Source organism: Onychostruthus taczanowskii, unplaced genomic scaffold, assembly GCF_017590055.1.
Source record: "Onychostruthus taczanowskii isolate IOZ18803 unplaced genomic scaffold, ASM1759005v1 scaffold26, whole genome shotgun sequence".
NCBI classification, from domain to species: Eukaryota; Metazoa; Chordata; class Aves; order Passeriformes; family Passeridae; genus Onychostruthus; species Onychostruthus taczanowskii.
Window position 1 is genome coordinate 5811922 of NW_024499906.1, and position 70749 is coordinate 5882670.

The 70749-nt window shown below is 41.7% G+C and overlaps 2 protein-coding genes across 3 annotated transcripts; both read left to right on the forward strand.

The window, feature by feature from the left end:
- Positions 1 to 4928: 4928 nt before the first annotated feature.
- SLC25A30 (solute carrier family 25 member 30) lies at positions 4929 to 16734 on the forward strand. 2 transcript variants are annotated; one of them, XM_041407403.1, is made up of 11 exons: positions 4929 to 5029; positions 5606 to 5695; positions 7615 to 7693; positions 9237 to 9384; positions 10002 to 10096; positions 10371 to 10456; positions 11657 to 11752; positions 12634 to 12758; positions 13260 to 13398; positions 14233 to 14313; positions 15106 to 16734. In XM_041407403.1, exons 2-11 carry the CDS (start codon positions 5675 to 5677, stop codon positions 15145 to 15147), a joined length of 912 nt encoding a protein of 303 aa, XP_041263337.1. In that variant the 5' UTR covers positions 4929 to 5029; positions 5606 to 5674; the 3' UTR covers positions 15148 to 16734. The 2 variants fall into 2 exon arrangements, with proteins under 2 accessions (XP_041263337.1, XP_041263338.1); XM_041407404.1 differs by lacking the exon at positions 5606 to 5695 and having other exon boundaries at positions 4981 to 5029.
- An 859-nt stretch (positions 16735 to 17593) lies between these two features.
- Positions 17594 to 48219, forward strand: COG3 (component of oligomeric golgi complex 3). The gene is made up of 24 exons (XM_041407262.1): positions 17594 to 18055; positions 18184 to 18234; positions 19522 to 19668; positions 20187 to 20248; positions 21915 to 22080; positions 22867 to 22941; positions 23063 to 23155; positions 23631 to 23756; positions 25962 to 26042; positions 26257 to 26300; positions 26512 to 26638; positions 27136 to 27227; positions 29675 to 29814; positions 30973 to 31133; positions 33245 to 33350; positions 35225 to 35349; positions 36956 to 37045; positions 38889 to 39009; positions 41263 to 41351; positions 41450 to 41584; positions 42594 to 42669; positions 44130 to 44257; positions 44827 to 44925; positions 46100 to 48219. The coding sequence occupies exons 1-24, from the start codon at positions 17594 to 17596 to the stop codon at positions 46127 to 46129; spliced, it is 2826 nt and encodes a 941-aa protein (XP_041263196.1). The 3' UTR covers positions 46130 to 48219.
- The last annotated feature ends 22530 nt before the right edge of the window (positions 48220 to 70749 follow it).

The following is a 70749-nucleotide window of genomic DNA, read 5'->3' on the forward strand; positions in this document are numbered from 1 at the left end:
CCGTTTCATGGAAACCCAGGATGTCTATCACTGTCATCTGTGCTTCTTCAGCCTCTGGAAGACAATTGTTCTCCCACTCTGCCAGACTTTGTTACTAGGAGCAGTGGAGATGTGAGGTCCTACCCATGACTGCTGCTTTGCTGCATCAGCAAGGAATCCCACTGCACATTAAAGGTCCCGAGTGACTTGTTCAGGATGTGGTTGTTGTGACAACTACCACAAGGACAAAATTCTACAGCTGTTTTTCCCTGCTGTGCAGAATAACCTGTCTTGCTCAAGGTTAACAGCAATCAGCTCATCTCAGCCAAACACTGTGTTAGTTCTGGTGTTGTCATCCTGTGGATCAGCAGGCCTGCAAAGCAGGAGAGTACTTCAGAAAGCATCCTGCCTTTTCAGAACATTTTATTTAAAAAAAAATGTTATCTAATGCTTCATTTGATTAAATTTTATAAAGTACACTTTTAAATTTAAAAGGAAGGAAATGGTATTCAGATGCTGATAGCGAAAGCTAGGTTACCCAAAGCCAGACTGGAGTAACCAGAAGAAAAGCTGTATTATTTGGGTAATGATTTAATGCAAAGCATTTTGTAAACACTAGAGGAAAACCACCAAAACTTGAGAATCTGGAAAGAGAATAGTGAGGCTCTTTTAAGAAGTAATAGCACTGAAAGCTTGAAATTTTGCTACGTAGGCAGTTCTGTATTCTGATCAACCTAGATCCTGCATTGTGAATGACATGGCTTGGGGTCACCTGTGACTACATCTCCCTGACCATTGTCTTGTTTGAGTCACGTTTCTTTTACTGTAGAACTACTTCAACTGCAACTCTGCTTTCACAGGATAGTCTAGTGCAAATATGTAACTCCCCCAGCTGACACTTCCACAAATATATGCTTCCCCCAACAGATGCTCCCTACTGTCCCTGGATATTGAGTACTGCCAGCAAGGGGTGTACTGAAAGTGGCAGAAAACATCCCATGCGTGAGATGTTATTTGGTGTCAAGTCAACCTCTCTGTCATTCATTCAACATTGAATCATCTCCTTTGTGGGAAAGGTTAGGCTGTATCTTACACCGTATTCTGTCTGGTTTTTAGTAGGACATAGAAAAATATTTGCTCTTCTTTGTGTTGCATCTACCAGCATTTAAATTGGCATTGTTTCTTCCAGTTGCTACTTGTTTAGTGCAGTGCAATGTTGGGACAAAAGCCTCTGTGAAGCAACTGTGACTGATCTTTATTTAGCAAGGACCTGGAGGATCACCCTTTGAGGTTGGAAAGTATTTTGTAGTACTGAAAAGCCTCCTATAGTGCCTTCCTATCTGAGCAACTTCAGCAGCTTTTCATTTGCTCATTCAAATAACATCAAGCCCAACACTGTCACGTACATACAAGTAATTACCTCTGTATGGAGTCTCAGAAAAGAAGACAAATCAATTTCCCAGGAGCTGCTGCAAGATTGCAACACTTTCAGAAAATTTTGTTTGGTTTACACGTTTACATTTACTAGAACTGCTTTGCTGGGACCTTATGCTTTGCAACTCTCATCCACTCAAAGCCTGGAATTGCCCTCTGTTCCTTCACCCTTTACCCATTAAAAACAAATAACATGACCCTTTTATATCCACAAAACAATGACACAGTAAAGACCTTTGGCTCCTGCCAATGCCAGAGTCCAAATCTGACTACAAAAAAATATTTATTAAAAAATTACTACAAAATAGCATTTACTGTTACTCCTGATCTCATTTTCCTTTCTCCTTGGTCTCTGCACAGTAGATTATGTTACTAAGTTAGAAACTTCAGTTGTCTTGTCATTGTACATAACATATGCTAGCAGCTGGAGGAGGAAATTTCATTGAATAATTACAGAAAAAAAGGGCTGGAGTGATCCTTGAGAGTCCATCCCAATGCTTGGTCTGGGTAACCCAGATTGTAATTATGTCTCAAAAACAGCTGCCTAACAGTTTTTAAAAGTTGGTGATGATGAAGGTACTGCAAACTCCATAGTCATTTTCATCTAGCACTGTCCACACCATTAGAAAGTCTGTTGTATGTCTAATATAAGAGGTGGAGAACAGATAATTAAATTCCTCTTTATGGATAACTTTCAGTCTTGAAGATTATGTTATACTAATCTTTTTTTAAGACTGTTTCTTTCAATTTTTCCTTACAGATTGTGTTTTGTATTCCTAGCCTTATTTTCCTAGCTCTTCAGTACAGCCCTCCTGAAATGTACCACACATAACTGGATGTGGTGCTTCAGGCTGAGGCTTTGCCCCTGGCAAACACAAAGGAAGTACTACTTATGTCTTACAGTTTTACACTTGCCAATAGCACACTGAGTGTCTACTTTCCTAGCAAAGTCATCTGCTGTATGATTGAGGGTCAGATTGAATGCTCCTCAGAGGGAAAGTGCAAACAATTGAAGGTGAGGAGGCTGTGCCAGGGTAGGGAGCTCTTGACTCCAATGTCCTAGGCTTGCTTTCATCACTCAGCCAATGGAACATGAAAAATGCAAATCAATTATGTAACTAATAATTGTGGAAGTTGCCAAGGGAAAAAGCTAACCCTCCAGTGGTTACAGCTAGCAACAAAATGACAAGGCAGTTTGAACAATACCTGTAGCCAGCTGTGTCTCTCCACTAACTATTCATTTAAGCAGTAGGAGACTTGGCAGACCTGTCTTCACCACTACAGAGACCAGAAGTGAAATGATTTTCCATTTTAAGCAGCAGTGCAAATAGCAAAACAGGAATAAATGCAAAAAGAGCAGAGCTCCCCAGTAAAATGGTTTGAGGGCTGTCTTCTTTTCTTTAAAAAAAAAAAAATCCAAAAAAAGTGTGAGGAAATTTAGGAGCAATAAGCTTAGGGGGTCTGGGAATTAATTAATTAAACTCTAGCCCTGCACAGCCCCTTGGAAATGAACTGGTGCTTGGATAAAACTGTTGTAAGACTGTGTAATCAGTAGCACATGTGGAAAGATGCTGAGCACCTCAGTCAGTGATGGTATGACGCAGATGCCAGCTTCAAGGCAGCTTGCCAAAAGTACTGTTGACAAAAGCATTACGTACCTCATACGTAGTATGAATTGGGCTGAGAATACAACAGAAGATGTTATTCAGAGAACTCATGCAAAGTCACCAGTAGTAACAAAAGCTAGCCTGAATTCTTCTATATTCAGAAGTACACAGTTGGGAACTAGCATCTGGGTTATTAAGAAACTAAGAAATGTGATTGGGTGCAAGATATAACATGTGAGCAGGAACTGATTTTCATCAGAGGTAATAAAACCCATCTGCCTACAGAAGGAGCTGCCCAACTCAAGATCAGAGTGGAGCTAAAGTTCTTCTTAAAAGGAGGCAGAAACTTGAGAAGTCAGAAAACTGAAGCGGCTGCACCGAAGTGCAAAATCACTGGTTAGAATCAGTCCAAATGATCTCTGTGCAAAAAGAAATAAAGAAACCATTCAAAGTTTATCTGAACTAAGATCATGCTTATATCTACTTGCTGTAGATACAAAACCTGTAAAGTACTAGCCAGGTACTAAGAGTTTCAGAAGGGCGTTAGAAAGTGAATACTATTTCTGAGGTGGGACTTTGTAGCTAGGTTCTATGAAGCCTACCTGCAAAGATGACTTTGCAACACTGTGATTAGAGCACCAGCTTTGTAGGCTACCCATCCTTTAACAACTGAAATGTAACATTTGTGGGAAGCCTGTAATACACTCAGATTGCTTTAGAGAACTATTTTCATTGTATGAATTACTTGCGGCATACCAGAACCCAAATTTTGGATTCCTTATGCTTTATCGAGGATTGCATGCAAAGCAACATCCAGCTTCTTAATTAGGGCTGAGCGGGTGTCACCCCCTTTCTCCACCAGCCAGTAAGCTTAAATAAAGGTTCTCAGCCTCCAGCCTTGCCCTGAGATTGGCGTGGGGAGCAATCCCGCAGGGATTTTGCCCTTTCCGGGGCAAGGCATGCCATCCGCCTGCGAGGCAGCCGACTGACAGCGGCAGCAGGGCTGCACCGCGGGGGTAGGTCCCTACAAGCACTCCTGGCAGCTCTTCAGTCAGAAACAGAAAGCACCGAGTTGCCAGAACACTCTGCCTTTAGGGGCAGCAAAAGAGCCGATTCCAACTATTTCACAGGAAGCCCTGGGCTCCGGACCAGACTACTTCTGGTTCTCATCCAGTCTCCACGCACTGGTCACTGCCACCCGTACAGGGGCTGAGAGAGACCTGCCCTTTTGGATAGCCCCCTTCCTTCTGGTCACTGGATGTGTGTTAACAAAGCGATGTAAAGCATATATACTGAATCCACAACTTCTGCCCTGGGAATGCAAAGAAACATAGATAGAATGGCACAGAACTGTGTAATACTACTATGACTGCTGAGTCAGCCGTGTAACTGTTCTGCCAAAAATATTGAAGAGGGTATTTTAAAGAGCAAAGTAGCTATTTAAGTCCACCCTGTCCCTTTCTGTTCTTCCACAGAGCAGGTAGATAAATGTTCCTGTGCCGCCTCAGGAAAGCTCATCCCGGGTACTGTTGCGGCGTCGCTGCCGTCCATAGGATCGTAAACCAAGGGGCAAAATCAGTGTCCTTATAGATAATAGTGAGGAAAAACTCTAAGGGGCGAGTGACCTGCTCGTTAACGGGGGAGAGCTGAAACACCCGACACAGGCGCTCCATTCTCCGGGGGCAGGAATGCTAATGGAAAATGCTGGCCTGCCCCGCCAGCCCAGCAGCCCTCCAAGGCCAGCGCGGGGGGAGACCTCTGACTGCAAGGTCAGCGTGGTTAATCTTTTCCCCAGATAATTACAGCCGGCTCGGCGCCCCCTTCAAACCGACTGCGGCTTTGCATCCTCCCCTTCCACACCCCGCTCCTGGCTCGGCCCCTCGGGCCAGCCCGCCCCGGGGCGGAGCCCCGCGTTCCCCAAAAGCCGCCGCGGCGGCGGGGAGCAGCGCTGGGATTTGGGAGCGGCGGGGTCGGCACGGCAGGACGCGGGGCTCGGGCAGGGCTCGGCGGTGAGTGGGGAGGTAGCGGCTGCTGCCGCCCTCAGGTCTTGGAGGGTGGGAGACCAGTTGTCGTGTGTCGTAGTAGTAGTTGTTGCCGCCCTAGACCCGAATACGCTTTAAATAGTTAAAACTGCTATAATCTCGAGTGTTCTGTGTGCTTAATACTCTAGCGATGTTTTAAACCAATATGTAATTCCATGTGGGACTTTTCAAACCTGTTTCCCGTCGGGGAAATATCGAGTTATTTAAGTGATACGTTCTTTCATGGAACCCGGGCTTTTGGGTTTAGTCCAGTCATGCTGTGGTTAAAAGAAAGAAGCCTCTCTTCTTTCAGCGCAGAAAGTGCGTGAATGAATCTCTGTATTAATTCAACCCAATGTCCTTTAGGGTCGGGTATCCCCTCTGTCATCGTTGATGTTCAGGGTATGGCAATGTGTATTTTGTAGAAGCAGTATCTTTCTCGTAAAAGTGGAGACCTTAATGTTTTCTATAATGATGGCTGGATTATCTTTTTAAGTAGTTTACCACTCACTCAGCTGATACAGAATTGTTCTGAGGAGACACTTACTATTTTTATTGATATAGGGAAGAAGTTCTGACTAAGAAGCAAACCAAGAATTTGGAATATAAGCGGGAAATGAGACACCTGAGGTCATGGGGCGAAATTACTGGATGGTGTGTCTTTTTGATTTTTTTTTTTTTTCCTGACAAAAACTCTACCTCTTTGCTTTATCTTTTTCTTCTTCTTCATACTTCTTCCTAAAGTATGGAAATCTTGAAGAAGGGGGCTGGAGATTAGAAACTGAAAGATTCATATGGCTAGTTCAGCATACTGGCAGGAGATGAGACTTGAAAGCCTTTCAGATGTGCAGATCTTGATCTTCACCTTGGGATCTGTCAAAGGAAGAGTGTGCTCTGACATTTTTACATTAGAGTATCCTATTTATATATTAAAGCTTCAACTAGTATTTGTAAATCTGTGTACAAATTGAAAACTTTATTTGACGGTGCTCAGAATTGCATAGAAAAAGTGAGTAGCCTTCATTGCCTAAGTAGAGTGAAATATGAAATGAACAGAAAAAGGATCTATTTTTGTTTTATTAGTGTAGTATTTGTGACAGATGAAAACTTGTTTTAGTATGTTTGGGGGGCTTAACTGTCAGTTTTGATGAGTTTCTCAGGAGTAATGATCAGGTGTTTAGCAGATAGTGGGCAAACTGAGCTTGGCCTTGTCTCTGCTAATTAAATGATCTGCCATGAATCATGGCAGAACAGGATTATGAGGAACTTGGAGCTGGAACTGGCCTCCCTCTGATGAAGTGTCACATCCATGTGGCTCTCCCTTCTTCGTATTGAAATGCTGGCATTGTCTAAGCCTGTGTGCCCAGACCTCTGTACTACACTGTTTCTGGCACTGTAGTGGGGTGACCTTAGTTGCCTTGTCTTTTTTTTTTTTTTTAATGGTGTTCTTTGCAGCAGTCTAAAGAATAAGGATTTCTGTGCATGTAGGTGTTGAGTATGTGAAATAGTGTGATTTTTAGCTTCTTTCCCCAGTGTGTCAGAAGACCCAGGTAACTCAATCATAAACTAAAGATGATTAAAGGAAAACTAGAGCTGCAGAAACTGTTCAGGCCTGCTGAGTGTCTGCAGCTCTGAAAATTCATTTAGGTCCTGGGTTATTGACATTTCTGGAGGAAGTGACTAAAGAAGGTTCAGCTGTAGAAAAGGCAGGGCTAAGTAATGGGTATATTTGTGATATTTTCCAGTTAGGCACTACAGGTGATAAAGCAGGGAAGAATAACAGGGAGTGTAAGTGCCAAGGGAAGTATTTTCAAGTACAGTTTCTCCCTAAAATTAATTGCCAAAAATAACTGTAGAATGCAGTGTTTAGGGGGATATTTTGAGGAAGGGGATAAATAAGATGTTGAGAGACATACTTGCTTTTGGGAAGGGCAATCTTGTATTGGCTGGACTAGTTTGGTTTTGAAGTTCTTATCTCTTATATAATTGGATTAGTTTAACATCTTGCAAAGCATATACCAGAGTTAATTATGAAATTACTTTGTCAAATTCACTAATTACAATTTTCATGTAACATTCACAAGAATGAATATTGTGAATACTGGCAGCAGAAATAGGTCTGAATTGAAGCAAAATGGTGTATGCACCCTTATTGTCTAAGTGTACCAGCTTAGGTCATGCTAAATAATGTTGATACCTGAAAAAAAGGGAAGTTCTGTAATGACTGCAGGATGTAGTCAGCTTAGTAAAAATCCTTGGAGACTATTCACCGCAGTGTTCCTTAACATTATGCCTGGGAGATAGCCTGCTTTAACCTTTAATGGTGAGGAGAGTGGTGGCCCCAAAAAAATAACAGACACTGATTTGAACCCTGATGCTTTTCTGTGATATTCCTCTCTTTCTTCTGTTTGTCAAATGTATTAAATGTGGTTTTTCACTCTTTTTTTTTTTTGCTCTTTACTCATGTTTGAAAGGCCCGTTTTAAATGGATGAGGCATGAAGTTTTTGCTAAGTATTAGCATGTATATTTATGACATGTACTTACAGTAGTGTTAAATATTCCTCTTTCACAGAAAGAGGAACCAATAATGCCAGCACTGAACTGGAAGCCCTTTATCTATGGAGGTTTAGCATCAATCACTGCAGAATGTGGTAAGTGTTTGCTTTAACTGTTGGCATGATTTTCTTTACTTGGACAGTCTCTATGTAAAACAAGTTTGGTTCCGTGCTGCCAGTGACACAGTGGTATGTGGTGGTCTGCAGCATAGGGTTGTTTTGCTTAATGCTGACTGAAGAGTTGCTCTTATCTCTGTTGCAATGTCAGAACACTTGTGTCTGTAAACTCTCAGCCCTGGTGAGTCTTGTTTTCTACACATATTTTGCCTTATATTGTTTTATTATTTGGTGTTTGTTTGATCTGTTCCTAGACAGTGGTCATAAGTAGATATAGCTTCTGCTTTGCTGCTGTAGATCGGTTATGCTCTTAACTTGTAGATTTTTCTCTTAGCTTTACTGAATATCTGTGTTGCAGTTTAAATAATCTTTTCCTGAATGTAAGTGGTTGCTTAGATTTGAACACTTAAATTCAATAGTGAGCAACACAGAATAATTGCTGTAGTGAGACAGCGCATCTGATGTTTTAGGCCTCCTCTATAGTTAAACCTTAAATGTAGAGTTGTATTTGAAATGCATGTATATGAAAATAAAGGAAATTTGGACTGTCATTGTAGCAGGACATCGTTGGGCATGTGGTGGGCTTGCATGAAAGGTCTGTCTAGTAAAGTAGAGGCAGTATCAAATTACACTTAAAACTACTATTTTGTTTTCATAGAGTAGTTTGGGTTGGAAGGTCATCTGGTCCAACCCCCCTGCTTTGGGCAGGGACATCTTCAATTAGATCAGGTTGCTCAAAGCCTTGTCCAATTTGACTTCGAATGGTTCCAGCGATGGGAAGGGTTTCTACTTAGGAAATTTGTACAAATTGGAGTTTGAAACCTGTCATTATTTGACTTGACTGAATATGGCAAATAATACCAAAAGCTTTTAAGGAAGACATACAATTCATGAAAACTTTGCTTGTATGGTAAGACTTATTTCAACAGATGTAGTTAATCCTGGCTCCTGTTAGTACTTAGGTGAATATGGAATATTGAGGTGGTCCTGTTCCTGGATGGATGCAGTTTCTGAATCCTTTCATAAGGGAAGCGTGGAGAATAGGAATTGAACATAACATAGAAGTAGGTTACAAGAAAGCAGTAACAGAAATAGATACTGCTATTTCTTTTTCAGACAGTAGGCCAGAATCTGTATAGCGTGTTCCACAGAATTTATTTGCCTTCAGTGACATCCTTTTCAATGGTGTTGGTACAATACACATGCAAACTCAGTGCTTGATTGGGATTGCAATGTCCTGTTCAGCGTGGCTGCTTACAACCAGGCAGTGCTGTGTTGCCTGAAAATATAGTGAATGTGAACACAGGAGGTAGGCAGGGCCTCTGACAGACCTTTAGAAGAAGCAAGGTGATAGAATGTGAATCACTTTAAAAGAAAGTCTTGGTAAGAAAAGCTTCTTTCCCATGGGTGCATTTTCATATATTATGATATATAATAAATGTTGCTGTTTCTTGTATGATATTCTCTGTTGTCTTTGGTTAGGTAGGTACTTCATTAATTTTCTCACTCATTTTCCTTTAAGGTACTTTCCCCATTGATCTGACCAAAACGCGTCTCCAGGTTCAAGGTCAAGTTAATGATGCTAAATATAAAGAGATCCGCTACCGTGGAATGCTGCATGCACTGGTCAGAATATGCAGAGAAGAAGGGTTGAAAGCCTTATACTCTGGGTAAGGTTAACTGAGTTGCAGAAATGGCTTATGAACAGTCTATTGATAAAAGTATAAGCTGATTGTATGAGAATTTTTGGGCTTCAGGATTGCAAGGTATTTGGCTAGCCTTAATCTGGAAGTTGGAAGACCCAGCTTTGATATCTTCAGTGCTGCACACTGCCATAGCATTTCATTAAAAAAAAAAACCAAACAAACTCAAACAAAACCTACATGAAACAAAATACCTAAGCATAAGTTTATTCTCTACAGTGCTGCTATGGTTGTTTCATCCCTCCAGAATTAAAATTGGATTTTCCTTTGTCTATAAATGAGCATGCTTTTCTTCAAAACATGCAGGATGGTAGGGGAACTACATTTCAGACAAGACTGCCAGCTATTTTATAGATTACAAGTTGAAGCATGGTCTAATAGTAATTAACCTCTTTACAGTTCATTCATGTTCTTGCAGGCTGTATTTTAAAAAACCCCAAAACCTAAAAAGCTCCAAAGCTTGTTTTGTTTATAGTGATTAAATGAGCAAACCTTTCTTTGCTAGATATCTCTGCACTAGGAAGAATTTTCTGATACGTTTTTGAGACTTTGAGCATAAGCATTATTGTTCCTTGTTTTTACAGGATTGCACCTGCAATGCTACGACAAGCTTCATATGGAACTATAAAAATAGGCACTTACCAGAGCTTAAAAAGAATGTTTGTTGAGCATCCAGAAGGTGAGTGGTCATTTTCTATTTAACTGAGGACTGATGTGCTTGAAGCCAATTCCATTTAGTATCTTACTGTAGCATTTCAACAAGCCTACCAAGAAGACCTTCCTTACACCTAACAACAATTACAGCAAAGTTAGTCAGCAAGGGCAGCTCATCAGAGCAGGTTTTATGGCTTCTGTAACTGGCTCTCTCTGGTCAAATGAGGGGAGGTATCGTCCTGTCTTGATGCATCTTAAGTTTTGTAAATCTGCATCTAAAATCTTTGTTTGTGAAATAGATGAAACCCTCATGATGAATGTTCTGTGTGGCGTTCTTTCGGGAGTAATCTCGTCATCTATTGCCAACCCTACAGATGTCTTAAAGGTAATTATGTAGAGCTTGTCTTTTAGTTTTTGTTCTCTCCTGAAGTAAAAACAGTCTCCTGATGACTATAGGATTTGTTTTGTAACCCTATTTGTTCTCATCTCCTAACTTCTAAAGAATCAGTAACATCCCGAGTTCCTGGAACCTCCTTGGGGTCTATACTAATTGTTTGGAAATATACATGAGGAAGGTGAAGGCTGGGGAGGTAGTTATATCCACATGCTTTTGAGTGTGGGGGAGAAAAACTTTGATGCTGTGGTGTTTGTGTGGAAGCCACACTGCATATTTCATCTGTACTTCTTGGTAACACTGTTACACTTGGATGTTGCTGGAGCTCAAAATAGGTGAAGATCAGTTCAGAGGCAAGAGTTCCAGTGAATGCTACTTGTGCCGTATGATTCCTTAATGCTGTAGAGAGGCTTTGCAAACCTGTGTTCCAAGGAAATGGCATTCCAGCATCAGTCATTTAAAGTGAATTAGTGAAACAACCACCTCTTTAAGAATCTGTTAGCGCAATGGTAGTCAGTTACTTGAAAGGGTTGATGGGTTCATCTTATAAAAGTGGAGCTTGTGACTTACAAAGCTGCTCCTAATGAAAAGGAAGTCAAGAAAACTCTGTTTTTCTGAAACTATTAAAAGGTTAGTCCTTCATAGTGCTAGTGTGGTTATGTAGTAGCATTTCAAACATAAGCTTGTATTTCAAGTGTAGCTTCAATTAGTTACTTCCTAAAATTATATCCACTTACCAAGTCACTTGTTGACAACTTGTGTATGAAAGTTACCTTGACAGGTTCCTAAGGATGATTTTATAAATCTACAGGGTTGAAGACCATGGTACTCAGTAGCTGAAACATAAATCTGTTTAACCTTTCATTTCAACATGTTCCTGTGAGAACACTGTAAAGGATATCCTGCAGAACCCATCTGCCATTCTTATCTAAATGGAGCAGCGTACCCGTACAGAAATAGAAGTGACTCAATGCAGCTAAGAATTCTACCACATACTTCTTCAAAATTAGCAGCTGCATTTGGATAGTTAAGGCAAAGGATTGCACTATAGTTGTGATAATGTCAGCTCTTGCTTTTATACTTAAAGAGAAATTTACTTTACTACTTGCAGTTGTATCTTAATAGTTGAATCTAGTTTTATTATTTTTCTGTTGTATTTATTTTTTAATTGTATCTTCTAATGAATCTCAGATCAGAATGCAAGCTCAAGGTAGAACAATTCAAGGAGGAATGATGGGCAACTTCATAGAGATCTACCAAAAGGAAGGCACTAAAGGATTATGGAAGGCAAGGTTTTTTTTTTTTTAACTGTATCTTACACTTCAACTACACTTCCTTGTTCAACTGAATGTCATGTATTCCTACAGTGTTCTCAGCAGAAATGTGGAGGGTGTAATGTCTGTCATTTGCCATGACTGCTTCACTGCTGATGTCTCAGTGCTTTTTGGTGAAGGGCTACAGCCAGCCTTGTGTGCTGTAATTAGCTGCCACTTAGAGGGAGGACAAATGTAGGGTTCACTTAGGGTGACTGGCTCTAGGAACAGTTCAATAACCCTTTGCATGACAACTCTCAATCTGTATGCTCTGTCTGTTTTAAAAAACATATGCTAAAGAACATTTGGAAGTGAAGGAGCTGCTGAGCATCCATCACTTCTAGCTCAGGAACTCTCATATTCAGTCATACAGGTTGTCTCTTGGGCCAATTATAGTCAATGACTGCGTAACAACTGAAAAGCCAAAACAGACAATTGATTTGAAACAGCTGGAAAATAGGAATGTTTTTCTGTTAGCATGCTTTTCTCACAAAGTTTCTTGAGGATGAACAGAAAACTGGAGAGCCTTACCTTTGTCAGTTTCTCAGCTAGCAGGAAAAGAACACTGGTTTTGAGGTTTTAGCTGACTGTTGATGCAAGAATTGATGTTAAGCAGAGGTAGAAAATAACTTAAAGGATCTGAAGTTGCCATTCTGTGTGGAGAAGTGATTTATGTTATTTCAGATTTGTGGTTTTGGAGCACATACATCTAAGACTTGTACTAATTAGCCTTATTTGAATTTGCAATGTTCTTGACACATTTGTGGTGTTTTGCTTTGTATTATAAGAGCTTGGCATTTCTAACAGTGCACAAAGGTTGACTTTAAACTTCAACTATATAATTTCTTTTGCCAGGGAGTATCATTGACAGCACAGAGAGCTGCTATTGTTGTTGGAGTAGAGCTGCCAGTGTATGACCTTACCAAGAAGCACATAATTATGTCTGGACATATGGGAGATACAGTATATACTCACTTCCTGTAAGTTTGTGTAACTGGTTGTATAGCTCATGATTAATTAGTTCTTGCTACAGGGGAAAGGAGTATTTAGATTTTTTATCATCTGTCTAGATGTGTACATATACTTCTGATATGTTTACAATTTTCAGTCTAATGGCATCTCAAATGGTAACATGGAAGCTAATTTTATTTAGCATTTGCAAATTAGCTTTCTTTTGCAATGTGGAAATTTGTTTTGTGGGTGGTATGAATCATTCAACTCTGCAAACTGAGGTTAGAAGAAATTTACAGTCAAATATTATTCCCTGGGGCACAAACATCTTTCCAAGCATAATGTGTATAGCAAATTTTCAAAATTATGTTTTTATAGTAAATGAAAAGTAACTTTTCACATCCATTAGCCGATTTAATTTTTTTAGTAAAAGTATTAAACAGTCATTATTACTGTGTGTTTCGTGGGAAGATGAATTTCTTGTACATCTGTATGGTAGATCAGGTTTCATTAAACCCTTCTTTTACTAGATCCAGTTTTCTTTGTGGGTTAGCTGGAGCCCTTGCATCCAACCCAGTTGATGTTGTAAGAACACGCATGATGAATCAGAAAAGCCAAAACCATGGGGGACACTCAGCCTACAAAGGCACTTTGGATTGCTTGTTACAGGTAAGTAGTTCAGGTATCATCATAAACAGAAACTGCTGCCACCAAGCAATGGTTTTGCTGTGGAGCTCAAAATTGTTCTGTTTTCCCTAGTAAATTAGACATGCTTTTTGCCATAATGTTTATAAGGACTATGCTGTCATAATGCACTCAGGTGTGAAAAGTATCTACTGTCTTGACAGAAAGGCAGGAAAGAAGTTAGTGTCTGCTGCAGAACCTTACTTTCTTTGGGTGCTTGGATGAGGAGAGGAAGGCTCTCAGCAGCAATCTCTCTTGCTCAACTTTATACTGTGTCAGGCTGACAGGAAATTAAAATCTCATAGGTCAGTCCTTGAAGGACAAGATCTTCTGAAACGGATGGTTTTCTGTGTTGCTTACTGCATAATGGAAAGCCTAGTACAGCCAGAGGCAAGGTCAGCCTCTGATTTTGATTACTTTGGTTTCTGGAGTCTCTAACTTTGGTATGAGGTGGGACCATGATGGACTTGTACATGGAGAAGAATGGATAGTAAGCTGTTGCTGTCCAGTTGTTGACTGAACAGTCCAAGTCACGTTGTCCAGGGGAATTTGAGGTCCATAAAGCAAACTGAAATATTTCCAGGGGCTGCCAAATGTTAGCTACAGGTTTACATGCAGCAAATTTCAAGGGGCTGTCAAATGTCAACTGCAAGTTTACATCTAATGAAATGTATTTCTTTGTCCTGTCAAACAATAAATTAAGGTTACAGGAACTAAGCCACCCCCTTGTCTGGTACAGTCTTGTTAGATGAGATGCTGTCTGGATTTCTCACTAAAAAAGAATTACATAAGTGTGGTTTGTTTTTTTTTTTTTCCTAGACATGGAAGTATGAAGGCTTTTTTGCTCTGTATAAAGGCTTTTGGCCAAACTGGTTAAGACTTGGTCCTTGGAATATCATTGTATCCTTTCCATAGGTGTGCAAAATGACTAAGTTAGCCATACAACAGCAAGTATTGTTTTTTTTACAGAATTAGTCAGTGTGGGAAGTGTCATATCAGCACAGATATTCCCTTTTTTATGAATGGAAAATTGTGCAGTTTACAGGTTTTTTTTTAGCCAACTGCTTCCAGTCAGATTGAATTTGATTCACACACAGTCAACACTAAAATATGATCTTGCAAAATAATTTTCTGTTCTTCCAGTTTCATACCTGCCCATTTTCTTTGTTATAGCCTAGTTTTAATCACAGTTGACCAGGTGAATTAGGAATGGGGGCTATTTCCAGAACTGGGGAAACTGTTGGCAGTTACTGATGCAATCTTTTTGTTTATCTTAGTCTCACAATTTTGGCTTTGTTTCAGAAGCCAGCTGATCAGAGCCCTAGGAAGTGGGTTGGTAGAAATGTTTTTTTACAATAAACAAACCTTCTTTAGCCCATCAAAGCTAAGTGTTTAAAGACTCTTAAAGGCTTTTGCAGTATTTTTATGGCAGCTTTTGCAGGACTGCCTCCACAGTCCTGGGTTTAAGGTCCTGAGGAAGATGGATAGGAAAGTATTTTGTATCACCAGCCTTTAAGCAAGTTTCATTGTTCTGCCTAGTATTGTGTAAAAATGTGACCAACCTGCAGCATGGCAAAGGAAGGAACAAGGAGTGGAACACAGCTGCACACAGATGCAGCTAACCTTCAGTAGTGAAGTGACCAGTTTTAACTGCATGAACAGGAAACAATTTTCCTTAATCATCTGTGCCAGTTCTTTCTGACATATGAGCAGCTGAAGAAATTGGACGCCTGACATGCTGAGCTGTGTGCAGAGTTCTCTTAATGTACTGGCTGAGTTTAGAGCAATGTGCAAGTTGTCTTGAGTGCTTGCTCTTTATTGTCTGAGCTGCTGGCCAAAGGAAGAGATCACTGCAAGACTGAATGAGAAGAACCTGGAAGAGATCACTGCAAGACTGAATGAGAAGAACCTGGAAGGGATTTCAAAGCAAACTGGCTCCTGGAACCATGGTTTGTGCACGTGATTCAGTGGCTGATGGGCACTGTTTTTCAGACTGAACCAAACATCTTCTGTCAACTGTTTCAATGTTCTTGAATGTAAAGATCCACAATGCAACTTTGTGCATCTGAGTCTCGAAGCATAGTGTTTTAAAAGAGTCAAAGAAAAGGGTTTTTTTCTTCTGTAGTTCCATAAAGGAAGGAAAAGAAAAATATTTCTGTAAAGGAAAAAAGTATTTCTGTAAGGGAAGATAAGCAGAACTGAGGAGTTGGGCTTTTCCTGCTTTCATAGCTTAAAGCTTCCAGTTAACTGGAAGTGTCACAAGACATCTTTGCTAGCTTTCAGGTTGGCAAAATAACTACTGCAATATAAAATCTGTTTCTGGTTTTGAAGCTTTCCGGTGTTCTAAGTCCTGAGATGTCTGCATAATTTTCTGGGAATAATCCAGCTTCATTAGCAAGTGTGGTTGCTACAGTTGACAGTTTTACATAGCTTGAAGAAAGCTTTTTTTTCTTCCATGTATAATTCTTGATTTCAGTATAAGTGCTTCTTAAACATATTCATATGGAAATTGCTAGTAGGAATGAAGTTCAAACAAGTTCATGCCCATCTGCTGATCTTGCAGAGAAACTTTCCATGCCTCTTCCCATCCTTGGGAAGAACTACTGGTTACTGTCAGTTTTACAGAGCAGGTTTTTACTGAGCAGTCAGGCTCTGTCATGTGGGTGCCTATTTGACAAGAACCAACCCCTCCAAAAGTAAATCTGCTATGAAGACTGCTTTCCTCCTTTAAAAAGACCCCCAAGTCAGAACTAGTGGATGTTTTCATATACCAAAGATGCTCAAGTTGCTGTTGCAAGGAAACACTTGATGTAGAAATCAACCAAAGTTTCTACAAGCATTACCTTTAGGCTTAAAGGTATATCAAAACTTCAGGGCCATTAACTCAACAGTTACATCAAGCTTCTTAAGTGCTGTTGTTGAATTCCAGGAGAAAGGAGTGTGTGAGATGCAAATTGTAGGATGGATCTTCTGTGTTTACAGAGGGCAGCAAAGCAGGATCCATGGCTTTGGATTTTTGTGGCCTTGTGTTAATATTTTACACATTTTTCATAAGCATTCCACTTAAAGAAGTTTCATTGCGATATCAAAATTGCTGTAATCACTTAAAATTACTAATTTTGAATTCACAAATAGAATTTTTAAATGCACAAGGCACTTTCTTTCCTAAGGTAAAACTTTTTCTATATATAGGGGTATGCTGATGTGCAGTGTTTCCCCTTAAAACTGTTTCTGTGCTTTAATAAGAAGTGTAAATATTTTTGTATGCTGTGTAAGTAAAGTATATGTTTTTCAAGCCTATTAAAAGCTTTGAAATGTAAAGTGTGGTGACTTAGAACTGCTTTCAGTTTCGAAGTTTCAAATGCTTCAAGAAGTTTGCCAGTTTGGAGTCACAGTAACTGCACTGTACCAGTTAATCTGTGGGGAAGCTGCAGAGGTACAGCTGGACAAGATGGACTGGAATTGGCTGCTCAGTCCCAAAGGCAACAAAACAGTGAAATAGTAGTTGAGGATCTCAGCTGGAGCTATGAGCCAGGGGCTGTCCAGGTGGCTGAGAAGGCCAGTGGCATCCTGGCCTGGATCAGCAAGTGTGGCCAGCAGGACCAGGGCAGGATTGTCCCCTGTGCCTGGCACTGGTGAAGCTGTATTTCAAGTGCTCTGTCCCCTTCTGGGCCCCACAGTTCGGGAAGGACGTTGAGGTGCTGGAGTGTGTCTGGGAAAGGGCTGGGGCAGGGTCTGGAGCACAAGCCCTGAGAGGAGGGGCTGGGAGAGCTGGGGCTGTTCAAGCTGGTTTGGAAAAGGAGGCTCAGGAGGGACTTTACCACTCCTAAAACTGCCTGAAAGGAGGGTATGGCCGGGTGGGATTGGTCTCTTCCCCCTGGAAACCAGCGACAGGACAAGAGGCCAAAGCCTCAAGCTGCACCAGGGGAGGGTTAGATTGGACATCAGGGGCAGCTTCCTCTCAGAAAGAGTGGAGTCACCGTCGCTGGAGGTATTTAAGGAATGACTGGCCGTGGCACTCTGCCATGGTCTAGCTGACACGGTGCTGTTTGGTCACAGTTGTCCCGGGCGATCCCAGGTCTTTCCCAGGCCAGTCTGTGGTCCTGTGGATCCTCCCAGGCGCCAGGGAGCGCCATCCCGCCCGGCCGCCCCTCGTGACGCGCTTCTCTGCCCCGTGCCCATGACGCCGCTGCCACGCGACGCGGCGCGGCGCGCTCCGAGCCTCCCCCGGAAGCGCCGCCCCGCTCCCGGCGTTCCGCCGCGCTCCGGGCGCCGCTCCCGGCCCGTCCCGGCTCGGCCGCCCGTCCCGCGGGCGGGCGGCGGTGACGGCGCAGGGCGGCTGGGCCTGCGGGGCCGCGGCCGCTCCCGGGCTGAGGGGCTCCGCCGCCTTCGGCGCTCCGGGTCGTGCCCGCAGCCGCGTCCCCAAGCTGCCCCCTCCCCCGGGAGGGATCGAGCCTCTGGGAGCCCTCCCGAGCAGCCTCGTGCCGCCCGCCCGCCCTGTCTGGCAGGGTTTGTTAGGCAGCGGCGGGAGCTTTCCCTGGGAATCCACGGGCTTTCGCTGCCCGCCCTCGCTGCTGCCCTCAGTCCTCCAGCATTTGTCCTGCGGAAGTTGGGAGCTTCAGTCGTGGAGTTCATTCTCTTGGTCCTCTTAAATTGATCCTTATTAATGCATAGCTGCTGGCGCCAACGTTATTTCCTGGTATGAATTGCAGGCTGTGAACAAACTGAGGAAAGCCAGGAATAGGGATAAAAAGCTTCATAATTTGTCAGCACCATAGAGGACTTGGTCTCCCACGGTGTAAAATTCCAAACTCTGACAAGGTGATTATTTATGAACACTCCCTTGTCAGCAAAGGGAGGTGGAGCAGAATGCTTGTGTTCCTAAGTGCACTTTTCAGGAGGGGGTTTGTATTTAAACAAGATCGTAGTGTAAGATATGGTGCCATAAAGTCAACAAAGCTTGCTCTCAGCAAGTGTCTGAAAGCTCAGAACTGCAAAAGAGAGAGTGTAAAGCAATTCCTTCCTCAAATACACCTGTTTCATTTAATCCTTCCTGGTTTCTTTTTTTTTTTTTTTTTTTTTTTTTTTTTCGTGTAAGCAGAATGCAAAAAGTAAATATTGGCAGGCATCCAAAGTGATTGTTGAAGGATGTCCTGCTATCAGAGGATGTTCTTATTTGCAACAAGGCAGATACTGTATTTGCCAGTGAGGACAGCAGCAAAGCAAGACATTGAGTTCTTCAGAGAGCTGGGACAGTGTTGTCTCAGCTGTCCGAAACAGCGGGCTCTGGTGGATTCACCTTTCCCTCTGTATTAGACACCAGAGGAACCCTGGCTCCCCTGCCGGGGTCAGCCCTGTTTTGGGGGCCAGGCTGGAGAGGTGTGTGGAAGCTGGACAATGTATGGCAATCTGGTTTTTCTCAAATAGTTGAAATATTGATGGCTCTATTTTTGTTGGACTAATACTACCAGGCAGGGAATATTTTACTAAGCAAGTTGTTTTCTAGAGAGATACCAATTTGTAGTTAAGCAGTGTTTTCTGGTTTTACCCTACTGATGTTCTCAGAAAACATACAATTCATTGTCATGTAATTGAAGAGGGTATTATATTAGTTAAGTGTATATAATAGTATTTTTCTTCTTGAATTAATTTATTCCATATAGGCTATTAATAGTATCTGGTCATACTTAAATACAATTTATCTCAAGTTAAATTTTCCATGTTTTTCTTGCTTAAACAAAATAATTGTGGCCAAAAAAGGGTTCCTGTTCAGCAGATCTATTTGTCTTCTGAATAAATTATGGCAGCAGTCTTGAATTTTCCTTGAATGTCTGGCAAAAAAACCTGACAGTTCCTGTGTGGTGTTTCTAAATGTATGGATGTTGTTGGTGTAATGGTTGGACTCAGTGATCTCAGAGGTTTTTTCTAATCTTAATGATTCTGTGATTATCATATTGATAGGTAAAATGTCTGTTGCATTTTTTTCTTTGAAAGTAGAAGCCTGTAGTTTTCTCATCTTACTGCTTTGGATTGCTTTATAGTTGAGCTGCATTGTGAAGGGATTCTCAGTGAGTTACCTGACCAAAGTTTGTGGTGTTTTGTGAGCAGCTGCCCATTGAGGACTTGTGCAGCCTGACGTCGCAGTCGCTGCCTGTTCTGCTGCCAGCTGCGGTGCCAGAATCCACTGAGGATGTCCTTTTGAAGGGATTTGCAACACTAGGGATGGAGGATGAAAGAATTGAAACAGCACAGCAGGTAAGTGAATGACCTCCAAGATGCAGTAATCTTCAGAGAATGCTGTTAGTTTCTGTGTCTCACCTAGCTTTTGGCGGGTTTGCTAAACCTTTTGGCCTGTTTTCAAGATGCATAAGGGGGAACTTGGGGGGAAAACAACACTGAAGTCTTAGCTCTGAAGTGACAGGTACTTTTTGCATTTGGAGTGGAGTTTAATGTGAGGATAAGGCACCCCTTCAGTAAAGTGGTGTTGCTCTTGAAGTAGAAGAACACCCACTATCTAATGTGATACCTTTGTTCTCGTGCAAATAAAGCCAGTTGAAAGCCAGTCTTTACCATTTTAACTCAGTGAAGGAATGGAGTATTTCAGTTGGAAGGGACCCACAGTGAGGAATTAGTTTCCTAGATTAATAACTGAATTCTGAAACAGCTCTGTTTTTAACAAAAGCTCATCTTCATTTCATAGATCATAGATTTGATTTTTTTTTAATTGATTGCATGTGATGTCTATATTGTTCACACCATAAAATCTCTTCTAGTTCTTCTCCTGGTTTGCTCAGGTGCAAACACAGATGGATCAAGATGAAGGTTCCAAGTATAGGTACGTGCTCTTCCTCAGTTCTTTTCACTATAAGCAGTTCCACCCTTGAAGGACTTCATCTTGTCCATTAATGTTACCACGTGTTCACATTCAGCTGGTGGGGAGTGGGGGAATGTGTTGCAGCAGCTGAGGCTTTCCAAGGCTGTGTGCCTGACTCCCAGAGGCCATTGCTCAGGTGGCAGAGCAGTTAAAGAAGATGCAGATTTCCTTCTGAACTGCCCACTGTATTTAGACAGATGGAAATTAGTTTTGGCTTACAGACAGGGCTGTAGACAAAAGCATTCTAAGAGCTTTCCTATATTTTTCAATTGCTTCTGCTATTGGAATGGCATCCTCTGAGGGTGAGACTGTGTAAGCAGATGTGGCTGGTGGTCATTTCTGTTCTCACCATTTGGCTCAGACTGTGACTGTGGTTGTCATTCTGTATCTGCATTCCCTGCATTCCTTGACACTTTGCTCAACTCCAGTTTTGAGCCTTGCCATTTCATCTGTTTTTGTGGAACTGACTTTCCCATCAGGCTCAGAAGAACCCCTTCCCACTGACTTCAACAATTACTCCTTGGGAATCTGAAGTGCAGCTGAATGACTTAGCTAGATCTGCTCGTGGCCTTTTACAGAAACTGGCTTCTGTTTTGAGACTTCACAAACTTGCCCTTGGCCACAAGGAGATGCTGCTGTATTCCCTCTTCTGTTTTTCCTCTGCTTTTCTTTGGGCTGTTTCTTTCTCTTTTGCTCTGACATTTGAGGACGTGACTTTTCTTAAAAGCAGAGGGTGAAGCATAAACTGATCCTGTGATCTGATCATTAAGAACCTAAAAGGAGTAGCAGCCTTGCACTTTGTCAGTTGACATGTTTGCAGTGGTGCACACAGGTGCTCATGTGTGCCATGGATGCACAGTGGTTTGCAGAATGAGCAGTATGCTACTGTCTGCAGGAGGCCAAAGGTGCAGAAGGAAAATGAATAATTTCTTTGCCTGATGTGCATGAATATAGGGAATTGCATTACTTGCATCTTTGTACATGGTAAAGTAGAACTCTGAAGTTTTAGCTGACATCCAAGAGTAATTGATTTTTAATATGCTTTAGATAAGCTGAATGCGTGACATAACATTTAGTTATCAGGTAGAGTTTTTATCTGCATTGAGCCTTGGATGAATCTGGTGACATTAGACACCGGATCTATTTCATCTAAGCCTCTTTCAATCCTCACAGTAAGTTTTAAATCCTCTAGATAATTTCAGCTACTTCAGGAGAGAAAAAGTAATTTCTAAATGGAAAGTGACAATGATGTAGAAGAGACCCAAATTAACACCGCTGTTGGGAGCAAGGCAGGTTGAATTTGGCTGCTTGCAGAAGTCAGTGTGTTTGTGCTGCCCATTTAGACTGTATTCACACCCTCCAGACCAGCTGTGTGGTGCAAGCTGCTCCTTTCCAGGCAGGCTTGCTGTAAGGAATGTCAGGGAAATGGAGTGGGTATTCCAGACCCTTCAGCTCTGTTATTTCTAAGATGATGAAACATCTGCTTATTGTGCACTCTTGCTTGATGCAAGTGATCTCCTGTTCCTAGAAGGAGAAAAGTGGTGGCGGTGTCCCTGCAGGCAGCTGGATTTGCAAATACAGAAAGGGAAATTTTACTTCTGTTATCTGTTGATTCTCTTTTTTCTAGACAGATGAGGGATTACTTGTCTGGCTTTCAGGAGCAGTGTGATGCTATCTTGAATGATGTGAATAGTGCCCTTCAGCACCTGGAGTCACTGCAAAAACAGTATCTTTTTGTGTCCACAAAGACAGGAACACTGCATGAAGCCTGTGAACAGCTTTTGAAAGAGCAGGTAATCTTTGATGGAAGGATTACTGGGAACTGCAAGACATCTTAAATGACAGTTTCTTTTTCTTGGGCTGGGAAAACATATGAGCTGTGGTAACAATACGTCCGTTTGCTTTGGACCTAATTTTTTGGGAGTGTTTCACCTGCAACTGGGGTGTCAGGCTCTGCAGTCAAATATTCAGTATGTGTCAATATATGCCTTAATGAAGAAAGTTAGCTGAGGGCAGTTTTTGTAACTGATGCCTGACAAGTGCAAACTGTATTGGAATCAGTAATTCATATCATTTGAAGAAGTATTTTGAGCTGCTTGCTGCAAGATTCTTGAAGTTGGGAGCTTATTTCCCAGATGCTTTCTTTTTCCTGATGAATTGCTGCAACAGTGATACAATGAATGTTTTTTTTTTCATAGTCAGACTGGATACAAGAGAACTTTTTAACTCCAATCCTGAGATACAGGATTTTTACAGTTCTCCGTAATACTGAGGGTAGCACGGCTGTTTGTATGCAGCATTGTCTGTGGGATACTGACAAACCTGTAGTATATGTTGTTTTAAATACACTACTGAAAATAGTGTGTCAGTCTCTGGTAAAAGAGCAAGAGAGCACTGCTGTATTCTGCATCTTTTGTTGGACTTAATCAGTTGCAAGTTACTTGGAGCTTTTTAACAATGGTATGTGCTGAGAGCTGAAAGGGAGGCTTAATAATTTTATACACACATGTGTATACATATGTATATTTAAGCTACTTGGTAGGCTGATGATTTTCTTTTATTTATTGTTTCTTTAATAGTCAGAACTTGTTGACCTGGCTGAAAACATCCAGCAGAAACTTTCATACTTTAATGAGCTGGAAAACATCAACACTGTAAGTATTATTTCGTTGTTAATAGTCTTAGAAAATGAAAATGTAGTTGTCTGTTGAACTTAGTCACCAACAGTAATGTGCTTAGGTTCCTTACAATGATGCTTTGTCTTGTTTTCCAAAGAAATTGAATTCCCCTACGCTGTCCGTGAACAGTGAAGGATTCATTCCCATGCTGGCTAAGCTTGATGATTGTATTGCATATATTTCATCACATGTAAGTCGTTCTATATTTTTGGTTAAATTGTCACAACTATGTGTTCATACTTTTATAATGTTTTTTTTTTTCCCTATAAAAAGTTTTCTCTGCCAAATACAGGGTGAAGTTAAGGATGGTGCTTTATAAATGTAGAAAATTTTTATTGAATATACTTGTTATTCTGCTTAATTTCGCATATATTTCATCACATGTAAGTCATTCTGTATTTTTGGTTAAATTGTCACAACTATTCATACTTTTGTAATGGTTTTTTTTTCCCTATAAAAAGTTTTCTCTGCCAAATACAGGGTGAAGTTAAGGATGGTGCTTTATAAATGTAGAAAATTTTTATTGAATATACTTGTTATTCTGCTTAATTTTTGTAAAATACTGCTTTTAGTTTGTACAAGCTAGCTAGTTATGTATTTTAAATTTTGATATTTTTGACTCTTACTATTTCTATTTAAAATGGATTTTTTTTTCTTTCTTTCAGCCAAATTTTAAAGACTATCCAGTATATTTGACGAAGTTTAAACAATGCCTTTCTAAAGCTATGCACCTTATCAAGACATACACTGTGAATACACTACAGAACCTCACAACCCAGTTAATGAAAAGGGTAAGGTGAACCAGCAAGTGGGAAGTGGAGCTGTACTAAAATGTCTATTATAACATCAAACAGCTCTCTTTTTATTTTTTTTTGAAGGTGGGATGTGTCAGCAGATTTTTGTGAAAATAGGTCAATGCAAACACTATGGTGTTTGTGTAGGTTGTCCAATACTCAGCCAAATATGACTGAGACCTAGTGATCCAAAAGATTTATAAGTACTGATAATTAAAAAGTGATGGAAATTGAAGAAAATGAAGTCAGTGAATTGAAGTAGGTGAGCAGTAAACTAGTGAATGCTATGGATGGATGAAAGACTGTGTTAGAGACGCCAGATGGCCAGACAGTTGCTTTCCTGAACCAGAGTGTGCACTGGAGCTCTGAACTGGCTGTTGGTCTGTTGCCAATTGGGGAAGGTACACAGGAGAAACAGGGGTACTGTGGTGGTTTTTTTTGAGGTGGATTGCTTTAGAGACAGAGAGAGATTAAAGAGAATACTTGAAAAAAGTATACAGGAGCTGGGTGGTACTGGATGGTAATTGTAATGCACAACTCTGAGTTCATACCATGATCCTTTCAGTATTACATTCTGGTAAGTATTCTTGGGTGCTCTTGGTCATGTAAATGTTCATTTATTCTGCAGTGGTTTGTGTAGCTGCAGGTAACAACTGTGCCAGGTTCCTATTAGTTTTGCCAGTGTTTTTTGTTTCAGTTTAAAGTGTTGACAGTGATGCTGGAGTGTCCCAGGGGAGAGACACCCTGTCCAGGTTTTTACTCCCCCTCACTCCAGGGAGATGTAGACATAAATGTGATCAGGGAGGTTTCTTTGTCTCATTAAAATATTGAGTCTCATGCTGCAATATTCTGGCACAGCAGAAGGGAGAGGGGAATGTCTCTTCCTATGCACTTTTATACTTTCTTCAAATAATTGTTGTGTACCTTGTGTTCAGGCAAACTTGGTGTCCTGAGGGATAATCAAGGAAAGTTAAAGATGCTAGAATTGAGAGCTGGCACACCTAAAATAAGGGAATTTTAGGCAGGGTTCATAGAAACATGTGAAAGGGTACTCATGGAGTGAAAGTCTTGGTTAAGTGGCATTGAACATTTTTTGTATTTGGTACACAACTAGGTTTTATTAAAAAAAAAAAAGGTATCATAGCTTGGTTTGATGCCAGTGGATTGTCCTGACTGAGTTGAATTTAAACAAAATTGAACATCTCTGATAATAAGCATGTCTACAGAAAGAAGTGCCTAACCTAATTTCTGGACTTGAATTGCTGCTTTGAAGTTTTGTGTCATGAAGGATAAATCTTTTAAGAGTTGGATGACCTTTTCCTTCCCACGTACATGGGGGTTGTGTGGATATTTTGTGTACTTTGAAACATCAAATAGCTTCTTCCGCTAGAAGTGCAGTACTGGAGCAGTGTTTTTTAGTTGTGATCAGGTGTTGAGTTTTCCTATTGTAACAGAACAAGACTGTTAGGACTGGAAAGGGACTGAGATTGGATGTTCTTTGGTGATGCACACATGTGAGTGGAGGTTTTGATGTAATTTTGTAAAAGGATGATGAGGTTGCTCACAGGGATAAAAATAGGAGTGAGGATGGTGGAGTTTTCCTGTCCCCATCATGTTTTGAAAGAGGCCCATCTCTTCTCTCTCACTTGAGTAGGGATAAGGGGAAGAAAGCTTGGTGTGTAAACTGGGTCTCTGCTCTGCTTTGTTTGTGATAGAATTTGTGTAAGTTCAAGCTGTCTGCCCTGCTGGGCTGGGGAGCTCTAGGGGGAGCTGCCTCAAGTCTTGATATTCTGGTTGGAGCTTGAGTGCAAACTGAAACTTAGCTTCTCTGCCTTGGGACCAGCAGATAAAAGGGAAATTTGTTCCATTTTAGTACTACATATTAAGGACCAACAATCGCTACTTCTCTGGCAGGTCCAGAGAAAATTTCTGTCTCTCAGGGAGAATGTCATAATTACTGAAAATGTTCCTTTCCCTGTAGAGGCTCTTGGATGAAACGCTTGGGTTTTGTTCTTCCATCTGACTTTAAATTCTGAAACCAGCATGCCTTTGTTGATGGGAAGTGGCAAAGAGCTGTTCCACTGGAAGCATAAGCATAAACAACCAATACCCTGTTTTAGAGCCTAATTATCTCAGCCATTATATACTAGAAGCCAAATATAGTAATTTGCTTTTTAACCAATTACTCATCTCTTCTTTCAGGATCCTTCAGCTGTGCCAAATTCTGACAATGCCTTCACGCTGTTTTATGTGAAATTCAGAGCAGCTGCTCCCAAAGTCAGAGTAAGTAGCTGGTAACTAACTTTTTAAAAGGAAGTTAGGAAAATGAGGCTTGAATTTATTATGAATGCAGGGATTGCATATTGTGCAAGTGTGAATGTCCAAAGATTGCATATTGTATCTGTGGAAAAATACTACTAACTCTTTTCCAATTACTACAGAAAAGTAATTTACTGATAATACTTCTTTCTCTTTTATTTTTTTTTTTTTTGGGTAGACTCTTATTGAACAAGTAGAGCAAAGATCTGAAAAAATGCCAGAGTGAGTATGTCTGCATAATTTATCTTCTACAGTTGTAAGTTTTGAAAATAGTTACTTTTGTTTAGGTACTGTTAAACAGTACCTATTATTTGTTTAAAAGAAAGTTTTAAAAATTGAAATTACATAGACCTTAAAGAGGGTATTAGAATGTATTTTATGTTGCCAGAAAATTATCTTCAGGATGTCATTATTGTTTTAATTTCTTGGCTAGGTATCAGCAAGTTCTCAATGAAATCCATCAATGTTACCTCGACCAGCGGGAGCTTTTGCTTGGTCCAAGTATCGCTAGCACTGTTACAGAATTAACCAGTCAGAATAACAGAGATCACTGTGCTCTGGTAGGTAAAGTAGTCATGTGTTGTGAAGGTTTTGTTACATTTCAGTCCCCTCTCCCCCAGGAAAAATGAACTTACTTAATTCAGTCATTTACATGCAGAATTGTTACTGTTGTCTATGAGTTTGAATCGTTAACATTCTACTAATATTTTCAAGCCATACATGTTTTGTTTCTGTAAAAAGTCCACCCTGTCACAAGCCCTCACAGAGGGGGGGAGGATAGAAAAGAAGCATAAAATGTGGTTACTTAAATTTCAGAAACAAAAAAAGGACAAAAGTTGTACAGTGAGCTTTTATTTGGCTAGTAACATCTTTTCAGCCCATAATCTTAGAGTTCATCTCATTGCTTTTGAATTTTACAAATTTTCAGTTTAACCATAGCTGTAATAATCACAACACAATATATAATACATAGTAATAATACCTCTAATATTTCTTGCGATACTGATGCAAGGAAAAAGAATTTAATAATCAAGTATTTGTGTTTCTGTGAATACAGGTACGAAGTGGTTGTGCCTTTATGGTCCATGTATGCCAGGATGAACACCAGCTTTACAATGAGTTCTTCACAAAACCAACACCAAAACTGGAGTAGGTGGTAGATGCTGGTTTTGTTTTACTTGATGTTGTATTTCGTGTGTTGTGATGTAGCAGACAATATTTTATGGCAAACAGAGCTGTGTTCAAATGGTTTGGTAAGAACTAGCAAGATAAAAAAACAGCTCAAATCACTTCTAGCATTAGAATTTGATGTTCTTAGTTTTCTTCTTTATTTAAGCAAAGTAGATAGTTCTCATTCTCCATAAATAATCTTTGCAAATGCTCCGTAGATAGTCTGAAAGAGTTAAAGGTACTCAGGTTCTTTGAAAATAGTTGTAGAAGTCTACAGCTTTCAGCTGGTTTTGCACAGCCTGTTTCTCACAGCCTGTTGCACTAATGCTTTCATTTGCTTTGGTCTGAAATTAGGCTGATGAACTCCAGCTATTTTTCTGGAAGGATTTAATGAGCTGCCCTTACTGTCAAGGAATATTAGCATGTTGCCTGTATTTAGGCTGAACAGAAGGCAGGGTAGTCGATGCCTGACAAGAACACTGTCCCAATCTCCCGTGCCTAAACCTAAAAGAGGAAAAGGTTGCTGCTTCACACAGTAATTGCAATGCAAAAGTATTGTTAAATTTTTTACAACAGACCTGTAATGGTAAAGCAATTGAATAGATTATGCCCCTCCTCCAGTTTTCTGGTATGTTTTAGTACTGATACTTGATTCTGAAATTTGGGTAGGTCATGTTCCCCCCTTGTTCCACTCCTAATTTGAGTGTATTCCTATTAGTGTAATTAAGACACTGGTTTTGAGTGTTGCAATGTTTTAAATTGAGTGCAGCTTAAGTTAAATAAATATGTGACCTGGAAAAAAGACTGCCCACTACCCTCCCCATCCTTCAAAGCTAGAGGAAAACCAAAGCTGCATAAAGCCTCACTAGAGATAAACCACAGTGCCAGAGTAGGCCCAGTCTTTTCTGAGGAATTGTGGCCTCATGTGGGGCATGCTCAGAATTTGAGGTGACCGAAATAAATTTTCTTAAGAATCAATTCAGTTATCTTAGTCCAAATCGTGGACTAAACATCCCTAATTGAAATAAATGTAAAATGTTGTTCAGCCAGAAATTTTGTCACTAGTGCTATTCACACCAAGAATGATTAATAGACTTCTGGTTTTTTAAAATTTTGATAGAATGTAGTTACCTCATTTCCTAAGAACTTTCTTCCCTTTTTTTTTGCCTACATCTAAATAAAGTGTTTAAAAAAAAAGTTTAAAATTGTAGCTACTTTATTAGGTTTCTCTTAGCATAATACATAGCCTCATTTCGTTTTCTGCAGTGCTAAGGTGCTCTGAAGATATTACAGCCAGGTGTCTATGTAGAGATAAGAGTTTACTGAAATTCTACCCAAGAGCAGAGCTCTGACATTGAGTATTGTATTTAATAAGAAGGCTGGTGAAACTTTCTCTTTGGTTTCTGCTTTTAAAATCGAGAGTTGCTGTTTTACCAAGTTGCCTATAGTGCTATAGGATGCAAAGGAAGAGCCATTCAAAACGATTCTTCTGAGTATTCTTTCAAGAGCATTTTTGTTCCCTGTCTGAGGAACTGAAGTGTTGTTGTCCTATTGATAGACATTTTTTGTGAATTAGAAAAAACAAATTGTGCAGTAAATTCAATATCTTTATCACACTGATAACTTCAGTGTTCTTGATTTTTATATTTCTAACTCTAACTGGGAAATTACTTGAATTTTCAGATACTGGCAATAGCATTAGTGCCTAATATGTGGTTAGCAAAGGCAGCATTGAGAATGGCAGAAATGTCTAGAGTGAGTGCTGTTGGTGTCTTAACCAAGATATGCATCACTTTGAACATGAAAGAAAAAAATAAATTTAAATAAATTGAAGTGAGATTTCTGGTGTGTCACTGCATTGATATCATAAGTTAGATTGAAAAGTGTGCTCTGGGATGTTGGTAACTATTACAGAAAACATTACCAGGCTTCTTCTCCTGTGTCCCTCTTTGTGTTCTCCTGATTCTAATACACTTGTGGGTCCTTGGAATCAGATGAGCCCTTTCTCAAGAGAAAATTTGGGTTATGATTCTGAGCTCAGCAGGAGCATTTTCTTACACAGAAGTCAGGTAAATCAGGTTACAGCATCTTCCCTTTGTGACAGGTTGAGTTTTTGGTTGGTTTGTATAGATTTTTTTTTGTTTATTTGGGTTTTTAAAATTTTATTTTAAAATTAATTAAAAGCTGTAACACCATTTTTAAGCAGTGGATATGCCACATCTTTTAAAAGGAAAACTTTTCCTACTTTGTAGGAAATAGTGGGTTCGTGTTTTAAACAGTCTTGTCTGAAGTCTTCTATGACACTTGTTTTCTCGCCCTCCTTTCAAAAATCTTTGCCACAAAATAATCTATGTTTGTGTTAAAATTTTCTTTTGCTTTTGGGGCATCCTGAAAGTATTTTGCTTTTTTAAATTTTTTCTTCATAGTGAACTGTTGGAGAAGTTGTGTCTTTCATTATATGATGTCCTGAGGCCAATGATCATCCACGTCATTCACTTAGAGACACTCTCTGAACTCTGTGGGATTCTCAAAAATGAAATGCTTGAGGATCATGTGCAGAACAATGGTAATTCATAGATTGAAGATTATTGTTTTGAAGTATCTTCTTAACCTAACCTCATATTTGACATGTTTGTGTAAAATTAATTATGCTTTTTCATTTATAGTGCAGGTCTGTATATTTGGCTCTGTGCATAGCATCATTTTAAGTAATGTACTGATGTTAGTAATGTTTTCTCTAGATTGTACAAATGCTAGCAAACATCCACTCAGTGTATATGCATGCACCAGGGTTGATTTAAATGAACTTTTCAAATTAACAAACTACTTCACTTGGTCCTGCTAATGCATCATCCATGTAGAGCTTTCTGCATAAAGATGATGAAGGAATGCAAACTGATTTTTTTTTCAATTCTCCTTAATGTTGTGTTTCCCAGATTAGAAATTGTAACTTTGGCAGAGGAGTTAAGTAGCAGTGTAGATTCTGGAGTTTTGTAAGTCTGCAGAGCCCAAAGTCTCATAGGAGTGAGCCAACCTGGTGTCTCATTTCGTAGTATGACCAGCGCATGGTGGAATCCCTTCACAGTCTTTATTGCACCAGGCAATAAGCAGAAATCATCCTTGGTAGCTGGTATGTCACCCAGTGTAGCTCTTTGTCGCTGAAACTGTGCCAGTGGTCATGAAGAGTTGTTCACGTTCCTCGAAGTATAATTGTAACACTGTTGGGAATGAGCAAAGATTTGCTGACTTAATCTTTTGGCTTATCATAAGAAGTGTCTTACTACTACTTAAATTTGGGCTGATACAATAATTCTTAAGTTTGATGTGAGCTGCTTTGGTTTTTCTGTTTTTATCAGCTCCCGACAGTCACACCACAGGTATTGGCTGTGATGGAACCAAAGCCACCCTGCTTTGTTGTTCCCACCAAAATTCCATTTAACGTACCCAGGTCTGAAACAATTCTAACACGGCATCTGATGTCATCAGTGTGAGGTTGCATTTTCATAGCCTAATGAAAATCTGGGGAGCCAAAGCAACTGTAGCATGGAGTTCAGTAACGGAGTTCAGTAAATTAAATTTGTCTGCATGCCACTGTTCCAAAAATATCCTGACTCCATCTACAGCAAGCCAGGTTTTTATGATCCTATATGTGATACTTCAGATTTGTGTTTCTATAAGCTTGTTTTGTCATTAACAAGTTTGTGCCTTTTCTTACCTTTGCCAGCTGAACAACTGGGTGCATTTGCAGCTGGTGTGAAGCAGATGTTGGAAGATGTGCAGGAGCGCCTTGTCTATAGGACGCACATTTACATTCAGACTGACATCACCGGCTACAAGCCCGCGCCCGGCGACCTCGCCTATCCTGACAAGCTGGAAATGATGGAGGTACAGCCTCAGCTTTTCCACTGTCCTTGACTTTGTACATGCAGTGTATGCAGTTGTGCAGTACGGTGCTTTGCAGCTTGGGTTTTCCTGTTCTTGGTGTATTTAGTGTTACTGGCATTTTTAAATTGACACTTGCTGATTAAATTATGACTCTATATGTCAGCATTTTATGTCAAACTTAATGACAATGGCAATAGTTCTCACAGTTAACAGTTTTATCAAAACTTGAAGCTTCTGAGTTTTTATTTACATTCATAAGTATTAGATATTACCCAGTGTATTTTCTAGCTGAGCTGGAATTGAAGAGATGCTTTGGACAGTCCCAGTTAGCTGCAAGTTTGTTTTAAGAATTACTGGTCAACTAGCTTTTGGTAGGCATGTGTGCACCCTGTGTTCAGGCAGTGTGACAGGAGACTTGCTTTAGATAATTTAACACATTAGCAATGGCTTCCAGAAACCTTTTTCAAGTTCTTATCAGTATTAGCTGTTTTTTTAGTCATTCCAAACCCTTTGAGTCAATGTTCCTGATGAAATGGATCAAACTAATTCGACTTACTTTAAAAAATGAAACAACTCACAGAAATAAATAAATGCCCAGTGAGCAACCTTTCGTGAGTTTTTGACTAGAACAAGCTGCAACTGCGTGAAGACTACATGGAAGCAGTAAAGCATAGTAAAGATCCCCCTCCAAATAACTATTGCCATTCACTTTATAATGGGAGGCCCAAGCTGTCAAAGGACTGAGGTGACTGAGAATGACCTTTCCAACATGGACTGGCAAGATCCAAATTTTATTGCTGTATTCTGCTTTCCACCTAGCTGTCAGAATAGCTGGTGGTGCTTAGAAAACTGTAGGACTTAGTTCCAGCTGACCAGTTGGTAGAGAAGCTGCTGTTTGACTTCAGAATCAGAACATTACTTATAAAAAAGCAGAAGCTATCTGTCTGTCTGTCTGTCTTATTTCTCTCTTCTCTCTCTCTCTCTACCTACCTACCTACCTACCTAAAATATATGTATTTTGCTGTGGGCTGAAAGACATCAACGTTGTGTGACTGTACCTTACTGGGCTCAATTCTTGCCTGTAAACAGAGAAAACACTGTGAAAAGATTATCAGTGGTGAACTCATGTTGCTATGACATTGTCTTTGTACACATCTAAAGCTTTTATTGTGCTACAGTTTGTACTTTGGCAGTTTTATGGGATATCCACAGGGTTTTAAACCCTGAAGCTAGTGAGTCTGTAGAGTACCTGCTTTTTATACTGAAAGTTTAAGGACTAATAAGCATCTTCATGCAAGTGATTCTGCTGTTTGGTCTGTACGAGGCCTTATTTTCTAAAAAAGGTCCTATGGCCCTTCAGTTAAGGAAGAAAAAGTTCATTCCAAATTGAGAAATTATGCTGCTCTTCCTATGTCCTCGTAAGACTTCAGTTTTTGCCTGGTTTGAGATTCATTTTGCTACTTGATTGCTTTTAAACTTCAAAACCTTGCTATTTAGAAAGCCCTTCTGTCTTAGTAAATGAATTATTAAAATGTTAAAAGCACAGGGAAAAAATATTTCTTGTGCTGTGCTGCTCAAATATTAATGTAGTTCTTTGCCCATTCTTGCTGCCTCTTGTTTCTTTGAAGCTGACCAAGTAGTGGAAAAGGTTGAAGTGTGGAAATGTTGAGTAATGTTAGGGGAAGGCTTTTGGTTGAACTCCCACAGGGAATAAACTAGAGAGTACTTTTGGGCCATCTGCATGTCATTTCTGGAAATGAAGCCATCAAAAAATTATATATTTAAAATCCAAGTAAGCATTGAACTGGGTTACCCTATTTTGAACTTTTCTTTCTAGGTGGCTTTATAGGTCATTATTGAGACATCAGTAAAACAGGCAAAATAAAAGAACAGTGCTTTACACAGATATGTATTTGTGAATCTTTATCGTATTTCAGTATTTCTGCCACTGTTTTGGAAACATCTGCCTGTTTCTTCTAAATGTCTTTGAAACACTGGAAACTGAGTGTAGCTGATTTCTTTCCCAATTCAGCATGCTTTCGTCCAAAAAGCTTAGTAACCAAAGCAATGTTGTGTGATACTAAAATATTATTGTGTATCTTCCTTTGCAGCAAATTGCACAGAGTTTGAAGGAGGAACAGAAGAAGCTGCCATCTGAAGCTTCATTTTCAGATGTCCGGCTAGAAGATCCCGAGTCCTGCAGCTTAGTTAAATCTGGTATGAAATACATCTCATATTGTCAAATTAATGTATAAAGCTCATGGAATGTGAGCATTAACTTGAATCATCTGTGAAAAAGTTGCATGTATCTTAAAAGGTTATTTTCCTAGACAAATACATAAGCAATTTTTAGAGGTGAACTTTGTCTCAAAGTTTTAGTTTTGTATTTTAGATGAGAAGCAGCCTGATCTTCCTCTTTTGGTGCTATTTCTTTGTGCTTCAAGTGCAGTCTGTTATATGAAGCAGCTACTTTTGCAACCAACAGCATCTATTATGCTTTGTATAAACCTGAGCTTTTTATTCTCCACTGAAAAGTATCCCTGCTATCAAGATGTGTACTTGAGGATGCGTTTGTTTGTCAGCTGTGCTAGGATGGGAAAGGTCATTTGGTGTGTTAGGCATGTCTCTTAAATTATAGGTATTTAAAATAATTCAGAATTTACTCCTTGACATTTTAAACTTGTGACCCATGTGTCTGTAAATTACAGCAAACTGGAATAAAATTTCTTAAAATGTGGCTGATGCCAGTCATTTGAGTGTTAGAAATTTTTTAATTACTATGGAAGACCCATGAAGAATTTCTCCTTTTATTTTATCATTGTTCAGTGTGGTACAGTGTTATTATTTACCCAGCAGCATCTTTCTCAGCTCTTTATCACTTGTTTCTTGTATTCCTTTTGATTACATGGTAGTTTCTTGCTTTTGGCTTGGAAAGTCTGCAGAGGTGTTTCTAGCTGGACTGCACAAATCCTATTGAGAATGGAGTTCATCGTACTTCACCCCAGGAGTATGGAATTTGCAAGTCCTGTAAATCTCACCTGCGCTCAGGAGATGGAAGGAACCTATATGGTGTAATTTGAAGACATGTGTCTGAGATAATTTGGATTATTTGTTCTTCAGAGGTGCCTCTCCCATTTCAGGACCTGCAGGAGTAGCTGAAGTGACTAATGAATGGGCTAGGAACCTCAAACTGATATCATAAGATTTTACAGGCTTTCTAATTACTGTGACAATAAATTTATAATTGCAAAAGGTAGAAAGATATTACTGGATTTTTTCAGGTGATTTCTTCACTGATCACATAAACACAAGTGCATTTTCCATCAGCAGCTGAAACTCCAAAAATTTTACTTTTTTTACATGCTTGGTATTTGAAATCAGAGCTCTGATGCTATTGACTCAGCTGTTTCCCAGCTTGATTTAAGGACAAAATGAAAACAGACTTCTGTCTGTCAGGTGTTGTGAAAATCCATTTTGAGCATACTGTGTTATTATGAAGGTTATGCAGGAGGAGCACTTTTTTATGTGTACAACTATCTCACAAAAAAATTGGTTTTGCTGTTATTTTTACAGTTTATAAATTATGTTTAACCCCTATATTCTTTGCAACTGTTCAACCCATGTAGGATTATCCCCAGCAGAAAGAGTGAAGAAATAGAACGGTTTTTTTCCTTATTTTTTTCCTAAGCATTTCCTGTAATTCCATGATCTCTAACCAATTCTTTTTCCTCTTTTCTCCTGTGCTTTTCTTTTTTTTCAGTTACTGATCATTTCAGCTGTTTAGCTGAGTGGGAGGTGTATGTCATTGGAGACATGTCTCTAAAACTAACTCATTTAAAAAGGTTGAGCTGGGCCACCCCTGAAAGCAAATTCATGTCTTTCACAGGCTTGTGCTTGATTCACACCAGAAATCTAGTACTGACCTGCTCAGAAGGAAAAAAAAAAATTAACCTGTTTGGGTAAAATAAAATGTCATATTTCTGTGTAGAGAGTATAAAATTGAATTTTATATTACAGTTGATATTACAGTCTCCTTTGGTTGGAAGGACAGATGGGCAAGCTTTTCATGTGTGTATTTTGCTTTTAAACAGGTTCAGCTGAATCCCTTAATCCCAGGCATCAGAGCACGATTTCACCTGCAGATCTGCATGGAATGTGGTATCCTACTGTCAGAAGGACTCTAGTGTGTCTCTCCAAACTGTACAGATGTATAGATGTATGCAAAAATTTCTTTATCTAATTTTTAAGGTGAAGTTATGAAGTGTGTAGAGCACCATGTCTAAATATTTTAATACAAACTAGGAATGGACAATTACTGGCCTCTAACCTCTTGGTCGTTCTGCTGCTGTCTTTATGTAAAGCAAGTGAACTGACAAATTTAAGTCATCATTTCCAAGACAATTTTATATTTGTAGAATTAGAAAAATGGCACTGATTTTTATGTCTATTGCTTTTGCTGTTACAGAAATAATTCAGTGTCTGATGTTCAAGGTACTGGTCTCACCAAAGCTGAGGAGTGAATAGGACAAGAAAAAATAGAAAGTTCTGGGTCAATTACAGGGAATGATTTTATTGCTGAAATTACTGGGTCAATGTGTTTGTGTGATGTCTCTGGTCTTAAAAATGGTGACTGTGCTGCTTCTACATTTTGAAAATGTTCTGAATTTTTTTGTGACAAATCTCTTCATGCTCCAAAACATAGGAACACATTTCCGAAGTTTAAGATAGTGGAAATCTTCATGTCTAGCAGAAACAAAAGACGTGTTTACTTAACACATATTTTTAGACTTTCCTGTTAGAATCTGTTTTGTGTTGTTCACTTAACAGCATATAAGGCTCATAAGTCTCTAAGGAAACTAAGGCAAATGTTTTTGCTTTTCTGCATATGTTGTATTTTTATTAGACACATTTAATGGATTTCGAAATATCTTGATGGGTGTTACATGAAACTCCTGCCAAGATGCTAGTGCTAAAAAAGAAGCCAGAAAATGCTAATGCTTTATTGCTTGACATATCAATCCCACTAAAATAGATTAATTTCTGCCCTTGTTTTCAGCTAGACCTTGGTAAATGAGGTGCTTTCTGTGTTGTTTGCAAGGCTCATTTACAGTGTATCTGCACAGAGGTTAATTTGGTTTTACCCTGAGACACTGTAGCTGAACTGGCACCCTTTGCCTGCGCCATGTAGATAGGGAATACGTGAATGAAGTGGTGCTGGCAAGTCTGGAGCAGTCAGGGCTCTGTTGCAGTGCTGGTGGGAGCGAGCCGTGTTCCTGTGGCTGGCTCAGCCATAGGATCATATTGCTGCCACTTAAGCACTTGCACCGTGTCCCCTGGGCCATGGCAGCTGTCATGTTTGTTTACTAAGCTGTCACAAATGTGAGGTAATTTGAGTCTGCCTGAGGTTAAGCTCACTCAGATGATCTCGTGTCTATTGCAGGTGTAGCTTGCACGCACAGGTAGTTGCCTGACATAGGAAGAAGTGTGTGGTCAGGTTACCCAGCACAACACCATTCATGCTGTTGGCTCTGAATGTGTGAGGTGTCACTGACCATGTCACTACCCAGGTGCCGGTTCAGAGCTGCAGGGGGAGCAGGGCAGGCTTGTGTGGGTACCGGCATCCAGCCTGAGTGGTTGTAGCAAGCTTTTGTGTGTGAATGCTCCGTCCTGTGTCACTGCACTTAGCAAACATGTTTTTAGCTAGTTAATCTGGAGTTTTATAAGCTGGTAAACACATCGTTCATGAAGTGCAACTCTTAAAATTCTGCCTAAGCTTTGCTAACACCTCTTTTGTTGGTCTTTTTTTTCCCTCTTCCCTGCAGAGGGCAGTGTTTCAGGGATTATCGCAAGAGGCCTTATCTGCCTGCATCCAGTCGCTGCTGGGAGCTGCTGATTCCATCAGCAAAAACAAGGTCAGAATCTGTGCTTTGGGTATGATTTCCACAGCCCCCAGCCCCTTGTATATCTAAAGTCACAAAGCAGTGGTTCAGATTCTGTTAAAATCTTAGTCAAAGCATGTTGCTCTGCCCCCAGAGACTGGATGGATTTGCCAGTTCTTAGTTATGGTTAATGTATTGCAGGGCAAAGATAATGATTCACATGGTAGCCTGGCTGAAAAGGTGGACTACAGATCCTAGCAATCGTGTTTACAGGCTGCTCTAACTCGTGGGATTTCAGTGAAGTGATGCCTAAAGGGAAATTTTTGCTAGAGGACTTTGTATTTATTTTCACTGCCTGTTACTCTTTTCTCTTTTTCTCTGCCTCCATTGTTTGAATTTTCAAAAATCTTTCTAACTTATGTTCACTAGGAAGAAGTTTTAAGTATTCACTGCTCAGAACTGTATTATCAAAAGGTTTGATCTCGTGTGTTGCTCAGAATTCAGTGCAGATTCATCAAGTCATTTGAACTTTACTGTGTTTGAGGAGTAAACTTTCTTTTTCCTTTCACAGTTCCTTTAAATCCTGTAGTAATTTGCTAATTCCTAGCAGCCAGGAAGTGAATTAAAAAAGAAAGTCTTAGTAGGCTAAAATTGTTGGATTTTTATAAGCAGTAAGTATTTAATAATGAGAAAGGTTTTAGTTCTGATTGGAAATTATCTGTTTTAAAGTGTCTCTTTTGAGTGTCCTTTAAAAAAATCTGTTAAACATATCATCTTTAAAAAGAAATGCAAGCTACACTTCCCTTTAGCTTGAGCCAATAACTATTTCCTGTGTGGCTGATTCAGAATTCTACAGTTAAATACCTGGCCAGCATTGACTTAAAAGTATTGCAGAGAATGAAACTCGTCCTGCAACGAACCCTGAATAGGTTGGCCAAAAACTAGGATCTCTACCACTTTGTTCTTGATGCATGTTAGTTTAATGTTGTCTGGTGAAATGATGCATATAAGAATTAAAACAACAACAAAAACAAGCCAAACCCAAACAACTCAAGAAGCCCTTTCCACCACTCATTTTTAGTGAAATTTCTATTTGTTGAAACTGCAGATTTAAATCTGATTTCTTCTTTTCTGTTTCATTTAACATTATATCAAGGAAAGCCCTCCTCCAGCTTGCAAAAGCAAATTTGAATTCTAAAGTCCTCCTCCTTTTACCTCAATGAGCTATGAACTTTAAAGATTAAAAGTAGCGTGCAGTATAAAGCATGTAGTTAAAATAACAAGCAGTGCAAAACGGATCATTTAGATGGAGTGAACTTGGCCTTCTTTTACTCTTTGTGTCTTTGCTGTACTGTTTAGAAATTAACTAAGCTTTGTGTTTAATGACATGAGAAAAATGCGTTGTAAGACCTTTGCAGAACAGCACAGTTAATCAAGATTATTACAGGAACATTGACTTTTTTTAGTCATTGTAATGATGAAAACAAATTTAGAACCTCATGTTTTTCAACTAGAAATTATATGAATTACATTAAATAATTCCTCTCTCTGAAGAAGAATAAATTTGTATCATTCAAGTAGTGGATACCTTTACTTAATGAAGACATTTAGTAATATGACTGAGTAATCTAATTCTTCTAAGAAATGGGAATAAAGTATCCCATTAAAGTAGAAGTAATGCTTCTATAGTGCAGTGTATTAGGAATAGTACAGAAGTGGGATTTGTTGATCCCAGAGTGTAGTTAATCACACTACAGACTAATGGAAAAAGCTTGTTAACTAATAAAAGTGGAAATGTCGAAACTTTGCTCCTCATTTAATTGTTTGGGGTTTTTTTGTTTTACATGTAATGCATGTTCTTTCTCTTGTGCTGTAGACCCAGGTCGATGGACAGCTTTTCTTAATAAAACACCTTCTGATTCTTCGTGAACAAATTGCTCCTTTCCACACTGATTTCACCATTAAGGAAATTTCCCTGGACCTTAAGAAAACTAGAGGTACTAAACAGCTGCTGGCTACAGAATGGGATGGGGTTGTCCTCCCTTTGTGCCAGCAAAATTTTTGGGTTTATTTAATGTTCACTTGCAATGACCTGTATGCTCTTTCTAATCTCTTGCTTTGTTCCTAGCTTTTCTGAAAAAAACCAAAACCATTCTCCTACTCAGGGCAATTCAAAATGTATCTAAAAAATTCTTTATTTTTGTATGAAATGCATCTGCCTGCTTTCACTGCTGACCTAACTAATTTTTCCAGTCTTTTTTAAGAACAGCTGAGTAATCTACATTTCTATTGCACAGAATTCTTTCCTCTTTTCTTGTCTCTTAAAGGAACATCTTTTCTTACTGCTGCTTAGCAGGGGAATTTAACAATACACAGTCAACTTAGCTAGAGCAAATTAAGATTTCCTGGACCTTTCTGTGAGGTTTTTGTTTTGAGAAGGATTTCTTATTTTGCAAGTTCAATGAACAGTATCGGTATTATGGTATTATGTAGCAAGCATGTCTCTTGTAGGAAAATAGAAGTAGTGGCCATGGTCATGGTTTTTGAAATTGTACTATTGTTCCCTTATAGAATTCAGGAAAAAAGCTCTTAATACAAAATTGAACTGTCATGCACTTTCTAAGTTGTAAGGATAACGGGAAAAATTATTGGAAGCATGTCAAGTTTCTCTCCTTCCATTTCAGAAGAGAAAACTGAAGAAATAACTTCTCTTTCCTGCTAATATGCTGCAGTCTTAACTCTGAAGCAAGCATTTCTTACACTAACCATTTCACTTGTTGCATTTGAACATCAATGAAACCTCCTACCTGTTGAGTGGTTTCTAGTTGACTGGAGGTTAAAGGGCAAATACATCCTTTTGGTGTCTTGTCCTGGCTGACACACAAGTTTGTTCTCCATATTCATTTATTGGAATAAATTTTTGTGCCAGCCAGTGCTTTGCAGGTGGTAGTGGTAAGTAATGGAAAAAACCATTTTCTTTGTATTTGGTGGTGGTGGTGGCAGTGGTGTTGAAAAGATATGTTGTGCTTAATTCTTACCCCCAATAGGGTCTTATGTTTGGGATGAATTGTAAAGGAAAAATAATATGGCTAGTAGTTTTACTATGTTCTAGCCAAACTTCCTGTACACAGGTTTGAGATTTAATTTGGTATTTACAGATGAAAGGATACTGCTTACTGTAAAAGTCATGCTTTTGCCCAACTTCTTTGAAGTAGTATGATGTTAAGGTTCATGTAACTGAAATACTCGGTGGGAAATAGCTCATTGGCTTCTAATCAAGAATTTGGGAAATCTTAGGAATTGCTCAAATTGCTGGTAAAAAATTCAGAGAACAATAATCTTGCTCTGTGTTCACCTTTCACTGCATAAGAGTGCAGATTCTTAGTTCAGTGCAAAATCTACAAACCTATATATTTTATATTCTCTTTTTATTCAGTGTCTCAGAAAATGCTTCTTTTATGTCTGTTTTCCCTCCCCCTGTTTCATACAGAGTGCAGAATTCCTTTTGAAGTGAAAAAAAAAGCAGATAGATGTGTGGATGATAAATGGCTGACAGTAGGGTAAAAAACTATACTGTAACTAATAATTTTCTTTTTCCCAATTTGACTAGATTTCAGAGTGACAGCATCCTGTGGAGACTATAGGTGTAATTTCAGTATCTTGTGTTAATTACAGACATTGTTGCTTTTCCTTCTGGAGACTTGTGTAGAGAACATAAACATGAGTGTTTATCAGCCTTGATGGTTTTTTGTTTTGTCCTAACTAAAACAGCTGAGCACAGAAGAAAAAAGTAACAATTAAAAGTTATTTAATGCAACTGTAGTTGGTTTTCCCAGGCAACATGCAAAATTTTGCAGATTATTTGTAAATACTTAAATAGCTTATGTAAAAGTCTTCCACTTGTAGATTACATTAGGAGGAAGAGGAAAGGTCACACAATTTTCATGGTTTTAGCACTGCAGTTAATATCAGCAACTTGTTAGTTTCTTGTAATGTATTTATCTGTTTAGACTGTGCAACTGTTAGGTACGGGTGTACCATAGGTGCCATTGAAAAGTAGTGAATTAATCTTTGTGTGCTTCTGTGCATGTGCACTTGTGCATCCACTCTGAGCAGTACTGGAGTCATTAATGTTGCAGTCATAATCATTCATGCTGGGCCATTTTTATGCATAAAAGAGTGATTATAGTTTGTAGTTCCTGGAGCTGAGTGGCATTGACTTACAGTGTGAGTGGCTTTCTGATTCACAGATGCAGCATTTAAAATCCTGAATCCTAAGGCAGTTTCAAGATTTTTTAGACTGAACAGCAACAACGCCTTGATACAGTTCTTACTGGAGGTAATGTGAGTCTTACTGCATTAAGAAAAAATGGGTCATTTAAGTGTGCGGTGATCTCTGGCAATTAAAAAGAAGAGAATTGTTGTTCTCTGTTCAAGGGTACTCCAGAAATCAGAGAACATTATATCGACTCCAAGAAAGACGTAGATCGTCATCTGAAATCAGCCTGTGAGCAGTTTATTCAGCAGCAAACCAAACAGTTTATAGAGCAGCTGGAGGAGTTCATGACAAAGGTACAAATGAGTTGTATGTTTGTTAACCTAACTGAAGTACTGGTAGGATAAGGGAATTTGGTATTTAAATTGGGTATATGACAATCTGCTGGTGCTGTGTGATTAGCTGAAGATAATGTGCTTTCCTTTAAGTTCCAACAGCAATTTTCCAGGCATTTTTTAGATTAATGGCCTAAAGGAACATGTCGTGGTTTGTTTTTACAAGCAACGCTTGTGTTCTTTGATCAAGAAGCTTTAATTTCTCCTTGAATTGTAACAGGTGTGTGAAGGTTGGCAGGACCTTTTCTTTCTGCAGGAACTATTTTGATTGCATTTGTAAGCCTTCAGAAACAGTCTTGGGTCCTGTGTGTTCTTGAGGGAGGTCTTACAGTATTACATGTCTTGTTACAATACATTTCTTTCTAGAACCTGCTCTAGAGGTCAGGATTTCTAGAGGTCAGGATTTCTTTCTAGAACCTGCTCTAGAGGGCAGGATCTATTCTGAATCTTAGGTCCTGAGAATAAGTGACATGACCTCTCAGAAACTGGGGCTACAGCATTGCATGGACTCCAGACATCCCAACTGCTGATTTTTTAAGAATTTAGAAGATTAAATTTACTCATGCCTGTCATGCTGGGGTAGGGGTCAATGGCATGCCTAAAATATAGATGGGTAACTGGTGAGACTGATAGATTGTCTGAGTGATCTCAGTGACTCATTGAGAATCTGGGGAATTTGACTAAGCTGCTTAAGGATAAGTCTCTTTTGAGGTTTTGTATCCTTAGGTGCCTAAGCATCTTTGTAAATTTAATCCCATTTTGAATTCTACTTTCAAGAATTGATCACAGTTATAATTTTGAATTGCATTTCTGTCAAGCTGCTTCCCCTGTGTATTGTTAAGTCAGGTCATAGAAGATCAGTGGAGATTCTGTGCACTGTTATCTCAGAGAGTTGTGCAGCTTTTAGTTGGTTATTTTGTTGTGAACTCAACTGAAAGAAACATCATTTTGTTGATTTTACTTATTTTAGGTAGCTGCTTTAAAAACAATGGCCACTCAAGGAGGTCCCAATTACAGCCTTTCACAGCAACCTTGGGCACAACCAGGTATTTACTTTGGTTTATATTCATGCTACTATTAGGAATCTGAAGAGGTGGTCAGAATAACTTGGACTGAGAGACTGTTACTGATTTTGAAAAATTCTACATATAAGAACTGTCTACTTTTTTCTTGCAAATCCTGGCTTCCATTTGAGCCTGTGTGCTATTTGAAATGTCTTAAGCCAGCTCTAAAAACCTGACAAACTTCACAATATGTGTTTAATTGGTGCAGTAGATGAATGCCTTGAGTATTTCTCAGACTGTGACTGTTCTTGCATGTAAACAGACTTTCTGCAACTGCATACAGAATGTGCTTAAGGAATTAATTAATTATGTTATTATAAAGCTTTTACTTTTGTAGGAAAGAATGAATCCTCATTCAAGCCCTTATTGTCTGTACATTTGGTATTTACTTTGTTTTCAGTTTTCCTGTCACCATGCAAAAATGGAATCTGCGTTTGTTTCCCTCTTTTTAAAAATTTAAATGTGAACACTTCATAGGAACATTTGGAGCAGTTTTAGATGCTCCTTGGTTGTTTTGCTCTTCATTTTACAAAGTTGTGCTTCTGGATAAAAAACTCTTGATTATTCCAAATCATACACTGGAACCTTCTGTTGCATCATATTCTTAAGATGCAAAGCCAGCCATGTTCATACATAATTCAGTGCTGCTACATGGGTCAGACACTCTGAAGGGCTAACTTGAGGTTCTACTTAATATCTCCCACTTCTTCAGGAGTTTTTTTAATGTTTGTTTGGAGATAATTATGTGTGTAGAAGCAAATTGAAGCAGACCTTCTGCTGTTTCCTGGAGTCATTTGTCTGGGAAGTGGGACTAGGCAGAAAATTTAGATGTGGCAGAAGTTGAGTGGGGTAAAAACCCACATAGGATTTTAATTTCAGTACTTTAAAACTACAAAATGTATTTTTCCCCTGGCCTTTAGACAATGATCTTGTAAAATCATTAAAATTCCTAGCAATAAAGAAAGAAGGTCTTGTCTGACAGAGGATTCCTGTCTGGTTAATTCAAAATCCAGATTTCTGTGCAGCCTTTCCTCTCACAGACATGGTCCATAAACAGTAAGGAGAATTTGTGATATTCTGCTCTCTTTGCTAGCACTGTTTCCCAGCAGTTGCTTTTCCAGTAAGTTTTCTGGGAGGGAGCCTATGTAGAACTTAGTTGCTATTGGAGGGCTGTGATTTCAAAAGCCTCAGGAGGATGGGAGGATGTGGTGGCTTTCAGAAATGGGGTGGGTGCATTTTCTGCAGGGAAAGGAAGCAGTGTCTGGCAGGCTGTGGTCCTGTGATGGGTTTGACACTGCACAGCCCAGCGCGCCCTCTCTCCCTTCCGCTCAAACCTCTGGTAATGATCTGCCCCAGGAGAGTGGAGGTGATTTTCTGGAGTATAGGTTTCAGCAAGCAGAACTCCATTTTAGCCTGTTAAACATATTTTCTTTTACTTTCAGCAAAGATCAACGATCTGGTCTCTTCCACTTACAAGACAATAAAAACAAAGTTGCCATCAACTTTACGAAGCATGTCTTTATACTTGTCCAATAAAGACACAGAATTAATTCTTTTTAAGCCAGTCAGGGTGAGTATTGGTGCCATGTTTTCCTGTAGATGTTTCATGGTGTTATCTTTAGCTTAAAAAACCCAAATCCAAACAGCTCTACTGCTCTCGCTTATACTACGCAACACATGGGTATTACAGGGAAGTAACTGCTGCTCTTTATTCTGTACATCTTCCACCTGGCACCAAATGAGCTGCCATAACGAAAATTAACTCTGTCCCACACCAACCAGACTATTTTGGTCAGTTATGCATGGGCAAGAGCACCAGAGGCAGAGGGGGTGATACAGATTGAGTGGAAAACCTGCTGTAAACAACCACGAGAGCCAAGCTTGAATTTTAAGCTTCCAGGTTAAGTCTTTAGGACTCAGTGTTTCACTTTAGGACATCTAACTGAAGTTTTTGTCTTATAACTAATGTGGATTCCTGTAGCTGTTTTGGGGCTTGTTTTAGAAAAAAGTTCTTGAAGCTTGATTGTTTCTCACTACCTGGTCACTTCAGTAGCTATTCCATGTGCATTGTGTTTGTTCTGGTTTAAGATGGGTGTTGTGTTTTTTAATATTGATTTTTTTTCTCCTTTCCTTTAAAAGAATAACATTCAGCAAATGTTCCAGAAACTCCATGCTCTGTTAAAGGAAGAATTTAGTAATGAAGACCTCCAGATCATAGCTTGTCCTTCAATGGAACAGGTATATATTGAACCTCCCTATTTTATCAGTTGCTCTTTCATGTGATTGGCTTTTATGAACATCGATTTTTTTCATTTTTGTATTTCCAGTGTTCAGTATCATTATTTATTTCTTATCCCCCTTAATCCTGGATGATTAAACTTTGGGCTTTATCTGATCTTAAGACTCTCAGCTAGGAGAGGACTTTGTTTGGTTGGGTTTTTTTAATGAATGTCTAATAGACTTTCTTAAACCAAGGTGGTGATTGATGTTGCTGGGGATTGAGTTGTACAGCATTGTAGAAGAGTCTTGCCATTTCCTGGCATTGTTTTCTTGGAAAGTTATCAAAGCCAGTGAATATGCCTTAAAAAAACTGCACTTGAAGACAGTCTTTCTTTTGACAAATACAAAAAGCAGCCACTTTTACATTTAGGAAGCACGAGAATGAATTACTAGAGTGCATTTAAAGTGAATTGTAGTGAGAAAATGTGCAGGTGTTTATGGAAGTGTAACCGTACATGATCTAATTGGGTTAAGAATTCCCTCTATTAGGATTCTCTGCCAGAAACCAGGTAGGCTTTAAAAAATATCACTTTGACCTTAGTAGTCAAGGGAGTGTAGGTAGAATCTTGATTATCACAGGATGATTTAAACAGGTAATCTAGTTTATGGATTAGAGGATGTTGCCTGCAGTGCATGTGGCCACAGGCATGTGTGATAACTGTCCTGGAGCAGTGGCCTGGAGTGGGAGTGATGCACCATAAGGAGGTTAGGGTATCCTGGAGGAGATGGATTCCTCTAACTGTTTATCTGATGAACCTTAGGATCACTTACCCTGCAAACTGAAGTGTGTGGGAAACCATATTGTAATCTATGGGAAACGAGTACTGTGAAGGATTCCAAGTGTGTTTCAGATATTTGAGGTGAATGATAAACATTTTTTGCCAGTGTGCCTGTTTTTTGGCACATGAAGTTATCTTAGGAAGTTTATCACAGTAGTTTGTGACTGCTGAAATGAGTGGTCAGCATGGTCATCAGCTGTGTTTTAAAAAGCCTGTGATTTTTCGGTTGTTGTTTTGTAACTGTCTTCTGATTAATGTGCTTCCTAAGAATCCTGTTTAAAGGTTAAAATATGACTCATCAGTTCTAAAACTTGGCTTCTCTGTCTAACAAAGGCTTTCATTTTGTCTTTCAGGTGAACTTACTCTTGTCAATGTCCAAGTAGCCCAACAGTGAGGCTGCTTGGAATAAGCTTCAGCCAAATGCCAGGGAGTGAGGGAATGCAGAGACATTTGAAGTAAACGAAGGATCCCTGTGCAGTCTAGTCTGTATCAAAACTATTCAGGCTGCTTAACCCTGTTTTAGGGAAAAAACCCAAAATGAACACGTTTGTTGATTTAGTAAAGGTCTTCCTGTTCATTGGCTTGAGCAGTGGGCAGAAGAAAATGAAACAAAACTCCTTTGCTGATCACTCTTATGGAAGCTCAATTACTGCCTTTTCCAGATATTTTCAAAATTTAAAACCTTTTTTGTTTGTTTTTTTAATGTAAAAACCATTCTTGGTTTCTCTTAATGAGTTGATATATGCAATGGAAAGTCACACTTTCAAAGAGACACTGGAAATGCAGTGCAGGGAATCAAATGAGAACAGCAATAGATACTTGAGACTTGGGAGATGACTATATTGGTATGACAATTTGACTTAAGCAGGCGTGCTCTGAGTTTTTCTTTAACTTCTCTGAAAATCCTGGTAATCCACCACAGGCTTGAAAGTAATTCAGAGGTTCTTGCTTGGGAAAACTTAATTTCCCACATGTGAAGTGTTTCTTGAAACACTGGATGGGCTGTCTTTCTTCCACTCCTGTGTCTGGGAGCTGTGAGGCCTGACCTGAAGTGTCATACTCTAGCCTTTCTCCATGTGAAGAGTCTCAGATCCTTGGGATTTGCAATGGAAATTTGTGCAACAGAATTTCTGTTGTTTCTGAGAGAACTGCATGTTCTCAGATGCTTTACAGTACTGCTTAGCATTGAGGTTTTCAGCTGTCTTATTTTAGGGCACAGTTGGTTTTTTTGCCTTTCTCAAGATCAGATGATGGTGTCACACTGTTTAAAGTGGAACAGGGTCTGGAGCTTGCACAGCCTTTGTGCCGTGGAGAAAGTGCTAATCAGAGGGTGTGGGGATGCCTGAAGCTGATGTGCAAGGCTGTCAAATCTGCATTGTAAAGAGAGAAGTTCTGGTAAACAGTGCACGCTGTTGAGTGAGCATTAATTGGACATTAGGGTGGAAAGCTGGATGCTAAATGCCTGGCCCTTAATGGAATGAACACTTCAGGGTCTCTCAGTGTGTAAATCTTCATTGTGCAGCACTGTAAAATGAAAATGTAATGGGTTATGTGACAGATTTTTAACTTATTTATAAAGCCTATTCTGTACTTTTGAATAAGAAGAAATTTCCTTGCACATTGGTGATATTTTGATTGAATAATTTTCCTGATATAAATAACAAGGCTGGAGTATAAGAAGGTGGATTGAAAGCTACCACAAGAAGTGTTACAGCAGTGGTGCTGAAATACATAAATGGTACTAATAGGACCTTACATGACTCCTTAAAAAATTAAGTAAAGGAACTAACAAGGAGAAAAACTTGCCCTCTCCCTTTACTTATGTAGAAATACAGTAAAATATTCTGTAAAATAATGTCCAGTGCATTGTAATATATGTATATTTGTTTTTTATAAGGTTTTTCAGAAGGACTGCATGGTCACTGTACAGAGTTATGACTAACTTAAAGCAGACATTGTACAGAAGAGTTGTGAAGGGTAAACCATGGCAGTAGTCGCTCTTGTGCTTGGGATCTTTTTCTCTCTTAGAGTACCCAGACAGCTCTAGGATAGCTGGTGGAAGGATTAGAGCAATCAGTTTATACAGCCTGTTTGCTAAATGAACATTTGTTTAAACATGTACAGTTTCAGATATTTACGTTTACAAATAGTGTAAATAGTTTCAAAAGATTAATTTAAGATGCTTTATATTATCTGACTAGAAACTTGCTGTTTTTAATTTTTTTAAATAAAAATGTTGCCTCCTATTTTGGTCCAAGAGTAAAGCTTTATTCTGTATCCCGAGGCTTGTCTGTCAAGATAACTGCAATACAGAGACAATAAAAATCCTAATAAGCACAGGTTGTGCATTGCTGAGAAGTGTTCTTTTTTTAGCAGTAAGAGAATTGAGTTTATTTGACACCGATATACCTGAGTGCTGAATGTACAGTTAATTGTTAAATTAATGCCTCTTTATGGTTATAATAAAAGTAAATTTGTATTTTCTTTACTGGCAAGCAGTCTTGTGTGACTAAATGGTCTCTTTCCTTGCACTTTTGTTAGGAGGAAGAAACCACAACTGTGAACCACAGCTGTAATACAAGAACACATTTTAGCTAAGTTGGCTTTTACTAACAGAGGTTGGGAGCTGGTGGCAGAAAACACAAGTGTTGCTGTGTTTGATGACTGTTCTTGCCTGCTTACTCACAGACTCATCTAGCCAGAGTTTCTCATTACCCTGTAGTGCTCTTCTGGGCCTTGGTGGTGTAAAACACATCATACAGGAACTTGTGGTTTGTCCCCTGTAATGTCAGCATGGAGCTTCCCTTCACCCTCTGGCTTTCACAATGTCATTTGAATGGAACTACCAAAGTAAAAGCTCTCCTTCCCTGTGGAATTCGGCTTCTGTCTGAGAGGTATGGGGCAGCGATGTGTGACTAGAGCTTCCTGGTCACTTGGAAGCTCCTCTAGGGGTCTGGCCCTTTGGAACAGCGATGTGTGACTAGAGCTTCCTGAAGGTCACTTGGAAGCTCCTCTAGGGGTCTGGCCCTTTGGATTGCATCCAAATGAGATGAATGCCTGGCCAGCTTTTGGACAACAGTGATGGCTGCAGCAAAATCTTATGCTGTGCCATGTGTTTTCCAAGTAAAACCTAATAGTTCTTTTCTCAAACTGCATATTTGGTATTGACAAAATGATGTGGGTGTGAAAGGGGGAAAAGTCTGTGCTGCTGAATCAAATCCTGGTGGCTGCGGGTAGATCCAGCTCTGTCTACAAATGCTGTTTTCTCCTACTCTTGTGCATTTTCATCCTCACTGAGTCCTAAAACCGAGCCAATGTGTGCAGCAAGTCAGGTCTTTATTGATATAAAGACCTCTAAATAGCGCAAAAGGAAAAAAGAATCAGTTGGTTCCTTTCAGTGGTGGCCAACCATGCCACTAAGCCATAGGTATTGCCATCAGCTGGAGCCTGGAAACACCTCATGTTCCCTCTCTTGGATTGCCCCTGATCCCTGTGCCCAGGCTGCTCTTTGCCATCCCCTCTGCCCCAGCCCGGGTGTCTCTGGCTGAGAGCCAAAGCAAGCTGGTCAGGCACACTTGGCACAACCAGTTCCTAGATTTCCAGTTCCTCAGCTGCAGTATGGAAGCCATGTGCTTCAAGGCGCTGTGCATTTGGTGTGTTGCCCTGCTGGTCAGACTGGGATCTGTCATGTGCTGTCAGCTGAGGCAAACCGGCTTACAAGGACCTGGTGCACAGATGGGCATTGTGAGCTTGAAGAAAGGAGCTTTGTTTTCATTGCAAAGTGACTGTTACCATCCTGATAAGGGAAAAGTTGGTCTGAAATGCTGATGTGACTGCTTGCTGTGAGCACTAATTTCTTGTGTTTCAGTATTTCATGCAGGTAGAAGAAAAATGCAAGGAGTGGTATCACTGAGAAAGAGATTGCCAAAAGTATTGCAACACTGATTATTGCAGAGCAGGCTCATGAGCTGAATGTTTTTAGACTGAAGGAGGAGCTCCTCTTTGCTTTCTGGCCACCTAAGTGGGTGACTTTTCTCTGCATCTTTCAGCTGCAAAGAGAGCCCGTGCAGAGTGACGGATGTTAATGCTAAACTCTCTGAGGGAAGACTGACTGGGAGAGCATCCTGCATCTCTTGTAACCCAACCTTTCACTGTGCAGCCTGCCATGAGTCCCCTTTCCCTTCATGCTCGTGGAGCACACTAACCCTACAGCTTCCCCTGGGAGCTGATCCTCTTCCAGCACAAGGGGACTGAGGAGCAAAGAACTAAACTCACTACTTGAGCCAGCTCAGTGGGAGTGGGCTGCCCAGAAGCAGTGGGACAAGGAAGATGACTTCCATATCTAACAGAGCAGATGGTCCTGAGAAGGAGTCTGAATTTTGGGAGCCAAAGAGCAATAGCCAGAGCTTTATGGTTCTGCACACTTGGTGCCTTGGCTCACTGCCTCCCTCCTGAGCAGCCAGGGCAGAGGTTGATTCCATTAGCGATGTGCCTGTGACCTCATACAGAGCATTGCTGCGAGGGCTGGCAACACTTGGTCTGTGCTTGCACCAGAGAAGGCAATTTGAATCCTTCCCCCCGAGGCCTCAGCCCCCAACCAAGCATGGGCAAGATGTGATTTCAGTGCTGACCAGTTGTGTTTGCCTCTAGTGAGGGACAGGGTTACACATCAGTAGGCTGGGACAGTCACACTGGCACCGAGCAGGGTTCAACCCTGGCCAGAACAGCATTTCCACCTCTAAGGGTCAGAGGTGGGAAACCTGAGTGGGTGATGACAAATACCAAAGGGTTTTAGTGTTCTTCTCCCCACGTGCTTGTTTCATGTTAAGTGGAGTGCTGTTTAGATAAAATCAGAAGCTTTGTGCTTATATTGGCATTTAATATTAATGCTTTGAAAAGAAACAGTGTTTCAAAATGGATTTGTGAGTCTTGTTCTTATCCTTCAATGACAGCATCTCAACTCCTCTTAATGCTTTTCCAGGAGGGAATTTCATTACGAGTCACACAGGCAGGAAATTTGGTTTTGAATGAAACAAGTTATTTTTCTGCATGAAAATTTATGACCAGTCCCATGCAGCAGTCCCAGGTTTATCTCCACTGGGTGGTTTCCTTGCTGCTCTCCAAGGAACTGGTAGGCAGGAGCCGGCCAGACAGGGATATCACAGCAAGTGCTCACCAGGAGCTGGCACCCCACATTGAAACAGACAGGATTGTTGTGCCTGAGGACAGTAAGTCAATTTGATCCCAAGTCTGGGATTTAATGGTGATGTGGCCTTTTTGTTCCATGGTGATGGACTGGAAAGGAGGGCTGTGAGAGTGCTGGCTGAAGTCAGGTCAGATCAGCGCTTCTGGTGGCCCCTTCCCACCCCAAGTAGATCTGTATGTGAGTCCAGGGTGGCCCTGGGGAGAAGTACACAGCTGGGTGAATTTAGACCCAACAACTTCCTGGTCCCAGGTAACACATTTTGTCTGCAATTGGACCAAGCTTCCATTTTTTTCCATTTAGGAGTTGCTTCTGGAGCCTGATGCATCAAGTCCGGAGCTCATTTTGGTAAGTTTTTGTCCTTTGGTAAATGCACAGTACAGAAATTGGATGGCCCTTTGGAGAATCATGAGTGCCTGAAGGGCAGAAAAACCCCTTGGGAGGAGTATGGGCTTTGTAAGTCTCTGTCATATGAAAAAGGGAGATTAACTCAAACCCTTTGTGTTTGATTGGTTCTGCCAACACCCCAGAAAAGCTGGGACCTGTGTGATGGGGACATGTGCCAGTCCAAGGAGAGTGATTCACCACTGTTGCTGATTCAACAGCAGGACAGCTTCCTTTATCTCCCTTGGTTTTCAGCTGCTGTTTTCAGGGGCTTATCAGCTGGAAAGTACCACTGTGTTCCCTCCTCTGCAAGGGTTTCAACGGGCCTGGCTGTGGTGTCACCATGCCACCCTGCAGTAGTCCCCCTTAGACTGTGCTGTGTTGTGTGTGGAAGGTGGGGTGTGCTGACCATGCTCCATCCAGGGAGGAACAGCTGGATTTTCCACAGCAACTTCCACACCGTTATCTTTTTTATCCTGGTCATCTTTCCACAGTCCCTCTCTTCCTGTTGCACGTCTACTGCAAGTCCCCAAAAGGTCTTCTATGCATATGTGTATGGTTGTGTGTGGGGCTGGGTATGGGAAATGGCCCTGCCAAACTACAGAGGAGAGGGAAAGGGAGCATGTGGGGGAAAACAGCCCATATTTACACATACAAATGCAAATTGATGCTGTCAATCTCATGACAGCCTGGGTAGACAACTCTGGGTGCTGGATCATCCCCCAGCTGTGGCACACAGGGAGCTTTTATCATTCACTGCATTCACCACTGTTTCTGATTCAACAGCAGGACAACTTCCTTTATCTCCCTTGATTTTCAGCTGCTGTTTTCAGGGGCTTATCAGCTGGAAAGTACCACTGTGTTCCCTCCTCTGCAAGGGTTTCAACGGGCCTGGCTGTGGTGTCACCATGCCACCCTGCAGTAGTCCCCCTTAGACTGTGCTGTGTTGTGTGTGGAAGGTGGGGTGTGCTGACCATGCTCCATCCAGGGAGGAACAGCTGGATTTTCCACAGCAACTTCCACACCGTTATCTTTTTTATCCTGGTCATCTTTCCACAGTCCCTCTCTTCCTGTTGCACGTCTACTGCAAGTCCCCAAAAAGAGGTCTTCTATGCATATGTGTATGGTTGTGTGTGGGGCTGGGTATGGGAAATGGCCCTGCCAAACTACAGAGGAGAGGGAAAGGGAGCATGTGGGGGAAAACAGCCCATATTTACACATACAAATGCAAATTGATGCTGTCAATCTCATGACAGCCTGGGTAGACAACTCTGGGTGCTGGATCATCCCCCAGCTGTGGCACACAGGGAGCTTTTATCATTCACTGCATGTGTTGCATTGAGTTTTTCCTACCTAGGAATGAAGAAGTTGATTCTCACCAGGCTGCAAGAATTGGCTTGGTCTCCCTCAGTGTTACCTTGTGCTGCAGTTCAGAAAAAAAAAAAAACAACTGGAAAAAAAGAAAATCTAACTTTGCATCTGTGATGTGTTACAGCACCAGCCATGGGCAAGCCTGAGCCTGTCTCTAAGCAGGACAAGCTGTCAGATTTTTCTTTTCTTCCCGTCAAAACTATCACATTCTATTCACAAACATCAGATGGTCACTTAGCACTGTCCTTAATCTGCAGGTGCTGGGTGAGGCTGGGTGTGTTGCAGCAGCCAGCCCCAGCTCAGAAGTTGATGCCTTGAGAGGCTACTAGAAGACAGGCTAGACAGTGTTAAAGGAATAAAGTAGGTATTTATTAAAAGTCTCTCTCAAAGGATACACCTTGGGCAGTGCAAGAGCCTGGCCGTGCCTCCACCCAAGGTGGAAGCTGGGTCACAAGTTTTCACACTTTTATAAGTTTTGGTCCATTTACATATTGGAATTAATTGTCCAGTTACAGCTTGAGGTTATGAAGTCCCATCCTCCCAGACTGCGCTCCTCGCTTTGCTGTTGTTTGCACTTCTTGGGCCCGAAGCTGCAATTGTTGTCCTTGCTTCTCAGGCTGGAAAAGGATTGTTTTGTCTGAATAAACTGTGAAAAGAACTTGCTAACGCTTTATATGAAGTTCAGAGTTATGTACTAGTGCAGTACAGAATATGAAAAATATCAAAGCTAAAACTTAAGGCATCAAGGTGAGGCAGCAGCCAGCCCGTGGCTGACCCCGGCGGGAAGCGCGCGCTCCTGCGAGGCCAGAGAGGCTCGTGGCACGCCAGCGATGCTTTAGTGCTGCTCAGGATCTCCTCGGTGTCAGGCTGTAAAACCTGGCTGCCGTGTGACGGATGGAACACCAACATGTCTGCAGGCGAACGGCGGGACTGCAGGAGTCTGATGGAAGCGTTATTGCAAAAGCCATTTAAAATGATTTGTAATAGCCGGTTAGACATTTAAGATGTCCATTAATTAGCCTCAGCACAAGGAGGACTTGTAAAATTGAGATGGGATTTAGTGATTCCCCCAGATATGAGCTTTCTGAAGGGAAACTTTGGAGACTGGGAATGGGATGTCAAAAATTATTATTTGATGGCTCAGATGCTTCCAGCTTTTACTAAAGTCATCACTCATCTCATATAACAACTTAGACTGCAAGAAAATGGTCACCTCAGTCATTCTTTTAGTGAGGAACACTCACTGGAGATGAGAAACAATCCAGCAGCAGTGCTGACCTAAAGCTATCCAGCTCTATTGCAGCTTCCCCTCCCAGGTGCAGGTGACAAGGTCACATTTTTCCACTGTGGCCACCTGGGGCTCCACAGCTCTGGAAGTGTTTTGGGGATGCCTGCCTGGACAGAGGGGATGGGGATGTGATGCCCCAGGCCTTTTTCCCCCCTCCACTGGTACCAACCCCAGAGCTCTGCAAGACCATCACACTCTGTGCTTTCTACCTCGCCTTAGGTATTTTTGTTTATTTGCTTACTGTTTAATTAAACCCTTTCAAATAATGAAGAAAACTCATCCTTCACTTCTGTGTTTTCATATTCCATGTACAAAGATAACTCTCTTTATTCTGTGTTATTAGCTGCTCTCTGATGATACAACTTGCTAAGAGCCCTCTTCATCAGACACAAAAGTAATTTATCCTGCAAGGTACTGACAAGGAGCATAGAAACATTTCTTTGCTAAGGGTTTGGCTCCCAGCATTACAAGGGAGCAGGGCTTAATACTTTCTAATAGAAATAAGCAGCATTACCACCTGCTTCTCTGGGAAGAATGGAGAGCAACTAGAAGAGGGGGAAGCAGAGAGGTCATTGTTACTGCAGCAGCAAATTCTCACTTGCAGAAAGGGACTGTGCTTGGGCTGTGTCTGTGGCAGGGACTTGAGGGACTCATCCACAGCAGCTCCCAGGTGGAGGCATTTTGTATGCTTGAAGTGGGTGACTCCAGCTGTAGCTCTGGCTATACCAGTTTAGTAACCTGAAGGTGCAGGCTTTGGCTCTGCAGAATAGCTAAGAATTCCTTCCTGCTTGTAAGGGATAGAGGGGAACAAAAATAGCAACAAACTGGCTATTTTGCTTCTGCTTTCATTTTCCAGGCTTTTTATGAGGCTAAAAAGACAGACAGTCCCAGGCAGGCGGATTTGCTACTCCTATATTTCAGTATGGGAGAGCAGTATAACGTGCTTCTATGTCCAAAATAAAAAAGCCAACAAAATCACTGATTGTGTGATAAATCACAGGTAATTTTCTTGCATGCTGACAGAAACTGCAATGCTGTTGGGCTGGGGAAGGGAGAGGAGAAGCAGGCAAGGAAGAGAGGAGCCATGCTGCAGGGGCTTGAGCTGTCAGGGAGATCCCTTCCAGCCCCTGGCTCACTGGGCAGAACTCCAGTCCTTGCTTGCCCTTCCAAGGTCACAGAAGCTGGGACAACAGGGCCTGGGGTGCTGCTTCTCTTAGCTGTTGGGTTGGAGGGGATGTCCCAGGATACCGCATCCCTTGCTGGACACAGTGGTGTTGTCCTTACTCATGGCTGCCTGAACCCTGTAAAGCTTTTGCCTGCGCTGTTAAATTGTTGGCCTGGGACCAGGAGCCCTTCTCCTTGTGATTCCTAGCTGAGGAGCCTGGACCTGACCCCACTGGGTATGGAGCAGCCTGGTTTGGAGGGCAGGAGAGGTGAATGGTATGGAGGTGGGCAGAGTGTGTTTCCCTGCCACTGCCATGGGATGGTCATTCTCCCTTTTTGCCAGGAAGCAGCTTGTGCTACAGCCATGCTCTCACAGTATGGGTAGACTCACGTTTTCCTGAGGCTGTTCCTTCTGATCAGCTACTGTAGGTCTAGACTGTTCTCATAAAGGCATGTATATATATATATATATATATATATATATATACATATATATATAATGCAGGAAATGTAGGTTATATTTAATTATATGTGCTCCCACATAAACACAGCTGACATGTTTACACTTCCTTCTTAAGAGCTCAATGGAAAGTTGTAGCTGTTTTTCATATGAAAATGTGGACAACTTGGGAATTTGGCCTTTTGACGTCCTGTGAAGCACTGCGGAAGTAGGGGAAAAAAGAGAAAAAAAGGTTTTATGCATTTTTAAAAGGCTTGAAACTTTAAAAACATTTTTTTAAAAAGCACCTCCTGTGTCTTCTTTAAAAAGAAAACCCTGAGAAACTACATTAGAAGTCAAGACACACTCAGTTTTTAAGAAAACATTAATATGAAGAATCTTTAAGGGAAATTGGAAAATTTGCATTTTGGGAAGTAAAATAGCCTGCACTTGCAAAGCATTTGCAATGGCAACATTCACGGCCAGCTCTCCTCCTTCCTGACTGGGGATTTCCCAAGCAGAGAATGGATTGTGAGCAGCCTAAGGAGAAGCACCTGGGGGTGTTGGCTGACAAGAAGTTCAACAATGTGCACTTACTGCCTGGAAAGCCAAACGTGTCCTGGGCTGCATCCAAAGCAGCGTAGCCAGCAGGGTGAGGGAGGGGATTCTGCCCCTCTCCTCTGCTCTGTGAGACCCCACCTGCAGTGCTGCATGCAGCTCTGGGGTCCTCAGAGCAGGAAAGACATGGATCTGTTCCAGAGAAGTGTCACAAAGATGTCCAGAGGGCTGGAGCACCTCTCCTATGAAGACATTGAGACAGACAGCCTGTCTCCAGCCTGTCGTTCAGCCTGGGGAAGAGAAGGCTCCAGGGACACTTACAGCAGCTTCCAGTACCTAAAGGGGGCTCAGGAGAGCTGGAAAGGAGCTTTTGGCAAAGGCATGTAGTGATACAACAAGGGGGAATGGCTTTAAACCGTCAGAGGGTTTAGATTAGGTATTAGGAAGCAATTCTTTACTGTGGGAGTGATGAAGGGCTTGGAACAAATTGTCCAGAGAAGCTGTGGATGCTCCACCACTGGAAATGTTCCAGGCCAGGCTGGATGAAGCTATGAACAACCTGATCTAGTGGAGAAGATGTCCCTGCCCATGGTGAAGGGATGGAACTAGGTGATTGGAATTACATGATCATTAATGTCCCTTCCATCCCAAACCATGCTGCCATTCTGTGATTCTGTGGTAATGGCTCAAAAGCACTGCAAGTCTGGTTTAGCCTTAAGGGCCTTTTTCCTCTCTGTAGTATTTATAGTAGCCATTCTGGTGCCTTCTTCTGTGATCAGTCACCTTCTACTGTGTCACCTAAATCCAGCCCATCTTGTTTTTTTCTTATCTGTCAGCCAGCTGTGGACCAGGGCTGGGTGGGCTGACAGCACAAACCCTGGTGCCATCAGGACCAATGAATGGCACCTGTGCATTTTGCATCTTACTGCAGCTTTATTTGCAGGCATTGCTGGTTTGTTCTGGCTGAGTTACACAGGCTGCTGCCACTGCTGCTTGTACAAATGCTGTGCTCTGCCTGCGATCCACATCTGCCTTTCTGGTGGTGAGAAGAGTGGTTATTCATTGTTCATTCCTCCCCAACACCTCCCATCAAGACAGACAGGCAAAGACCCTCCAGTTCTGACCTGAATGAAATGCAAAGTTTGCAGTAGGAGCCAAAGGGGCTGATTTTACACCCATTGTCAGTGCAGCAGGGCTGTGCAGGTGTGTGAGCCATGCTGCGGTGGGTCACAAGTGCTGACCTGGCACAGGGCACACCACACAGTTCCCAGCCAAACCTCACCCCTAAACAACAGGTGAAGGCACTGCTGAAATCCTCAGCCACTCTGGGGGAGCCCTGGTCGCTTGCCTGTCCTCAGCTTCAGTCCTCAGAGTGGGCAGTGGCACGGCCAGAGATGCCAGGCTGGGGTGGAAATGAGCACTTCTGCCTCGTGGTTGAGCACCTCCACACTCGGATGAGCAGGGGGTTGCAGTGGGTTTGTCCCTGGATTTCTTTTGAATTTCTTTTTTCCTCCCTGGATCTGTGAAACCAGTCTTTTTTTTTATATGCGCACGCATTTTTTGCCAGGAGACAAAAGTGTTCCCACAACTCAAGAAACACTTTGTGCCTGAGTCACTCTTTTCTTTTGTCATCAAAAGGGTTCTGGTTTTCTGATGGTCAAGCTTAAGTCTCTTAAAAGGGGAGAGCTTCTGACCTTTGAAGCAATTTTTGCTCTGTCATCAGAGAAGAGACGCATCCTTTTTCCCCTCGCAGATGTGGGAGCATCAAATCACTTCCACAGAGCATTTTTCTGAAAGCCACATGCCTTTTCTGAAAGGCATCTCACCAAAGAGCTGGCAAATCCTGCCCTGCCTGGCTCTAGAGGCTGCAAAATGAATTTACTAGGACCTGAGAGCAGACAACACATTCTGGGTGACCCTGTGGCTCTGAGTAGTGCCATTGGATAGAAATGAAGAACCCTGTCCTGTTTTTTTTCTCCAGGTGAATTAATTTCATGCTCCCCTGTGGTGCTGGAGAGAGGCTCAGTCTGGCTCCTTTTGCCTACAAATGGCAGTGAGAACTGTCTAGCCTCTTCCCCCAGACAAGGACACCCCCAGCAGAAAGAAGAGCCCCTGGTGTTGCTCCCCAGCACTGATCCCCTGCCAGCCACTGCTGCAAGGTGCTGCTTCCCAGGGAAAACACACTGCTGGGAAAGTGCTCCTCACTGCTCCTTTCTGGTTTTTTCTCACCCAACAACCAGAGCTGGGTCTCACCTTGCCTGGGCAGAGGGCAGTGGCTGTTCCTTCATCCTTGTGTTCTCCTCCCATGGAGAGGCTCCTTGTCTGACTCTGGCCTTGGGCTCCCTTGGACAAGCTGGTCAGGCTCCCAGATTTCTTTTCGTGAGGAGGAGTTCCCAGTTAACTCCTGTTTGTTCAACACAACTTTGTGTGCAAAGGTTTTTCCAGAGAAAGGCTTTGCCATCTGTTGTTTCCACTCTGCACCCTTTCCTGGGGTCCCAGGGCTTCTGCTCACCTCCTTGGGCTGGGGCCCATCCTAGGCTGGTTTAGTACAGGCAGACACACATCCCAGCAAGTGCCATCACCCCCTGTCCTGTCTGTGCAAGGGCAGAGCTAGAAGTGCTGCTTAGGCACAATGCCATTTATCCCTATCTGCTCTCCAATGACACCCCAAGAGCTTGGGAACTGCCATTTCTCACCCTCTCCCTGGGAGCTGGCACTTCAAGTTTGAGAGAGTAAGCTGTTAAATTAGCCAGAACATTGTCCCATGCTTTCTAAATATTCAGAAATAATTTAACATAGCAGCAAGCAGGGAGAGGAGAAGTTTGCTGATGATATTAAGGGTGGTTGAGGCAAAGGGCTGACTGTGAATAGTGTCAGAAAGACCCTTGTGGCACTGAATGAAAGGGTAATAAAATCACAGATAAAATCTGATGTAGATAAATGTAAAGTGATGTGCATGGGAAAAGACAATCCTAGCTTTACATACAAAATAATGGGCTCCAAGCTGGCTATTTCCACTTGGGAGCAAAGTCCTTAGGGTATAATAGATAACTCTATGCAAATGTCAGCTCAAGACTCAGTAGCAATCAAAAAAGCAAACAGAAAACTAGGAATTGTTAGGAAAGGAGGAGAGAGCAAAACAGGGGAAATCATTATGCTGCTGTATAACTCCATGGACTCCCTTCTCTTGAATGCCATTGTGCAGTCCTGATTCACTGATCTCAAATATGATACAGAAGAAATAGAAAAGTTACAGAGGAAGGCAATTGAAGATGATCAAAAGCACAAAAGGCCTCCATTCAGGGAATGACTGAATAGATTAAGACTTTTTATCTTGGAGGAAAAAATGACTGAAGAAGAAATATGACCAAGTTTTGTGAAAGGAATAGCAATGTGACTGGGGAACAGCTGTTCATATTATTCAGTGCTCTTCAAAGGAAGAGAATGAACATCAAAGAAAACTATCAAACTATCAAGTGACAAGTTCAAAATAAACAAAGGAGATTTTTGGCTGTGGTACTCCTTGCCATAGGGTACAGTGGATGTTTAAAGTTTGTGTTGGTTCAATAGGGTGTAAGCTGATCGATAGGAGAGGAATCCATCAAGGGCTGTTAAATGCAGAGATGGCATCCACAGTTCAGGAGGTTCCTGAGTCACAGACCACTGGGGAAATGGAAAGTATTCTGGGAAGTAAAAGCAAATGTTTGCTCTATTTTTGTATCACTTCCTGAGCATCTGCTGGGTCTCATCCAGGGCAGAATGCTGGGCAGGTGTATTTTCGGCTGACCATTTTCAGTCACCCCTCTGTCCTGCATTTCACACCAGGCCATCTATCTCACTAAGGGGAAGGGCTGAAGTGAAGCCTGAGGTGTCTGGTGCTTCTGCCTGGTCTCTGTTCCCACATCAGGCACAATTTTCACCTTAAAAAGTCTTCCACCAAGACCCAGAGGTATGTGCATCCCGTTTTCCTTTAGCTCCCAAAGAAAAATTCTGTGAAGCCTGCATGGACAAGGCTTCACAGCTGGAGGCCAAGTTGTTCTGGAATGCAACAGGTAACCAAAGGATGCAACCCTGCTCTCCATGCAGACCTCTCATGTGCATCTCACTTTGTCTGGCCTGGGTCACCTTGGGTTTATTGCTCCAAGGCATCACTGAAAGAGAATGCCTGGGTATGAGCAACAAGAGATGGAGGGAAAAAAAAAGTGCAGCAGTGGCTCTAATGGTCAATCCAAATCTGAGTGATTTGCTAAATTTTCCCCCAGTTAATTAAAAACAAACTCTTGTATGCTGCACTGACACAATATGCAAGTGACCCTTCTGGTTGAAATCTCAGTGCCTTAATGACAGGGACATTTGTGTTCCTGTGCACTTCTGCAAGGCTGCCTTAAAAGCCATGCCTTGGCAGTTTACAAGCTGGTGGCCACAAACCAGTAAACTCACTCCTTCCCAGCTAGAAATGAGAATGAGGGATAGTGGCCATTACAAGATAATCACACCCAGGGAGAAATTCCTGAGCTCAAGTATCTCTATTCCCCAGATCAGGGTAACCTCATTGCACTTGGCTAGCCACTGGCAAAGCTTATCAAGCCAGGCTGGCTTGACACTCTCAGATTTTAGCAGCCTGCTCTGTTTCTGGAGGCTGCTGCATCACCCAAGCAGCCTTGTGTTGACATCACATGCTCAGTAATGTGAAGGTGAGGCTTATTCTCTGAAAACCCACCATTTTCACCTATAAAGCCTAAATGAAAGTAAATGAAAGTCCAAATTCTATTTTTATTGACACCTGTGCTATTTTGCAGCAGCTCCAAAGGAGTAATGATGATATACATTGGAACAGGAGGACAATCAGACATCTGTCCTCTTGATTGATCGGCAGGAGAGGGAACACAAAAAGGTCCATTACACACACTGAAGGAATTACTCTAATAATGACTGTTACAGGGAAAAAATTCCCCACCCACATTCCTCGCCCCCAGATTTCTATTAGGAAGGAGACCCTGCTCTGCTTGGCTATGGATGGAAGACAGGAGACTTGGAATGCAGTGTGAAATGCAAGTTGGAAAGGGTAGGAAACCCCAGATCTTGACTGTAACCTGGGGAAACCAGATAGCTTCCTCTTGCTCCTCTTTCCCCTCTCCCCTAATCCTTCTCTTCAGATCTCCCCATGCATCAGTCTCGGGGGTCCTGCCACCCCCTGGGTGCCCCCTGACACTGGAGCCAAGCCAATGCTCTGGAGCAAACCCCAGTCCAGCTCCCATCATCAGGGCTGGCACTGCCCTGCTCCTGCTGGAGGGAGCTTTTAGCCCCGGAAAGGCTGAGCCTGGCATCCCACAGCCACACACCTCGGGCATGGGCTGCTGGTGTGGCATCTGTGACTCCTGTGACAGCCTTATTTTAGTATATTTGTGCTGAATAAAACACATTTCCTGTGAAGAAAGGTGGGTATTTCAGTGTTGAGGGAACTTGGCATCTCTGAATACTGAGCAGCCATTTCCTCAAAGCTGTAGTATTCAACCCGGTAATCAACCCTATTAGCACTAAAAGGAGCTGTCTAAATGCCAAGCCAGGTTCAATAAATAAGCACTAACACGTTTAGGAATGGCTTAGAGAGGAGAATTAAAAGTTTTGCTGCTAATTAGGTTTCTTATTTGAGATTTTCTGTCAGTTCTAGCTCTTCCATTCAAATAAGACAATCCCTGCCAAGATGAAGGAAATGAGATGATGTGAAAGTGTTCATCCATAACAGAAAGCTAAGAAGGACTTCAGCTCCTCTTGCAAGCCTCTGGAAAGACCATGAGGATGGTGTCAGACCTATAAGTAAATGTGCCTCCCAGCCTCCTGTTGCCCTGAGTCCCAGATTTTCTGATAGCCCATGATCCCGCCAGAGCCAGGAAAGCCCAGGAGGCAAAGGAGATGTGGGCAGGCTCCTCTGGCCAGCTGAAGGTGTGCAGCCCAGGAGGCAGGCAAGCGGAGCGCAGCTTGCTGGAGGCACATTTTATAAACAGCTTCAAAATCTGTGTCGGGTTTAACAAGCAGCCCTGCTCCTCCAGATCCTGCTGCCTTCCACGCTGCCTGAATGGAAGCCGGCTGGTGCTTTGATGTGGTAATGACATATAACTGATACTGATGGCAAAGGCTAATCCACTCTGCCCTGTAATGTTCCCAGTCAATCATGCAATATTCTGTTATTGGAAAAACTCATTTTTGCCCCTCTGATGGTAATCAGTGTATGCCCTGAAGCAGGAGCCTTGATAGCCTGTGTAATTTGCAACCTAGCTAACTGTAACTGTGGATGTTAATCCTATTTATACAAATGCCTGGCAAGCAAAAGTAGGGCTGCTGGGACAAGCTGCAGGGCAGGGCAAGGCATAGAGCCAGATTTCCAGGAATTCTTCCTCTGCAGATTTCAAGCTGTTGCACCCCAGTGATGGGAGACTGAGAGGTTTGGGGTGGGCAAAGAGAAGTGGCACAGGCAGTGACTCTACGGTTGTGTCACTCCTGCTGCCTGGTGTTTGTTCTGGAATATGCTGGAGCAGACTTCACCACAGTGCACATCCTCTGCTTTGGACAGCCACTTTCTACCAGACAAATGACATCCAGAGGGACCTTGACAGGCTTGAGAGGTGGCTCCATGTGAAACTCATGCAGTTCAACGAGGCCAGTGCCAGGTCCCACGCATGGGTCAGGGCAGCCCTAAGGACAAATAGAGGGTGGGGAGAAAGTGGGCTGAGAACAGCCCTGAGGGGAAGGATCTGGGGTGCTGGTTGAGAGGAGAAGCTCAACACGACCCAACAATGTGCACTGGCAGCCCAGAAAGACAAACACATCCTGTGTGAGCTGAACCAGGGCCCAAGGTCAACACCCTAAGTGAGTTAACCTGAGTTAGGAGCCTAATGTTGTCAACAGCAAGCAACAGATACCTCCAGCAAGCAAGTCAGAGTAGGAGGCACACAGCCTGGGGAGAAAGAGATGTGGACACAGCTCTCTCACAACTCACCTGAAAAGGGCAGCAAAAGACATTTCCTCACCTCACCAGGGTGCAGTGAGACCTAGACAAGTTAAATGGCATTTTCTGGAGGGACCAAGCCTGAAGTGGTGCTCAGCTTCTCTACTTGGCTGCTTAGTACTAAAAACACCCTCCTAGCTGCCTGGTGTGGGACTAAACCGGGAGCTGAGGTGATGTGTTTAGAGAGGCACCAAACCTGCTCCCATCACAGGTGGGTGCTCAGAGCAGAATTGCCCTGGTGATGGATACCTGTGCCTGTGATTGTTCACTCCTACTACTCACACCTACTTCACCAAGGACAGGGAAGAAGAGAGCTCACTCCTTTCTAACTGCAGGAAAGCCCCAGTTCCCAGGAATTCATGGCTTTAGGTGAAAACCTACCAAAGAAAGCTCTCAGGCCTCAAAGAAGAAAAAGGTCTAATGGCACTGAGCCTGGGCCTTGCAGGAGCTGTTACCTGCCAGTGACAATGGTCCCATCAGTGCAGGTGGGACCCAGTGACACAGGGACCCAGCCATTCAGCAGTATTTCCAGACATGGACTACCCTGGCCTTGTTCCCTTTCCAGCAGCCCTGCAACACCCAGTACCTCTGCACTGATGTGTTACTGCTGGCACCATCCCTTGTCCTGCAGGATTAAAGAGATAGTAGCATTTCCCTGGTTGTATTCCAGGTTTAGCTAACATAAACTGAAACACAAAACTTCCCAAATCCAGAACAAGGAAAGCTGAGCTTCATGACTATTTCATTAAAATGATACCTCTGGAAAACATAAACTACATTGAATTTGCTGTGCCTTGTTTTCCTGCTGTTCTTCTCTAGGAATGTCTCCTACTTGGGCAAGAAACGCCAGACACACTGAGAGCACACACTTGTGGGTGCATGCAGCACTAACCACACCAACACATCCTCTCTGTTTTGTGACACCCCCCAGGTTTGATTTTTAGAGCAAGGCTGTGACAGCTTGGCCATGTCACACATTTCTACAGCTGCAGGGACACCGATGGTGGCCAAGAGACCCCACTTGTTGTGGTTCCAGCTGCAGGGTCTAAGATCAGCAGCAAGGATAGACTGGAAGAGGATGGAAATATATTTAACTGTATCCATTAATATAGATGGAAAAGAACAGACACAGATTTGGGCACATTTATTTTCTTCCAGACCTGAGAAAGAGTTGGTACAGCCAGGAACATATTTTCCTACCCAACTGCACACTACAATTGGTCTAATAAAAAATGTATTTCATTTGCCTACAAAAATCACTCTTCTGGGCACATTACAGCCGTAAAGGATGCTGCTTTCTATTCCTGGCTTCTTTTAAAAGGCCAAGTCTTGCTGTTGTGTTATTAAATTCAGCAGATGCATGGCACAGCCCAGTGAGCACTGCTGTAGGAGTCTCCACATTATAGTTCTCTAGGCTTGATCCTTCACACACATAAATGGATTTTACACTCATGATGCTCCTGGGACGCCCAGGCAGCTGCTTCAGGTTTTTGCCAGTTTAAGTAAGATTATTATCAGGCCCAAGAGCTTATGTGCCCTGCAAAGTGTTGCAGGCACTTTTACCTCAGTGAGCTCGTATCTGTGACAAGGAGTACGAGTGGGATACACAACTGGGGTGATGCCAGCAAAACTGATGGCCAGCCGTGGGCATGGGTAATCAAATCCAGATAAAACCAGGCAAAACTGGACCAGGATCTGGTTGTGATGCACGTGCCAGCAAGTAGCTTCTGGTCCTTTTGACATACCTGAGACCATGTGAAAAGGATGGTTTGGTCAAAATGCTGTATTAAAACCAGAACCTTATATGCACTCCCTTGGTACTATGTGGGCTTAAGGCTGCTCCTGCCACCCACTGCCTCTGAGCTCTTATTCTCCTGTGCTATTACTGAAACAGCCTAAACATCATGTTTTAGTTATAAAGTGAGTTTAGTGGATGGAAGGGCGGGAGGAAAGGGGGATTAAATTTACTGCTTCAGTGACTACAGATCTGAAATAAATCTCCAATTCAATGATAGATCAATAACATCAAGATTGGGTTTAAATTATTAATAAACTATGAGAAACAAGGATAATTATTCTATGAGTCACAGCTCACTAATGCACTGCACATTTTTTCCCTGAGACATCTGCATTGAAGCACAACCTGCCTATCTTTTGGCAGAACACTGTAGCCAAGAAGTTAATGCTTTTTGTTTTGCCAGCTAAGCATTTCATAAACCCTCGTGGGCTGAGACAGCCTGGTGACAATGTTGTGCTTCACTCATGGAGAAACCCTTAGGCCAGGAACCCCTAAAACACTGAGGTGTCTAATGAGCCCCTGGAAATCAATGAGATTGATTTGAATCACATTTGTGAATGGTTCCAAAGGCACTCAAATGTCCTTTGAAACCTGGATGTCTGGAGATGGAGGAGTTGTGCTAGCCTAAAAGGAGATGCTGGCCTTGAAGCTCGCCTCACTGGTGGCAAGGAGGAGGCACAACCTGAGGGCTGCATAAGGCAGGGAGGGGAGTGTGGCATTCACATTCCCTCAACATGATTCCTTCGCCCAGGATTTTTCTCCTGGGAAGATGAAAGGCAGTGAGAGACCTCAGAGAAAAGAAAAACAATTCTTATCTCATTTGCTTCTCCTGTGTTGTGCTCACATGTGGAATGTGTTTGGAGATTGTTTACCCACAGGTGATTGTTTCACTGGATTCTGGTGTGAGTTGTTTTGATTCGTTGGCCAATCAAGGCCAAGTTGTGTCGGGACTCTGGAAAGAGTCTCGAGTTTTCATTTTTATCTTTTTAGCATTCAGTAAGAATCCTTTCTGTATTATTTAATATAGTATAGTGTAGTATTCTTTAATATAATATAGTATAAAAATAATAAATTAACCTTCTGATAAGATGGAGTCCTCCTCATCATTCCTTCCTTTGTCAGTGGCCTTGCATTTACAATAAGGGAGGGAGAGTTTTTGCACATTGATGGTAGACTGACAGCACCACTGAACTACTGGTGAATTTCAAGTGAATTAACTTCCCCTTTTCAGGCAAAAAGAGAGGGAACCATCAGCCTGAGGAGGCCTGTTAAAATCAAGAAGCTGAAGACTGGAATATTCCTCCATTCTGGGTCACAGCCATCTCTGCTGGCTGAGGCAGCCCACGCTGACACACTTAGGCTGGAGATGCTGAGCACCTCTGGGCATCCTCCCACCCCAGCAGCTGCCATCCCTCAGCTGTGGCATCATGGTTAGGGTGGTGATGGAGAGCAGCCTTCCAGGGCCATGTCACAGCAAAATCAGCTAATCCCTGCTCTTTGACAGGGTGGTCTGGGGTCACATTTCCTCAGAGCACCCTTGATGATGCTCTTCAGCTGCTGGGCTCGCAGGTGAGGGGCTTAGCATTGCCCTGGCTTACCAGGAAGGTGCCCTGCTTAAGAGGGGAGGAACAGAGCTCAGGACACAGGTCATGTAAGGCACTGATGCTTGTGAAATGAGCTCTGCAGCAAGCAGAGGAAAGAATTGCTCTCACAAAGCTAAGGACAGCACAGAGGAGAAGGGTAACAGCCGGCACACCAGAATGGACAAGGAGTATTGGTGGCAACCGTGCAGACTCTTCTATGGTCTCACTGCTTTCCTTGCCACTGGACAAACCGAGGTTTTATCAGTCCTAAAATCACCCTCCTGCTGATCTCAGCTCACACAGTTCTGCAAATGGCAGTAGGTGACTCCCATTCTGAAGACAATACGGTATCTCTCTGTGCACACTTGGACCGGGACACCCTTGGATCCTGTCCCCCCCTTGCAAGGACACCTCTCTTTTAACACAGCATATCCAGCAGCAGCTGAGGCTTTCCATACACCCTTCCACTCTCTCCTTTCACCTAAAATTGTCAGTCAATGTACAAGATCATTCTGAGACTACAACGCAGAGCTATCAAGGTGTCCAGCTGCTACTATCTGTGTAATGTAGGGATAATTTTTTTACAGTCTCTGTGATATACTAATTTAAAGATACCTGTGGCCTTGGCAAATGAAAAAAACAAACAATAAAATAATGAAAATAAAGATACTGAACAAACTTTGCTTGGGGCTCGACTGTGATCTGATTCAAGGTAAGGAATGAAGGGTGTTTAAAATTTTATTTATTTGTTTATATCTATTAGTAATTCAACAAGGTCTTTACACATCACTGCTTTCTTATTAGTTACCTATGAATTGCAAAGGATTCTGGGCAAAGCACACACAAATTAATGCATCTGTGGATGAAAACTTATAAGGAACAGGGGGATGTTTCCATTGTGTGCTTGCTCTACCTCTCATGAAGCAGTAAAATGCCATCATCTCTGCCTTGCACATGAGGAACCCAGTAAAGTACTATGTGTAGGTTAACTGGGACCAGTATCAAGCCCAAATCTCATGGAACCCCTGTTCCTGGACCAGGCTGTAGGTGGGAGACTGCACACACCCCAAATCACTGCCAGGCCCTTAAGCACAGCCCTGCAGGGAGCTGCACTGCAGACTGCCCTCTCACCAACCTTCACAGGAGGGAAAATCTCTTTTTTTTTTTTGCTTTGCATTTGTGTAGTGACTTTAGCCAGGAAACTTTTAAGACTGATTTCCCTTGATTTGACATCAGAGGTTTTACTTCAGTCCGTAACATTTTCAAAATTTGGGGAAGAAATAGAGTCTGCACTCTTTCAGAGTGAAAGTTATGAATTTAGAACAGTTATTTATATAAGTGTTGGACATTTAAATTTATTAAAAATCTATAGCATATTTACTATTCCTATGAATGTAATTTATAAAATATAATCCAAAAAACACCTTGCAGGGTGTTCATGTAACAATGTAACAGCTTTCCCTAAAACAGCTGCTTGCATCCATTTCCCTTGGTGCCAAGGGAAGAAACAAGTTAAAAAAAATAATTTGGATATTCCTATAAAGACTGTTATTAATGAACTGAGTGCTGTTTAAGGTCACAAAAAGAATTTGGTCTTTGTTTGCCTCTTCACAAGACTGTCTATTCAATTTCTTTTCCTTGCCTTCTCTCTGCAAGGAAGCTTAGATATGTCTCTATGTTTACGTGGGGCAGAGGAGAGGAAGGCGCCTCGTCTGCAGATGGTGCAAATCCGTGTTTCTGCAGCAGCACCCGTGGCGGGAAGGGTGATATAATGCTGATTTACTGTGGCTGGGAAATCAGACCTATTTTTTTTCCTCAGCTGGAAGAGCAGCCTGTAAAATAAAAATCACACATCTCAGTTGATTTGAGAGATGCTGTGTAAGATTTATCTGTCTAGCAAAATAAAATAAAAAATTAAAAAGCCCCTCTGCAGAGGCTGGAAGCATCCCTTTTAATACAGCTGATGTGGAGGGGCCCAAAGACAACCCCTTGGACAGACATAACTTCCAGTTTATTAATAGCAAGGGCACAGCAGAGGCTGCCAGGCTGTGACTGTCCCAGGCACATTGTAAATTTCCAGTTGTTCAGTGTTGCTGCTGCTTGCCTGTGTATGGCATAAATACAGCCTAACGTGACTGAATTGTATAGAAAAATGTTACCAATTACTCTGCTTACCTGGATTCCTTTGGCACAGCTCCTGTGGGCTGAGCTGATGGAGAATATGTCGCTGGTGCTGGAGAGGAGAGAAAGAGTTTTCTTTAAAATAAAAAAAAGATCCTCTCTTTGTGTAGAACAGCGGGTTGGTTATTTTTTTTTCCTGCCTTGAGATTTCTTGCCATTTCATTATTTTGTATTTCAGATAAAATCTTCTCACCTTAACGAGGAACATTTTTCCCCACTGGTTTTAATGGTATAATAAATTGAGGGAGAGTAAAGAAAAAGCTCCTGAAAATGAACCATAAAAAAAGTTGCTGGAGACTGAGGGCAGGCTTTGCAGGGGAAGTGGCAAGAATAACAAGCTAATTTACTTTGCCTTTCTGTTCAGGTTTCCTCTGTAAACAGCTTGGGTCTCCCTATTTTAGAGACTCTTTGGAAGGGCATATTCCCATGGGTGTTTTACCTTCCCTGTGGCTGCACAGGAGCAATGGGCTGGGGTGCTCCACTGTGGGAAGGTCACGGTGCTGCAAGAATGAGGAGTGAACCCAAAATGGTGATTTTGGCCCAAACATGTCCTACAACCAGTTGTGGTGCCATGAGGGATTTGCTGCCAGAACAGCACCTTTCTCCTCCAGGTTTGCCTTAATTCAGTGGCCACAGGCTGCACATTTCCCTCTTTGTTCTGAGCACAGCCCACACCTACTGGGTCAGTTGTACATCTCGCCTCGTCTCACGTGCTCTGTCAGGTCATACAGCTCTTATGGAACCTACCTCAGTGTCCCCATAACAAGTGGTCTTATTTCCAAAAAATCAGAGGAGACAGAGGGAACAGATTTAGGGCGGGCATGTGCAGAAGGAGATGGGAGAGGTGCCTGTGGATATGCAGGTATCTGGGGAAAGATGGTGGACAAGGAGGCATTTGGGAAGGCAGCAGGGTGGCAGAGGAGATGGTACAAAAGAACATGTGGAAGAGTAAGACATGGTAAAAAAAGAGAGGTATTGATGGCTATGACAGGGAGCCTGAAAAAGCATTGACATGCAGGTTACTGCTCAGATTACATAAGCCACTCTTATGAAAAACAATCAAAAGCCAAAAAATCCCCGTGAACCATGCTAGTGTACAAATTCTTGAAGACAAATGTTGACACTGGGTCCCTAATGAGGCATTTCCATATTTGACTTTCCTTGGTAAACCTTCCTGTGTCTACATACTGTCTCTCTGCTGAAACAAACTTCATATATCACCTGAATTTTAATTGTGATATGCAAATCTAAGAAATGAGTGCCGAGGATAGCACTGAGAGAGGTTTCTGCATGCGTTTGCTTCCTGTCTTTTGTGGTGGTTTCAGACTCTCAGCCTCTTGCCAGGACAGATTTGTCCTCAAGGATGCAGCTCACATGTATTCCTGATAAGAATACTTGATTTGCACATGGAAAGATCTTTCAAACGTTAACCTTACGTGTATGAATAGTTTATTTTTCTCCTTCTGAAGAGCTGGCAAATTTGCATTGAGAAAAATGTAAAAGTGAGCAGAAAACACTTCTGTTGATAACCCCCAAAGAGGACCAATGCATTAATTCTTTAGGAAATAGGTAACTCTTTACTTCAAGGAATAGCCTGGCTCTTCATGCTGGCTGTGCCAGAGGGTCTCCTGTAGCAGGCAGAATCCCTGCTCATACTGTGTTCCAAGAAGAATTATTGGAAAAAGTCCAATTTTTCCTCCAAAAAATTTGTTTAGGCCTAGGATAATGCCGAGCTGTCCCCCCTGGACCCCAGTTTATGACCCAGTCTGTGTTGCAGAAAGCCAGACTCTCCTTGGGTAGGCAATCAGTTGCAGGGCTGCTGTGTTGTCCCCTTCCAGTGGCTTTTGATGGAGCCACTTGTCCCTTCCTCACCCACTCACAGGGGGCAGCTGTGACCCCATCCTGGCTGGGTTACTTAATGAGCTGTCATTAAGTGTTATTAAAAGAGGGATATGTATATCTACTTGTATCTATCTACCTGCCTATTTCTCTATCTGAAGTAAACAGAGCTTCAAGAGTGTTATAAGA

Bases quoted from the DNA above. Each gene is read 5' to 3' on its own strand.
- COG3 (XM_041407262.1), top strand. From the start codon at position 17,594: ATGACGCCGCTGCCACGCGACGCGGCGCGGCGCGCTCCGAGCCTCCCC. The intron at 35,350-36,955 runs GTATGCAAAAAT...TCTTCCCTGCAG, and splicing joins AACTGTACAGATGTATAGAT to AGGGCAGTGTTTCAGGGATT. The intron at 44,926-46,099 runs GTATATATTGAA...TTTGTCTTTCAG, and splicing joins CTTGTCCTTCAATGGAACAG to GTGAACTTACTCTTGTCAAT.
- SLC25A30 (XM_041407403.1), top strand. From the start codon at position 5,675: ATGGGGCGAAATTACTGGATG. The intron at 9,385-10,001 runs GTAAGGTTAACT...TTGTTTTTACAG, and splicing joins TTGAAAGCCTTATACTCTGG to GATTGCACCTGCAATGCTAC. The intron at 11,753-12,633 runs GCAAGGTTTTTT...TTCTTTTGCCAG, and splicing joins GCACTAAAGGATTATGGAAG to GGAGTATCATTGACAGCACA.